We start from the raw sequence: 71,675 nt of genomic DNA, 5'->3' as shown, positions 1-71,675 counted from the left end.
TGAATGAATGAATGAACTAACAGTCACTATAGCTCCTGTTCATATCAGACCTCAAAAAACCTGCAATCTGTTGAGAGAAATGAAATTAATTAATGTTGCAATTTTCATGAGCCCCTTTAACTGGAATAGAAGGAATACTCTTTCAAAAAATGAAAAAGAGCAAACTGAAAACCCTGAAAACAATTCAACTAATATTTCAGCTACTATACTGTAGCTATATGTGCTGTCAAATCAGCTTTGTTTGGCTTTGTTCCTGTTCTGTATATGCAGCTAAAGACGAGCTTTCAAAATAAAAAACAAAGGAAAATTAAGATTAAAGTCATCATTTTTAATGAACCTCATGGCTACACTTTGTAAAGTGGGAAAACCTTATTACATCACACATGTGGACCACTTGCCATTTTTATGCCTGGCCAAGCAAATTACACTTCAATATCTGACAGCATCTGGACATGACCCTGAATTCTGCCTGTTTAGAAGAAAATAACACACTGATCTGAATGAAATTGGCAGCACTTCTTGTTAACACGTAACGTCTGTCACGTGATGATGATCCCACTTGCAAAATGAAGTGACGGGGCTCATTTACGAAAAGACAGTTTCTGAAACATTTCTCATAAATTTGTAACTTTAATCTCATTTTTGACTGCGAACTTTTAAAATGTTATGAAATGTATCATTTTTCTTTTAAATCTTTTCTTGTAATTTTCTGAAATACCTTTATTTTTTTCTTTTATCGCTCTGAACTGGATAAGTGGTTAAGATGATGGATAGATGGATGGCTCATCCAAATGTATCAGATTTAACAAAAAGGGTTTGTTTTCCCTTTGCAATCCTGAGCCGGTTTTCCTCAGAAGAAGGATGCACTCTAAGGACACACCTCCTCCAAGCCAATCACTCAGACAAAGGTGGCGCTTAATAAAAGCTGCGAATCCAGGACGTCAAACGCTTTGTAAGTTAATGCAGCAGTTGAGATGATGAGAGTCTGGGGAGATCTTGAGATGTAACGCACCAAGATATAAGTACAACTTCATTTATCAACCACCTTCCTCCCCGTGACTCCAGTAGATGTTGGGATGTGTGCGTGTTTTTTTTAAACTATAAAGTCAGTGGAGATAAGGCTAGGGGTATAAGTTTATGTAGAGATAACATGCAATCAGTCCTGGAGTCTGCTCACTTTTGTAGGTAATTAGAAAAAGTCAAAATGTTGAGTTTACTCTATACTGTCCTGCTTTCTTCTTTCAATAAAAGGCCCACATAGTTTTTCTGTTTGCCAGGGTGAGTACCAGAGCAGATATGAAAAGATCTGCTGACTTCCCAGCCAGCTTTTTTTACTGTGTTTTACTGAGATTTGGTGCCGCAGCCACAAATATTCAGAAGTGTTTATTAAAACTTAAGTGTGATATCATAGCAGAATTAACACCGTCACTCTCCGTCAATGGTTTAATTGGAATGTTTCAGTTTTTTTTCTTCTCGTTTTTTTTCTCTGCCCCCCCCTTTTTTTTTATGCTGCTCACCCTTGTCCTTGGTTTCTTTCTTCTTATTTTCTTTCAGTGCTTCGATCACCTGCTTCCAGACTCATCCATAAACAACATCCTTTATTTCGACACATACGCACAGCACGATCACGCACAGTCATGTGCTCAACGGCAGCACATTTACATCAATCACACAACCACACAGACGTATAGGATACACACACTTAATTCAAGCCTACTCATATTAGTAAGTATGCACACACATAGTCAGACCCAGGGAACATCTCGCCACACCTTTTTCCCCCCATTTTTTTTTTAAACAAGAGACTTAGTGAAAGATAGGGGAGACTCTGGGTTTTCTGTTCGACAAAGAGGGTTACCTAGATCTCTGAGACAGTCACCTGAGTAGTGAAGCTGCATGCTGGCAAGTTACCTTCAACAATCTGAGTTTCTCGCTGACTCCTCCTGTCCTGCTACAGCTGATCCAGCTGACTGACTTGGTTTCATTTCCTCATTCATACAGCCTTTGATAAAGTATTACTTTGCAGAAATTCCCATCTTTGCAAACATAATAATCTGGTTAGATGTTAGTTTCTTGTTATATTTAACATGACAACTTTTATTATTGGTCACTGGATAGCACTGATTTATTATCAACTCAGCCCCACCCATCCCATATATGTCTTAACTTTAGCAATTACAGTTTAAAATTTACATTTACACCTGAATTCAAGTGTTATGACTGAATGTTAAATTGAAATATTTACTATAATAATATAAAATTGAGATTAAATCTAAATATTTTTTTAAATCTAAATACACTGACACTGATTAGTGATCAGTTATTTAGATATTTCTTTAAGCAACACTGAATTGTGCCCTAACCCTAACCCTAGTTAATGGTTGGTCTGTTTGCATTCAGCACTTCCTGTACCAAAATAGTACGTAAGGAAGGTGACAAATCAAACTTAAAACCTTTGAGTCCTTAAAGTGAAGGAATTATCCACCAGTTATCTATCCTACTATCTTATCCACCAATTTCAGATCAATTGGTGGATAAGGTAGTAGGGTAAGTTCACTTCCCTAGCAAAGAAGAGTCATTACAAAACCAGCATGATGCTCTGGATCTTCCTATATCCAGTGATAAACAGTTTCTATGCAGATGGCACTGTTTCTATTTACAAAGCTTGAATCTATTGGTGAGTTCTGTGATGAAAATAAAAAATAATGTGAATCCTGTGCTATGGCCTTGATATTTAGAAAATGTACCAAAACACCACAATTACCAGAAAATTGCATGAGAAAATGGCTTTTGAATAAATTATGATTATATCCTTCCAGTACGTTGTTTACACGTTACATTGTTTTTCATTCATATATTTTTTGTCACCTTTTCTGACAAGAGACTCCTGATTGAGTCCTTCGGGTATTCTGGATGCTCCCAGTTTTGTTTGTTATCCTTTGAACTTGTGTAATTGACCAAATCTCAATGCTGTTTCCCTCTTCGACAACCTCTTTTAACTCTGTTTGGACTCTCACTCTTCTTAGCAATCAGTAGTTGACCTGCACTGAAGGACAATCTACCTCAAGTCAAGTCTCAGGTTAGTGCAGCAGAAAAAATCATATTGTTGGTTTAAGCTGCTTAATTATGGAACAAAGGGTTAGTATGAACATGACCAACATTGTAAATGATCTACATCCCTGTTATGTAATACAAGACTCCAAATACATGCTGACAAACAGCCCTTCCATTATATGTGTATTCTTGTATGCATTCCTTGCATTATTGTCTGTTATAACAATATGTGGAAATCTCCTTGTAATAATTTCTGTGATTTACTTCAAACAGCTCCATACTCCTACTAATTATCTCATCCTCTCTCTTGCTGTGGCTGACCTGCTCGTTGGGATTATAGCATTTCCTCTCAGCATGGCGTTCTCTCTCAGCTCATGTCTTTATCATGAGGGTTTGTTTTGCAAAGTGCGAGGGACCTTTGATATTTCACTGAGCACATGTTCCATCCTGAACCTCTGCTGTATTTCTATTGACAGATACCATGCTGTTTGCCAGCCTCTGACATATCAAACTAAAATCAGCCCTCGTGTTGTTGTGTTCATGATCCTGATGAGCTGGGGGGTTTCTGGGATAATTGGAATTAGTGTCACCATTGCTGGATTTAATAATGAAAAATGTGAGGAATCATGTTTGATTGATGTTCTAATATATAGCACTGTTGGACCCATGTTATCATTTTACCTGCCAGTGACCATGATGCTTTTTATCTACCTAAAGATTTTCTTTGTTGCTTTGAGGCAAGCAAGACGCATCCAGAACACAACAAAGTGTGGACAAACTGCCAGCATCATGGAGAGAAAGGCGACCAAAACTCTGGCTATTGTTTTGGGAGTTTTTATATTTTGCTGGAGTCCTTTTTTTCTTTCCATCACATTCCCACCATTTACCAGTGATTCTGTACCAGTTCCTGTAATTGAAACTCTTAACTGGCTTACATTGGCAAATTCAATGCTAAATCCATTTATTTATGCTTTCTTTTATAGCTGGTTCAGGTCAGCCATCAGAATGATTATTTGTGGGAAAATATTCCAAGGGGATTTTGCCAACACAAATATGACTTGATAAAATATACACATATTAATTAAAATTTCACAAATCTTACAGTAAAAACAAACATAAAACAGCCACTGAACCCTACCTGAAGCATCACACATATAATGTCTCAATAGCGATTGAAGTAGCAAATACGTTTTGTACACATGTACAAACACATTGTTTTATTGTTCAAATAGTTGTGCAAATATTGTCATCGCTTATCGTTATGGAGGGCCAGGAGTGACAAAATGAATGAATTAATAAATACTTTATTAATTCATTTAAATTTAAATTAATTATATTAAATAAATATTTCAATAATTATTGAAATAGCGCTCAAGCTGTTATACCGCCAGCAAAGTGCAGGTCCCGGTACACAACTGTCATAACCCCCGCTGACTGTCACCTCTCACAGGTTGAACACCGACTTCATTTACTGAGAATATATCTATCAGGTCTTTATTTCCTGATGTTCGTATGTGTCATACTTTGTTTCAGTTGCCAATTCTGAATTTAAACTAACATTGAGAATATGTTTAAGGGGGAGGAAATAAATAATCAATAATCAGTGTGCCCTGTGTATTCATGCATAATCTTTATAAAAACAGATAACATTGTTGTTTCCATCATGTAGTAACTGTTAGGTTTAACTATACAAAGCTTGTTAGAAACACATAGAGACTTCACCATGTTCGACTAATATTTTCATTGTGAATATTAAGCATGAGGGTAACGTACAGTCGAGCTGCTGTCTCAGAGCCCTGCATACTACAGAGTGAGGTCAGCATATCCAGGATATCTTTCCGTTATCTGGACTCACTGACCCTAACACTGGGAACTGGATAAACAGTCACACAAAGCTGGTTCTCAGCTTTCTAAGTTAACCCAGTGTTTCCCAGCATGGTTAAATAAAAGTGTTGGCAGCATCAAACTAATCTAACATCATCTACGAGTCTGATTAATTGGTCATATAAATACTCTTTTACAGAAAATCATCCTTATTAGTGCCAACTATTCCAGAGAAGTGAAAATCTCTGGAATAAAGAAAATAAAGACATACCAGCCAAACACAACATTGTTGTAAAAGAAATGAACGCTTCAGGTTGTCGCAAAGTGGAATGAACATGATTGATCTCTTTTCTCCTTTTTCTTTCCCTCTCCTTATGTTAACTTTCTTCTGAACTTTCCTTCTTGTTTTTCTTTCCCGTCCCCGAGTCCAGTCTGGCCTGATTACAATAACTTAGAATAAAAATAACTAATAAAGATCAAATAAACTATGACAATCAAGTGGACCAGTATAGCAAAATGCCCACTTGGGAAAGTAAATCTGTTGGGCATTTTTCTTGGCCTTCAGACAATAATTCTGATTGCTACAGTGCCAGACAGGACACACAAAAAAAATTAAGGCAACAAAACAACCTGAAGAGCCGGTTCGGAGCCAAAAGAGCTGGCTCTTTTTAGTGAGCCGAACCGAAAGAGCCGGTTCTCTAAAAAGAGCCGGAAATCCCATCACTACTTGACTCGGGAGAGGCGGAGTTTGTGGGAGGTGTTGCTTCCTACAACCTGATGAAGGTAGACAGACAAAACAAAAAACAAACAAACAAATAAAAAAAACATATATAATGTGGTTGGACTGTAACAAATATATCCAATATAACTTCCAATCAGAAGAGATTGTACCAATGAGTGGCCATTACAAGATAAGGGCAAGCAAACAATAAAATGTAGTGAAGTTCAAGCTATTATTTTGAATGAATGAATGAATGAATCAAGGCTTTATTGGCCACATGCAGGTTGCCCCGCAGTGGAATAGATGAATGAATGATTTTGATGAATGAATGAATGAACTAACAGTCACTATAGCTCCTGTTCATATCAGACCTCAAAAAACCTGCAATCTGTTGAGAGAAATGAAATTAATTAATGTTGCAATTTTCATGAGCCCCTTTAACTGGAATAGAAGGAATACTCTTTCAAAAAATGAAAAAGAGCAAACTGAAAACCCTGAAAACAATTCAACTAATATTTCAGCTACTATACTGTAGCTATATGTGCTGTCAAATCAGCTTTGTTTGGCTTTGTTCCTGTTCTGTATATGCAGCTAAAGACGAGCTTTCAAAATAAAAAACAAAGGAAAATTAAGATTAAAGTCATCATTTTTAATGAACCTCATGGCTACACTTTGTAAAGTGGGAAAACCTTATTACATCACACATGTGGACCACTTGCCATTTTTATGCCTGGCCAAGCAAATTACACTTCAATATCTGACAGCATCTGGACATGACCCTGAATTCTGCCTGTTTAGAAGAAAATAACACACTGATCTGAATGAAATTGGCAGCACTTCTTGTTAACACGTAACGTCTGTCACGTGATGATGATCCCACTTGCAAAATGAAGTGACGGGGCTCATTTACGAAAAGACAGTTTCTGAAACATTTCTCATAAATTTGTAACTTTAATCTCATTTTTGACTGCGAACTTTTAAAATGTTATGAAATGTATCATTTTTCTTTTAAATCTTTTCTTGTAATTTTCTGAAATACCTTTATTTTTTTCTTTTATCGCTCTGAACTGGATAAGTGGTTAAGATGATGGATAGATGGATGGCTCATCCAAATGTATCAGATTTAACAAAAAGGGTTTGTTTTCCCTTTGCAATCCTGAGCCGGTTTTCCTCAGAAGAAGGATGCACTCTAAGGACACACCTCCTCCAAGCCAATCACTCAGACAAAGGTGGCGCTTAATAAAAGCTGCGAATCCAGGACGTCAAACGCTTTGTAAGTTAATGCAGCAGTTGAGATGATGAGAGTCTGGGGAGATCTTGAGATGTAACGCACCAAGATATAAGTACAACTTCATTTATCAACCACCTTCCTCCCCGTGACTCCAGTAGATGTTGGGATGTGTGCGTGTTTTTTTTAAACTATAAAGTCAGTGGAGATAAGGCTAGGGGTATAAGTTTATGTAGAGATAACATGCAATCAGTCCTGGAGTCTGCTCACTTTTGTAGGTAATTAGAAAAAGTCAAAATGTTGAGTTTACTCTATACTGTCCTGCTTTCTTCTTTCAATAAAAGGCCCACATAGTTTTTCTGTTTGCCAGGGTGAGTACCAGAGCAGATATGAAAAGATCTGCTGACTTCCCAGCCAGCTTTTTTTACTGTGTTTTACTGAGATTTGGTGCCGCAGCCACAAATATTCAGAAGTGTTTATTAAAACTTAAGTGTGATATCATAGCAGAATTAACACCGTCACTCTCCGTCAATGGTTTAATTGGAATGTTTCAGTTTTTTTTCTTCTCGTTTTTTTTCTCTGCCCCCCCCTTTTTTTTTATGCTGCTCACCCTTGTCCTTGGTTTCTTTCTTCTTATTTTCTTTCAGTGCTTCGATCACCTGCTTCCAGACTCATCCATAAACAACATCCTTTATTTCGACACATACGCACAGCACGATCACGCACAGTCATGTGCTCAACGGCAGCACATTTACATCAATCACACAACCACACAGACGTATAGGATACACACACTTAATTCAAGCCTACTCATATTAGTAAGTATGCACACACATAGTCAGACCCAGGGAACATCTCGCCACACCTTTTTCCCCCCATTTTTTTTTTAAACAAGAGACTTAGTGAAAGATAGGGGAGACTCTGGGTTTTCTGTTCGACAAAGAGGGTTACCTAGATCTCTGAGACAGTCACCTGAGTAGTGAAGCTGCATGCTGGCAAGTTACCTTCAACAATCTGAGTTTCTCGCTGACTCCTCCTGTCCTGCTACAGCTGATCCAGCTGACTGACTTGGTTTCATTTCCTCATTCATACAGCCTTTGATAAAGTATTACTTTGCAGAAATTCCCATCTTTGCAAACATAATAATCTGGTTAGATGTTAGTTTCTTGTTATATTTAACATGACAACTTTTATTATTGGTCACTGGATAGCACTGATTTATTATCAACTCAGCCCCACCCATCCCATATATGTCTTAACTTTAGCAATTACAGTTTAAAATTTACATTTACACCTGAATTCAAGTGTTATGACTGAATGTTAAATTGAAATATTTACTATAATAATATAAAATTGAGATTAAATCTAAATATTTTTTTAAATCTAAATACACTGACACTGATTAGTGATCAGTTATTTAGATATTTCTTTAAGCAACACTGAATTGTGCCCTAACCCTAACCCTAGTTAATGGTTGGTCTGTTTGCATTCAGCACTTCCTGTACCAAAATAGTACGTAAGGAAGGTGACAAATCAAACTTAAAACCTTTGAGTCCTTAAAGTGAAGGAATTATCCACCAGTTATCTATCCTACTATCTTATCCACCAATTTCAGATCAATTGGTGGATAAGGTAGTAGGGTAAGTTCACTTCCCTAGCAAAGAAGAGTCATTACAAAACCAGCATGATGCTCTGGATCTTCCTATATCCAGTGATAAACAGTTTCTATGCAGATGGCACTGTTTCTATTTACAAAGCTTGAATCTATTGGTGAGTTCTGTGATGAAAATAAAAAATAATGTGAATCCTGTGCTATGGCCTTGATATTTAGAAAATGTACCAAAACACCACAATTACCAGAAAATTGCATGAGAAAATGGCTTTTGAATAAATTATGATTATATCCTTCCAGTACGTTGTTTACACGTTACATTGTTTTTCATTCATATATTTTTTGTCACCTTTTCTGACAAGAGACTCCTGATTGAGTCCTTCGGGTATTCTGGATGCTCCCAGTTTTGTTTGTTATCCTTTGAACTTGTGTAATTGACCAAATCTCAATGCTGTTTCCCTCTTCGACAACCTCTTTTAACTCTGTTTGGACTCTCACTCTTCTTAGCAATCAGTAGTTGACCTGCACTGAAGGACAATCTACCTCAAGTCAAGTCTCAGGTTAGTGCAGCAGAAAAAATCATATTGTTGGTTTAAGCTGCTTAATTATGGAACAAAGGGTTAGTATGAACATGACCAACATTGTAAATGATCTACATCCCTGTTATGTAATACAAGACTCCAAATACATGCTGACAAACAGCCCTTCCATTATATGTGTATTCTTGTATGCATTCCTTGCATTATTGTCTGTTATAACAATATGTGGAAATCTCCTTGTAATAATTTCTGTGATTTACTTCAAACAGCTCCATACTCCTACTAATTATCTCATCCTCTCTCTTGCTGTGGCTGACCTGCTCGTTGGGATTATAGCATTTCCTCTCAGCATGGCGTTCTCTCTCAGCTCATGTCTTTATCATGAGGGTTTGTTTTGCAAAGTGCGAGGGACCTTTGATATTTCACTGAGCACATGTTCCATCCTGAACCTCTGCTGTATTTCTATTGACAGATACCATGCTGTTTGCCAGCCTCTGACATATCAAACTAAAATCAGCCCTCGTGTTGTTGTGTTCATGATCCTGATGAGCTGGGGGGTTTCTGGGATAATTGGAATTAGTGTCACCATTGCTGGATTTAATAATGAAAAATGTGAGGAATCATGTTTGATTGATGTTCTAATATATAGCACTGTTGGACCCATGTTATCATTTTACCTGCCAGTGACCATGATGCTTTTTATCTACCTAAAGATTTTCTTTGTTGCTTTGAGGCAAGCAAGACGCATCCAGAACACAACAAAGTGTGGACAAACTGCCAGCATCATGGAGAGAAAGGCGACCAAAACTCTGGCTATTGTTTTGGGAGTTTTTATATTTTGCTGGAGTCCTTTTTTTCTTTCCATCACATTCCCACCATTTACCAGTGATTCTGTACCAGTTCCTGTAATTGAAACTCTTAACTGGCTTACATTGGCAAATTCAATGCTAAATCCATTTATTTATGCTTTCTTTTATAGCTGGTTCAGGTCAGCCATCAGAATGATTATTTGTGGGAAAATATTCCAAGGGGATTTTGCCAACACAAATATGACTTGATAAAATATACACATATTAATTAAAATTTCACAAATCTTACAGTAAAAACAAACATAAAACAGCCACTGAACCCTACCTGAAGCATCACACATATAATGTCTCAATAGCGATTGAAGTAGCAAATACGTTTTGTACACATGTACAAACACATTGTTTTATTGTTCAAATAGTTGTGCAAATATTGTCATCGCTTATCGTTATGGAGGGCCAGGAGTGACAAAATGAATGAATTAATAAATACTTTATTAATTCATTTAAATTTAAATTAATTATATTAAATAAATATTTCAATAATTATTGAAATAGCGCTCAAGCTGTTATACCGCCAGCAAAGTGCAGGTCCCGGTACACAACTGTCATAACCCCCGCTGACTGTCACCTCTCACAGGTTGAACACCGACTTCATTTACTGAGAATATATCTATCAGGTCTTTATTTCCTGATGTTCGTATGTGTCATACTTTGTTTCAGTTGCCAATTCTGAATTTAAACTAACATTGAGAATATGTTTAAGGGGGAGGAAATAAATAATCAATAATCAGTGTGCCCTGTGTATTCATGCATAATCTTTATAAAAACAGATAACATTGTTGTTTCCATCATGTAGTAACTGTTAGGTTTAACTATACAAAGCTTGTTAGAAACACATAGAGACTTCACCATGTTCGACTAATATTTTCATTGTGAATATTAAGCATGAGGGTAACGTACAGTCGAGCTGCTGTCTCAGAGCCCTGCATACTACAGAGTGAGGTCAGCATATCCAGGATATCTTTCCGTTATCTGGACTCACTGACCCTAACACTGGGAACTGGATAAACAGTCACACAAAGCTGGTTCTCAGCTTTCTAAGTTAACCCAGTGTTTCCCAGCATGGTTAAATAAAAGTGTTGGCAGCATCAAACTAATCTAACATCATCTACGAGTCTGATTAATTGGTCATATAAATACTCTTTTACAGAAAATCATCCTTATTAGTGCCAACTATTCCAGAGAAGTGAAAATCTCTGGAATAAAGAAAATAAAGACATACCAGCCAAACACAACATTGTTGTAAAAGAAATGAACGCTTCAGGTTGTCGCAAAGTGGAATGAACATGATTGATCTCTTTTCTCCTTTTTCTTTCCCTCTCCTTATGTTAACTTTCTTCTGAACTTTCCTTCTTGTTTTTCTTTCCCGTCCCCAAGTCCAGTCTGGCCTGAGTACAATAACTTAGAATAAAAATAACTAATAAAGATCAAATAAACTATGGCCCACTTGGGAAAGTAAATCTGTTGGGCATTTTTCTTGGCCTTCAGACAATAATTCTGATTGCTACAGTGCCAGACAGGACACACAAAAAAAATTAAGGCAACAAAACAACCTGAAGAGCCGGTTCGGAGCCAAAAGAGCTGGCTCTTTTTAGTGAGCCGAACCGAAAGAGCCGGTTCTCTAAAAAGAGCCGGAAATCCCATCACTACTTGACTCGGGAGAGGCGGAGTTTGTGGGAGGTGTTGCTTCCTACAACCTGATGAAGGTAGACAGACAAAACAAAAAACAAACAAACAAATAAAAAAAACATATATAATGTGGTTGGACTGTAACAAATATATCCAATATAACTTCCAATCAGAAGAGATTGTACCAATGAGTGGCCATTACAAGATAAGGGCAAGCAAACAATAAAATGTAGTGAAGTTCAAGCTATTATTTTGAATGAATGAATGAATGAATCAAGGCTTTATTGGCCACATGCAGGTTGCCCCGCAGTGGAATAGATGAATGAATGATTTTGATGAATGAATGAATGAACTAACAGTCACTATAGCTCCTGTTCATATCAGACCTCAAAAAACCTGCAATCTGTTGAGAGAAATGAAATTAATTAATGTTGCAATTTTCATGAGCCCCTTTAACTGGAATAGAAGGAATACTCTTTCAAAAAATGAAAAAGAGCAAACTGAAAACCCTGAAAACAATTCAACTAATATTTCAGCTACTATACTGTAGCTATATGTGCTGTCAAATCAGCTTTGTTTGGCTTTGTTCCTGTTCTGTATATGCAGCTAAAGACGAGCTTTCAAAATAAAAAACAAAGGAAAATTAAGATTAAAGTCATCATTTTTAATGAACCTCATGGCTACACTTTGTAAAGTGGGAAAACCTTATTACATCACACATGTGGACCACTTGCCATTTTTATGCCTGGCCAAGCAAATTACACTTCAATATCTGACAGCATCTGGACATGACCCTGAATTCTGCCTGTTTAGAAGAAAATAACACACTGATCTGAATGAAATTGGCAGCACTTCTTGTTAACACGTAACGTCTGTCACGTGATGATGATCCCACTTGCAAAATGAAGTGACGGGGCTCATTTACGAAAAGACAGTTTCTGAAACATTTCTCATAAATTTGTAACTTTAATCTCATTTTTGACTGCGAACTTTTAAAATGTTATGAAATGTATCATTTTTCTTTTAAATCTTTTCTTGTAATTTTCTGAAATACCTTTATTTTTTTCTTTTATCGCTCTGAACTGGATAAGTGGTTAAGATGATGGATAGATGGATGGCTCATCCAAATGTATCAGATTTAACAAAAAGGGTTTGTTTTCCCTTTGCAATCCTGAGCCGGTTTTCCTCAGAAGAAGGATGCACTCTAAGGACACACCTCCTCCAAGCCAATCACTCAGACAAAGGTGGCGCTTAATAAAAGCTGCGAATCCAGGACGTCAAACGCTTTGTAAGTTAATGCAGCAGTTGAGATGATGAGAGTCTGGGGAGATCTTGAGATGTAACGCACCAAGATATAAGTACAACTTCATTTATCAACCACCTTCCTCCCCGTGACTCCAGTAGATGTTGGGATGTGTGCGTGTTTTTTTTAAATTATAAAGTCAGTGGAGATAAGGCTAGGGGTATAAGTTTATGTAGAGATAACATGCAATCAGTCCTGGAGTCTGCTCACTTTTGTAGGTAATTAGAAAAAGTCAAAATGTTGAGTTTACTCTATACTGTCCTGCTTTCTTCTTTCAATAAAAGGCCCACATAGTTTTTCTGTTTGCCAGGGTGAGTACCAGAGCAGATATGAAAAGATCTGCTGACTTCCCAGCCAGCTTTTTTTACTGTGTTTTACTGAGATTTGGTGCCGCAGCCACAAATATTCAGAAGTGTTTATTAAAACTTAAGTGTGATATCATAGCAGAATTAACACCGTCACTCTCCGTCAATGGTTTAATTGGAATGTTTCAGTTTTTTTTCTTCTCGTTTTTTTTCTCTGCCCCCCCCTTTTTTTTTATGCTGCTCACCCTTGTCCTTGGTTTCTTTCTTCTTATTTTCTTTCAGTGCTTCGATCACCTGCTTCCAGACTCATCCATAAACAACATCCTTTATTTCGACACATACGCACAGCACGATCACGCACAGTCATGTGCTCAACGGCAGCACATTTACATCAATCACACAACCACACAGACGTATAGGATACACACACTTAATTCAAGCCTACTCATATTAGTAAGTATGCACACACATAGTCAGACCCAGGGAACATCTCGCCACACCTTTTTTTCCCCATTTTTTTTTTAAACAAGAGACTTAGTGAAAGATAGGGGAGACTCTGGGTTTTCTGTTCGACAAAGACGGTTACCTAGATCTCTGAGACAGTCACCTGAGTAGTGAAGCTGCATGCTGGCAAGTTACCTTCAACAATCTGAGTTTCTCGCTGACTCCTCCTGTCCTGCTACAGCTGATCCAGCTGACTGACTTGGTTTCATTTCCTCATTCATACAGCCTTTGATAAAGTATTACTTTGCAGAAATTCCCATCTTTGCAAACATAATAATCTGGTTAGATGTTAGTTTCTTGTTATATTTAACATGACAACTTTTATTATTGGTCACTGGATAGCACTGATTTATTATCAACTCAGCCCCACCCATCCCATATATGTCTTAACTTTAGCAATTACAGTTTAAAATTTACATTTACACCTGAATTCAAGTGTTATGACTGAATGTTAAATTGAAATATTTACTATAATAATATAAAATTGAGATTAAATCTAAATATTTTTTTAAATCTAAATACACTGACACTGATTAGTGATCAGTTATTTAGATATTTCTTTAAGCAACACTGAATTGTGCCCTAACCCTAACCCTAGTTAATGGTTGGTCTGTTTGCATTCAGCACTTCCTGTACCAAAATAGTACGTAAGGAAGGTGACAAATCAAACTTAAAACCTTTGAGTCCTTAAAGTGAAGGAATTATCCACCAGTTATCTATCCTACTATCTTATCCACCAATTTCAGATCAATTGGTGGATAAGGTAGTAGGGTAAGTTCACTTCCCTAGCAAAGAAGAGTCATTACAAAACCAGCATGATGCTCTGGATCTTCCTATATCCAGTGATAAACAGTTTCTATGCAGATGGCACTGTTTCTATTTACAAAGCTTGAATCTATTGGTGAGTTCTGTGATGAAAATAAAAAATAATGTGAATCCTGTGCTATGGCCTTGATATTTAGAAAATGTACCAAAACACCACAATTACCAGAAAATTGCATGAGAAAATGGCTTTTGAATAAATTATGATTATATCCTTCCAGTACGTTGTTTACACGTTACATTGTTTTTCATTCATATATTTTTTGTCACCTTTTCTGACAAGAGACTCCTGATTGAGTCCTTCGGGTATTCTGGATGCTCCCAGTTTTGTTTGTTATCCTTTGAACTTGTGTAATTGACCAAATCTCAATGCTGTTTCCCTCTTCGACAACCTCTTTTAACTCTGTTTGGACTCTCACTCTTCTTAGCAATCAGTAGTTGACCTGCACTGAAGGACAATCTACCTCAAGTCAAGTCTCAGGTTAGTGCAGCAGAAAAAATCATATTGTTGGTTTAAGCTGCTTAATTATGGAACAAAGGGTTAGTATGAACATGACCAACATTGTAAATGATCTACATCCCTGTTATGTAATACAAGACTCCAAATACATGCTGACAAACAGCCCTTCCATTATATGTGTATTCTTGTATGCATTCCTTGCATTATTGTCTGTTATAACAATATGTGGAAATCTCCTTGTAATAATTTCTGTGATTTACTTCAAACAGCTCCATACTCCTACTAATTATCTCATCCTCTCTCTTGCTGTGGCTGACCTGCTCGTTGGGATTATAGCATTTCCTCTCAGCATGGCATTCTCTCTCAGCTCATGTCTTTATCATGAGGGTTTGTTTTGCAAAGTGCGAGGGACCTTTGATATTTCACTGAGCACATGTTCCATCCTGAACCTCTGCTGTATTTCTATTGACAGATACCATGCTGTTTGCCAGCCTCTGACATATCAAACTAAAATCAGCCCTCGTGTTGTTGTGTTCATGATCCTGATGAGCTGGGGGGTTTCTGGGATAATTGGAATTAGTGTCACCATTGCTGGATTTAATAATGAAAAATGTGAGGAATCATGTTTGATTGATGTTCTAATATATAGCACTGTTGGACCCATGTTATCATTTTACCTGCCAGTGACCATGATGCTTTTTATCTACCTAAAGATTTTCTTTGTTGCTTTGAGGCAAGCAAGACGCATCCAGAACACAACAAAGTGTGGACAAACTGCCAGCATCATGGAGAGAAAGGCGACCAAAACTCTGGCTATTGTTTTGGGAGTTTTTATATTTTGCTGGAGTCCTTTTTTTCTTTCCATCACATTCCCACCATTTACCAGTGATTCTGTACCAGTTCCTGTAATTGAAACTCTTAACTGGCTTACATTGGCAAATTCAATGCTAAATCCATTTATTTATGCTTTCTTTTATAGCTGGTTCAGGTCAGCCATCAGAATGATTATTTGTGGGAAAATATTCCAAGGGGATTTTGCCAACACAAATATGACTTGATAAAATATACACATATTAATTAAAATTTCACAAATCTTACAGTAAAAACAAACATAAAACAGCCACTGAACCCTACCTGAAGCATCACACATATAATGTCTCAATAGCGATTGAAGTAGCAAATACGTTTTGTACACATGTACAAACACATTGTTTTATTGTTCAAATAGTTGTGCAAATATTGTCATCGCTTATCGTTATGGAGGGCCAGGAGTGACAAAATGAATGAATTAATAAATACTTTATTAATTCATTTAAATTTAAATTAATTATATTAAATAAATATTTCAATAATTATTGAAATAGCGCTCAAGCTGTTATACCGCCAGCAAAGTGCAGGTCCCGGTACACAACTGTCATAACCCCCGCTGACTGTCACCTCTCACAGGTTGAACACCGACTTCATTTACTGAGAATATATCTATCAGGTCTTTATTTCCTGATGTTCGTATGTGTCATACTTTGTTTCAGTTGCCAATTCTGAATTTAAACTAACATTGAGAATATGTTTAAGGGGGAGGAAATAAATAATCAATAATCAGTGTGCCCTGTGTATTCATGCATAATCTTTATAAAAACAGATAACATTGTTGTTTCCATCATGTAGTAACTGTTAGGTTTAACTATACAAAGCTTGTTAGAAACACATAGAGACTTCACCATGTTCGACTAATATTTTCATTGTGAATATTAAGCATGAGGGTAACGTACAGTCGAGCTGCTGTCTCAGAGCCCTGCATACTACAGAGTGAGGTCAGCATATCCAGGATATCTTTCCGTTATCTGGACTCACTGACCCTAACACTGGGAACTGGATAAACAGTCACACAAAGCTGGTTCTCAGCTTTCTAAGTTAACCCAGTGTTTCCCAGCATGGTTAAATAAAAGTGTTGGCAGCATCAAACTAATCTAACATCATCTACGAGTCTGATTAATTGGTCATATAAATACTCTTTTACAGAAAATCATCCTTATTAGTGCCAACTATTCCAGAGAAGTGAAAATCTCTGGAATAAAGAAAATAAAGACATACCAGCCAAACACAACATTGTTGTAAAAGAAATGAACGCTTCAGGTTGTCGCAAAGTGGAATGAACATGATTGATCTCTTTTCTCCTTTTTCTTTCCCTCTCCTTATGTTAACTTTCTTCTGAACTTTCCTTCTTGTTTTTCTTTCCCGTCCCCAAGTCCAGTCTGGCCTGATTACAATAACTTAGAATAAAAATAACTAATAAAGATCAAATAAACTATGGCCCACTTGGGAAAGTAAATCTGTTGGGCATTTTTCTTGGCCTTCAGACAATAATTCTGATTGCTACAGTGCCAGACAGGACACACAAAAAAAATTAAGGCAACAAAACAACCTGAAGAGCCGGTTCGGAGCCAAAAGAGCTGGCTCTTTTTAGTGAGCCGAACCGAAAGAGCCGGTTCTCTAAAAAGAGCCGGAAATCCCATCACTACTTGACTCGGGAGAGGCGGAGTTTGTGGGAGGTGTTGCTTCCTACAACCTGATGAAGGTAGACAGACAAAACAAAAAACAAGCAAACAAATAAAAAAAACATATATAATGTGGTTGGACTGTAACAAATATATCCAATATAACTTCCAATCAGAAGAGATTGTACCAATGAGTGGCCATTACAAGATAAGGGCAAGCAAACAATAAAATGTAGTGAAGTTTAAGCTATTATTTTGAATGAATGAATGAATGAATCAAGGCTTTATTGGCCACATGCAGGTTGCCCCGCAGTGGAATAGATGAATGAATGATTTTGATGAATGAATGAATGAACTAACAGTCACTATAGCTCCTGTTCATATCAGACCTCAAAAAACCTGCAATCTGTTGAGAGAAATGAAATTAATTAATGTTGCAATTTTCATGAGCCCCTTTAACTGGAATAGAAGGAATACTCTTTCAAAAAATGAAAAAGAGCAAACTGAAAACCCTGAAAACGATTCAACTAATATTTCAGCTACTATACTGTAGCTATATGTGCTGTCAAATCAGCTTTGTTTGGCTTTGTTCCTGTTCTGTATATGCAGCTAAAGACGAGCTTTCAAAATAAAAAACAAAGGAAAATTAAGATTAAAGTCATCATTTTTAATGAACCTCATGGCTACACTTTGTAAAGTGGGAAAACCTTATTACATCACACATGTGGACCACTTGCCATTTTTATGCCTGGCCAAGCAAATTACACTTCAATATCTGACAGCATCTGGACATGACCCTGAATTCTGCCTGTTTAGAAGAAAATAACACACTGATCTGAATGAAATTGGCAGCACTTCTTGTTAACACGTAACGTCTGTCACGTGATGATGATCCCACTTGCAAAATGAAGTGACGGGGCTCATTTACAAAAAGACAGTTTCTGAAACATTTCTCATAAATTTGTAACTTTAATCTCATTTTTCGACTGCGAACTTTTAAAATGTTATGAAATGTATCATTTTTCTTTTAAATCTTTTCTTGTAATTTTCTGAAATACCTTTATTTTTTTCTTTTATCGCTCTGAACTAGATAAGTGGTTAAGATGATGGATAGATGGATGGCTCATCCAAATGTATCAGATTTAACCAGGGGCGATTCTAGGATCAGAGCTTTGGGGGTGCTGAGCACCCAGAGAGCTGCCCAGCCAGCCAACATACACTTTACTCGTCACAATGAGACTTCTTCCCTGTCTCTGTCAGTCCCTGCATCCTCCCTGTCCTCGTCGTCTGTTGTCTTCGTCTCCGTTATCAGTCATCATAATTTTACCATCTCTGTGCAAGTCTGCAAATTTCTTTATTAAATCATAAGATTCTTAAATTCATCAAGTCTCTCTGTGCCTGGGTCCTCATCACAAAACATGGCATCACTGTTTTGTGCATTTTAACACAATTTAATCCGCACATTTGTGAAAGAAAAGCAAAACACTTTTTTGAAAAGTCTGTAACAAAACCATCAAATCTGATAAAGGTTATTTAAATGCTGCTAAAGAAGAATGGATTGGAATAAAAAAAAATACATATAGTTCCTTAATTACTGGGGGAAAATTATGAATGATGCTCATAGTGAGTGAAAGGTAAACTGAGTGCATTTTTTGGACAGAGATTCACTTTTAATGTGTATGTATAATATAGATCACATACATAAAAAAAACACTCCCAGTTTCATGCTTTCATAGTGGTCCTTAGGAGAGCTTGACATTTTTATCAGGTGGTCCACACTGTAAAAAGTTTGAGAAACACTGAGAAGTGTATGTGTGCTTTTGGAAAACATTTAAAGCTGCTGTACAGAATCTTTGAAACAAGCTTAAAACATTTTTAGAAACAGAGCATCTGCTTCTCTTTACAGCTCCTCACTCCACCAGGGCTGTTTGGCACTGATAGTGTGCAAATGTGATGTACGTACTGCGGCAGTCATACAGACAACTGGACGGTCCAAAAGTTGGCCTACCTATTACTGGCTGAGGTTTCAGTAGAGTTGTGGCTGAACCACATAAAAATATATCATTAATTTTAATCTCCCCAATCAATGATAATGTTATGTTGGAATGTTGTTAAAGAGGGTCAAAATGTTTCAACCAAGTTTGTTTAGCAGATTCTGTATAGCAGCTTTAATATAGGGAGGACACAACTTCCAGATTGTTTGAGTAAAATCAGGTTTTTTCTCTTTGTCAGTTTAACAGTTTCTGTTCTGCCTGTCACTGTTCCCTGTCTGTTTTCTTACCTGGTTCTTCCTGACCTTGTACTTTCTCCTCAAGTTCCCCTCTTCCCTCGCTCCCTCTTTGGACTGACAATCATACACAAATAGATTGTATTCAATTAGATGAAAAATTACATTAATATGACAAAAAATATATTAAGATCACTAACAAAAAGTCCTCTCAGTGTACTTTCAACCAAAAGGAAAATAACCAAACCACATGAACATCTAATAAAAGATAAATATTGAAACACTCATCCAACATTATTCTTGATTGACGGACTTTTGATTTTACACTTTTACCTGAATGTGGTTCCTTTTTTTGAAAATACTTCCTTATATCCATTATGAACCTGGCTGTCTCTCTGTACACAAACACACACACACACACACACACACACACACACACACAACAGGAGTTATAAGGTTAATGGGCATCCAGTCAGTTAGCTAGTTAGTATCCATTTCAAACAGGACAGTGGTAACAACAGTAGGCTACGGACAATTTTAAGTTTTAGATTTTAAATAGGCTGTATACATTTCAATGGGAGCAACAGGACGGTCAAATGTTGCTGATTTTACTACAGAGCAGGACGGATTGTAGGGTAGCAACGTGTTAAACACGTGTTAAACACGTTTTCAACACTGCAGGTTACCTGGGTGTAATGTTTTCATGGTCTGACTCCTACCTAACTATATAAAGAGTAACTGGAGGTTAAATGTAGCAGCAACGCCGCTAGCAACGCCGCTAGCAGCAGAGTACGGAAGAGGCGAGCTGGAACAAACCATTATGGGAGGGAGGGGTTAGCTATACTTTTGTTGTTAAAATGTTACGTCTCAACCAAGTACTGTATGCTTTTTATATTTTTAGTAGTGTTTCACACAAACAGCAAATATTGTCAAAAAAGTAAGAAATCTTTGGGGGTGCTTTGATTCATTTTGGGGATGCTGAAGCACCCCCCAAAATGGGCTTAAAATCGCCCCTGGATTTAACAAAAAGTTGTTTTTTTTCCTTTGCAGTCCTGAGCCGGTTTTCCTCAGAAGAAGGATACACTCTAAGGACACACCTCCTCCAAGCCAATCACTCAGACAAAGGTGGCGCTTAATAAAATCTGTGAATCCAGGACGTCAAATGCTTTGTAAGTTAATGCAGCAGTTGAGATGATGAGAGTCTGGGGAGATCTTGAGATGTAATGCACCAAGATATAAGTACAACTTCATTTATCAACCGCCTTCCTCCCCGTGACTCCAGTAGATGTTGGGATGTGTGCTTTTTTTTTTTTTTTAAATTATAAAGTCAGTGGAGATAAGGCTAGGGGTATAAGTTTATGTAGAGATAACATGCAATCAGTCCTGGAGTCTGCTCACTTTTGTAGGTAATTAGAAAAAAGTCAAAATGTTGAGTTTACTCTACACTGTCCTGCTTTCTTCTTTCAATAAAAGGCCCACATAGTTTTTCTGTTTGCCAGGGTGAGTACCAGAGCAGATATGAAAAGATCTGCTGACTTCCCAGCCAGCTTTTTTACTGTGTTTTACTGAGATCTGGTGCCACAGCCACAAATATTCAGAAGTGTTTATTAAAATTTGTAGATGATGCTCTTGGAGGCCACTCCCCCGTGGGGAGGAAACTTAACCACATACGAGCACCAGCGCTGCCTGACGCTGTGAAGGTTTTTAATGAATGAGTTAATGCAACGTCTGGAGGGTTCACCCTCCATGCGAGTTGCAACGACTGAAAATCACATCGCTGTGTGCAATACAGCATAAGCACAACACCCGTGAATCATGCCGAACAAGAAATTTAAATGTGATCATAAACATTTTGAGTCTTCTAACACCAATGCAAACATAAGGGCTTTCTGGAAAAAATAACTGCAGATATTGTTTACAACTCACATTTATCTTTGTAGAATCCTTTGCCATCTCCTCCTCAGGAGCCACCTAGGAAAAATGGCAAACATTAGCAGAAAGATTTCATCTCAGTTTGATTGGTTTTCTAAACTAAATGTGAAATGCATGTACTAGAATACAGAACTGATTATGTTTCTTGTTGTTCTTACTGTGCCAGTTAAATACTGAAGCCCACATACTACAGACAATATTTTACACACACAAACAAACATAAAATTTGCAAGGATTTTTTCAAGTTCTATAGTTTTTGGAATAAAATGTCAGCTGTCTTTGGACAAATATCATCATAATATGCAGTTTTGTGCAGGTTTTTGGCTTCTTCTAGATCTGTTTTATACACACTTATACACAGTTACTGTATTTAGCTCAGTATGACTGTGTCTCATCAATTCCTACATGCATCAAGAAAAAGTTAGAAAGTAACCTTTTCAGCTCGCTGTAGAATGAAGAATCTTACGGATGAAGTAAACAACACATTTTTCTAAAGAAAAAAAAGTTTCTGACGTAACAGGTATCATCTATTTCAGGTCAAAAAGTATTATTATAGTTATAGATCTCATATTGAAGAAATGCCAATAAATACATGAATAAATTCAAAACAAATAATAAAAATAAAACATGCAAAAGTGACTGTGGGGCAAAATGGGACCAAAGCTTACTGTTTGCATACTGCAAGCAGATCCATAACGCCACTTTCTTTGGACTTGAGGTTGTATTTCTCTGACTATAGATCCAGTCAAGTTAAAAAAGAAAAAGGGCTCATATTACCTTACTCTCCCATATACTCAAAAGACAATTTCTGAAGACACCTGTATTAACTTCACGCCAGATAAGAATCCACTACACTCTTTTCCTATCCACTCACACTAACTTGCATTAACATCTGTTTAACTTTTTTAACATCTTTCTCAAGTTTCTCCTACCTGGGCAAATTTCCCCTATGTAAATTTTGGCTGGGCAAATTTGCTTTATCATTAATGTCATTAATGTCCTGATTTCTTTTTTTTTTTTCCAGAGCTGTCGTTTGAGCATCTGATTCTTTTGGACCATGTCTTGGAAAGAGGCCTTCATGTCTTGATACTGGGCGGACATTTCTTTTAATTCAGCGCTCTTTTTCTTGTTTTCTCTGATCAGTGACTCAATCTGCTCTTGTGCTTGACCATACTTTATTTCCCAGGCTATGTTAATAGTCTTAGTGTTGGACTGGTATTGTTGTTTTTCTTCCAGGTGTTTATTTTGTGCTTCCATTTATCTGCACTTCTCCTCTAGTTGAAGTTTCTCTTCTTCAATTTGTTTAATTTTGTTTTGTAGGTCGTAGTTTTCCTTCCTACTTTCCAGTAATGCCCTTTGGATGGATGCTCGGGAACTTTCTCCTGGGCAAATTTCCCCTGAGGAAATATGCTGGCCTGGGTAAATTTGCTTTGTGTCCTGTCCTTCCTTCTCCTCGAGGATTTCTTTATTTTTTCCCAGAGCTTCTTCAAACTTTTTGCAGAGCGCCCACTCTTCTTGGGCTTGTGCAATTTTCCTGACAAAGTACTGGAAAGTAAAGTTTTCTTCTTTCTGTTGTTCTTTCTGTTGCTCTTTCTCCTGAAAAAACTCATTATTTTTGCACATGGTTTCATCAAACCTTACTTTCAGCATTCGGTATTTTTCCTTTATGCCTTTGAGTTTGTGCTGCGTTTCTCTTTGCTTTATGTCCTGTTCTTGCTTCTTTTGGAGGATTTCTTTATTGTTTCCCAGAGCGTAATCTTTTTGTCTTTGTTGGTGTTTTCTTGGATACATGTTGGATTCTGTAGACAGTAACTCTGAAAAGGTTTCCAAATATTTCCAAATGTTTCACTAGTCGAACCTTTGAAGGCTGTGAACACAACTGCTGCGAAAAAACGGGATAAAAATTGCTGCTTCTCACATCTATTTAAGGATTTAACTTCAAGGGATTTAAGATTGTCATAAGGTTTCCTTATGACATCATCAATCCATAAGCCAATGAGATTGTCACATGGCATTTTTGAATGGGGATTTTTTTTTTAACTGTCTTCAAACTTAACTTAATATTTGAGTTTTTCTTAGTTTTAGACTAGTTGGTTAGTCTACTCTGAAAACGACTGAAAACGCTAGTGTGGACGCGGAGCGTTTTCAGATGAAAACGCTGTTTTCAAATCTATCCGGGCTAGTGTGGACGTAGCCAAAGACCACCTGGCACTTATGTTGGTAACTTACCACAAAATAAGTTTTAATAAAGCAGTCAGGTGTTTGGTGGATGCAGACAAGGAAAAGAAAACAGTTTCAGTAACCAGCTGATTTTTGGATGACATGTGATTGGCATGCGGACAAACTTTAACCCGTCTGGTCGTACCATCCTCTCATTATTGTGGCCCTGTTGCGTCCTTCAGCTGGCCCTGCTGTGTTTGTTCTGCAGTTTCACTTATGTAACCACACTGACCTGGGATCATAGCCAGCATCTGCCACAAACATGCAAACTTTATCATGAGAGTCCTCTGAGGGGAACAACAAAGCTCTCAATAAGGGGTCACCCATCTTTTTTCAACACAGCCCACAATCATCTTCTAGTCCTTCACTAAAACCACCTGCAGTCGTTTCCATTGCTTAAAACTAAAAAGCAAGAGGCTAGCATAAGTGTAAGGTTTACACCACAGGTAGGATAAGATTCATAACAGGTGTTATGTTACTGGTTCAGAATAACTGGTGTTGTTTTAGGCATGTTTGCACTTCAGTCAGCTCTCTGTAAGATAAACATTCAGACATTAAGAGACAAAGAAACTTCCTTCAGTCATAAAGTCAGTAGTTAAATCAGCAGATGTAAAAACGGTGACGTGCTTTCTGAGCCTTTGTGTCTCTAATGGGACCAAAATGTACAACTTCATGTTTGATCCAATAAGACTCAAAATCAGCATCTCAGAGAATAAACTCATCAGGAGAGGGTTTACTGACGTCACAGTGAGCAGCAGGATCATGTTTTCATGGGCCTCTGTACAAAAAGGCTTCTTTAGAAAACCGGATGAGTTGCCCCCTGCTGGACTTTACAATGAATAGCAGTCTAAGGCTTCAGTTTTCACTGACCAAAAAGCTACTTCCATCTTTTATTAAATCTTTTATTAGTTAAATTAAAAATATTAAAATCAATTTTAAAATGTTCCTGAGTGAAGACTGAAAGACAGAGAACCTGCATTTATCTGCTGTCTGACCAACGATGTGTTAGAATAAAAACCTTAGACGGTTTAAAAATGAAAAGAGTAAGAGTGTTTCAGTGTTGGGCTTTTTTCAGGTGGACTGTGAACCTGCAGCTCAGATTAGACCATCCCATTTAAGGAGGAGCGTGTTCAGCTGAACTTTGAGTTGTCCCACCTTTACACAATACTATGCCACTTTTAGAATCACCTGCATTGATAGCTAAGCTATTTATTTTTCAGGATATAGTTATATTGTTACTTGTTAGACTTATTTGATAATATATTTGGCACTATCCTACTGTATATTACTGTATACTAGTATTCTATTGTATATATTGTATATCTTATTCCTCTGCTCCTCTGTCTCTCATGCTGATTTGAGCATGTGTATGACAAAAGAAAGTTCTTCTTATCTTATCTTATCTTTAAGAAGGCGGAGCGGACCTTGGACCTGATTCATGTCATGTGTTTGCACATAAATGTGAATGTAGCAAACACAAACAGGTGAAACGATCGGATTCACTTAAATATTCCAGCACAGAGCAGGAAACAAACCTTCATCCATTTCCAGCAGAGCATCCTGAAAGTGTCTTTACTCAAATACTACATGTAAGTATAAATTCTGAAGAACTGTAGCTTACTTTAGTCATTCAGTTTTATTCCATTTATATTTAAGCAAAGATTTAAAAAGTCACGTGCTGCAAGAAGTCTGCAGACTACTGACATTTATTTTAACAATTTAATTCCTAAAGCTTTTGCTGCGTTTGGATTCATTAAGGGTGAGTCAGAATGGTGGCTTCTCAGCAGTCATGTGTATATTCACTGCTGTATTAAAAAAGATGTGCACACGCTGAATTAGCTGGATGGATTTGAGAATGGATTCAGTAGATTTGGTTAAGAAGGTTTCTGACTTTGAAGTGTGTGTTTGAATTCTCTAAATACTAAAAGAAAGTTGTCTGGAGAAGTCAAAGCTCAGAGTGGGAGTTCTGGTTTCTGCAGCAGGGGGCGCTGCTGCTCTGTTTGTGTGCAGCATTGAAGGCGCTGCTGTCGTTTCTTTAGGAGACATTTGTGCTCTCCAACATTTACATTTTAAAAGCTCACAGACTCAGATGAGCTGTAACACACAGGAGAGCTCTGCTGTCTGTCTGCATCATATGATTCTGTTACTGTGACATTTTTCATCATATTTAGGAGGTTGTAGTGATGATCAGAGTGAGGTTGAAACAGACTGTAAGACTATTTGAATATGAATATATGAGAATGGAGGTTGTTTAAAGATCTCCCTTTAGACTGTAATAATGCTTTGCTGTCACAGATCCATGGATTATATTAATATCTATCTATATTAAGTTTTTCTATTAAGGTCTTGACAAAATGTTTAGGAAACAACAGAGAAGATCATTTTCAGTACTGTTTAACTGAGATCAGGATGTTCAAAACACCAGTTTCTGTTTTAAAAGTTATTACTTTCTAGTTATGATCTGATTTAAATTCAGACCGTATCGATCAGCACATTTTCTTTGTTAGAAAATAAAAACAGATTATTACAATTTATTTTTTTGTTTTACATCTTCTTTGATTAAAAAAAAGGAACGGTAATATCATCACCTTCACCCGCTGCACCATTAAAGCGATGAATATGACTGCAGCTGTAATTAGAAACAATAATAAATTTGACACTTGTTTCTCATAGAGCCCTGATTGATGTCAGCAGACTGCACCACAGTGGAAAACATTCACTTCAAAGGACTTCCAGAAAATGGAATCTAGAGTGAGGAAGAGACGACGGAGCAGAGAACTTCCTCCTACGATTTCGAGCCTTTTAAAGACACTTCCTGAATCTGCATCTTCATTCATCAAAACGTTTAAAAGGAAGAGACCCCGTTTGAGACGGGCCATATGGAGGCTGAAGAGAATGGCTACAGAGGCCAGACTGATGGAGGAGAAGTCAAAGAAGCTCAGGGTGGTGGTACTAGTTTCTGCAGCAGGGGGCGCTGCAGCTCTGTTCACTGGAAGTTTCAGTCTCAATCTGCTGGGAGCACTGGTTCTCTGCGTTACTGGAGTTGTTACCGCTGCTGGTTACATTAAAAAACACTTTACACAGCAGGAAGGAAGTAGGAAGGATGTGAAGATGTTCCTGAGGATTGTGGAAGAACTGCACAGAGAGCTGGAAGAAATAAAGAAGTTGTGTGAAGACCTGCAGAGAGAATCAGTGGGAGCTGACACAGGAAACATTCAAACACTGAGAGACGATATCGATGAACTGCTGAACAGCAGTGCTAAACTCAAACTCTTCACAGGTTTAGACTCCGTCACAGAGCTGTCTGATCACTGTGAGAGAGCTGTCAGAGAGTTTGAGCAGATGAAGAGAAGACTCAGAGACTTCAGAGGAAGCTCAGACACAGAAATGCAGGAGGACAGCTGGAGAACTTTAAGAAGCTGCTCTGAGAAAGACCAGCAGAGGCAACGAGAGCCGTCTGAGCTCTGAGCTCACAGCCAGGCAACAAAAACAACACACACAGATCTGCCGCGTATGGAGATCAAACAACACACACTCATGGTGCTGATATGTGATGAGTGGAGCAAAAGTCTGGTTCAGTGATACATAGACTGTACAATGGTTTACATTGTCCTTAAATATAAGTTACATACATAAATAAGAATATATTTGTGTATGAAGGAACAATGAACTCGGAAACAATACAGAAAGCATGTGTGTAAAGCTGTGACAGGGTCATGTTTCCACTGTTTGTTTCATTATCATCTTCTTCTTGTAGTTTACACGTTGCGTGTGTGTCGTTCAGCCTAAAATGACTTTATTCATGAATGTGGAGTCATATTTGGCTGTTTTGACATGTAGTCAGACAGAATATGACCTCACACTGTATTTGTCTGAGCTTCAGTGATGTACATTAGATTACAAATATTTTCTTATATTAAACATAATTTTCACTGACTCATTTCATTAATTGTTGATGATAAAAAAATAATAAAATAAGAAATGAATAAAATGAAAACCGCCAGTTTGAGTCTGAATAAAACCTCAGAAATCCTTATATGGTCATTTTAAATAACCGGGTGTATGGCATACAGTTGTTTGCCATACACCTGGGGTCATTTTTGACCTGAGGTCAACATAGGGTTAGAGGAGGAGCTAAAACACTGGTTTTAGAGAGGGGTAAATAAAAAGAGGGAATATCTTGAATCTGCCATCATGCAAAGATGTAAAGACTGAAAACAGGGAGTTGAGCATTAGCCTGCACAGTCTGTGGGCTCTGTGTCGGGATCACAGTTTGGTGCTTCGCCCTGAGCTGCTGGAGTTGTTGAGTTTAAACAGAGTGGATCAGTCAGACTGTCCACATATTTACCTGCAAAGAGAAGACTTCAGTGTAGCTGTTTTTTAAAACAGGGTTACTTGTCCATGTGCACATGAAAGCACACAAATAAAAACCCAAAATCATTTGAAGTGCTGTGAAGAGCAGGCCAAAAAAATCCAGCTATATAACCCTAACCACGAAGAAATGCTGGCCAATCAAAAGCCTTCAAACAATGACATAAAAAAAAAGTTTCTGATCATCTTCACACTGGCTGAATTTCTGCTTTCAGAGGTTTAAAATGCATTTATGTCAGTGACGTGACGTGTGAAACTGAGGCTGTGTCCAAGTTCAGGGGCTGCATCCTTTGAGGGAACTGGCCTACCCGAAGATTCTTCATTATGCCAACATTAGTTCCACTGGATATTTTTAGTGACATAAAAACTCAGTACTTACTGTTATTAAGTTATGCAGGCTTGTTTGCACAACAAGGCTAAATAATTATATAAACTTTTCTCAATCTAAATAGTGTACTTTGGTAGAATTAAAAAAATAAGTGTAGTGCAGGTCTATGATGATTTTTAGTGCTACTATCACCTAGTTCTGATTCTGGTTCTGTCTTGGTTAAATCCTAAGTAGTCCTGATTTTGAACTGTTGTAGTCCTGTTTTAATTCCGGATCAGTTCTGGGTCTGGTTGAATTGGGCTTTAGTCCTCGTGTCCGACTTTGGGGTGTCCTGCATATTTTTCCCTATATGAAGTCATTCTTTTTTTAACAAATCTCAAAACAGAGCTAATTAATCTTTCAGTCATTTCTAACCCCCCCCCCCCAAAAAAAAATCCCACATGCATACTACCCTTTAGGGCTAAGCCCCGGGTGTTTCAACACCCGTCTGGGTGTCTGGCTCCGCCTCTGGGTCAGAGTGAATGTGGATAGACAAAACATACTATGACTTGTGATACATTTAAGTTAAACACCAAAGACAAATGATCAGGCATGACATTCTCATAATAAATCAGATAAAATACTGCAAATAAATATTTCTGCTCAACCACACAGACACTTCCTGCCTGATTTGAGGACAGAAGTAGGCCAGGAGACAATTTATTGTAATCAATCTTATGGAGGAAATTTTTTTCCCCTTAAATATCAATAAAGATTTCTGTCAGAGCAAAATCTCTCTCTCTCTCTCTTATGTTTTTGCTCCTAACCACGACCTTACCTAGCAGTCATAAGCCTCAAATTAATCGTGCAATTTTTTTGTCAAAGACATTTCTCACCTGGACATAGCAATAAACTGCTATAGACAACTTTTTGGTCTATAATATGTGAAACATATGTCAAATGTATCCCTCATGAATGATATTGAGTCATCTTGTGCCACAAACAAGATTCTTGTCACAAGGTAGAAGCTGCAATCAGTTTTTAGCAGTGACTTTTATTTATCATTCATTCATTTGACATTAAAATGACTTTTTAAAGAGTAATCGAGCCAAGAGGACAGCAGAAATTGCAACAAATATAATAATAGTTCTGTAAACATATTTGAAGTGGCCCAAAAGGACTGGATTGGTTTTAATGTAGTTACAATAACACAGAGTTATAAAGATACTTGAAAAACGGGTCATTATTAAATTTGATATATAACCCTTTTGTAAATCATGTTCATTAAAGTCTGTTTACCAATATAAGTAAAGACATTACACATAAAAAACACACAGAAACATTGGAAATCAGTTTTTGGCAGACAATCACTTTTTGTCACAACACTGGAGGTAAAACAGGTACGATCCTTCATATCTGGAGTCGTAAGATGCAGACACAAATTCAGATATCCCTGTTTAAGAGTTTAGAATTTCTCTGGTTCATTAGCTTTAGTCAGATAAGTCAGTAATCACTCAAGATTAGTTCCCAAGTACTCCTGAATTAAAAGACACATTCAGGGTATTCGGCGCTGTGCTTTCCCACAGGTGAACTCAGGTGAAATGAAAGAAGTAGTGGAGGCCCCTCTGGCACAATGATAACTCAGAAAAGCTCATTGGAGTAAGGAGATCAGGTTCAGAAGTGGTTCTTTCTAAGAATGTATATATAACTGCTCCTGAAGGTTTTTCATGTTCGAAGTAGAATAAAGGACCATGCTCCAACTGATCTTTAACCAGTATTTTATTCTTCTTTTCACCAGCAAACACAGTGAAAAATGGTGAAATAATCAATGAAAAACATGGATATTATGTCACCAGAATAAAAATTACAACTCAAATAAAACGTACACTTAAAGTAAATGCATAAACATACCGTGTGCGCCTTTCTACTGAACATTCATGAGCAGTTGTAATTAATATCATCCATATTTTCACCTTGTACACAAGCCAGCCTTCTCTATCTGGCTCGAGCCTTCAGCCTGTGGTGACATTGAACATCCCACCAAAGCATGAGCACCACAAAGCGCCATACTCAGATCCACCAGTAGGTGGCAACAACACAACATGAATCCAGATTAAAAATCCAAATTTTGAACATTGCAATCACATAATAATTACATTTCAATGTGACAGCTACAATATTTAAATATTCAGGCTTTTTCAACATTTAGAAAAATTGTGTTTGATATTCAAACTAATCTGCTGCACAGTCTCTTTAACTCTGCTGCCACAAGGAGTGGTACAGGACAGTAGCGGTTTTAGATACGGGCGACACGGGCAGTTGCCCGGGGCGGCATCGTGGTGGGGGGCGGCATCACGGGCATCGGCGAAAAATAAATAAATGCTCGTACTCATGCTGCCCCGACGTCAGCCAGCGCATATTGGGAATGGCACAGGCACCGATCGGTTTTCTATTGCCCATTTGCTGGGAGTAAGGGCGCCCTTCGTTTGCGAGGTGCGCCTGCTGATTGCGGCGCAGAGACCAGAGGGCGGGGCGGCGGGGGATTCTCTGACCGGCTGGAGCAGCGTCTAATAACCAACTCTCAAAATAAAACAAAATAAAAACAAACCAACAAACACGGAAACACCAGACATCCTGATACAGACTTATAATTTGCACCGATGTTTTTTCCAAATTCTATACACGAAAAGTGAGCGCGAGAGCCCTCGGTGCGCCTGCTCGCTGCTGAAGTGAAAGTAACTTTTATTGTCATCTCCGCTACATACAGTCCAGTTTATAGAGAGACGAGACGACGAGGCTCCAGTTACAGCAGTGCAAGGAAACAAACAATAAATATAAGAAGAGTAAGAAAATAAACATACACTTTAGGACTCGAGGTAAAGGGATCAATAACAATTTAAAATTTAAAATTTACAGTTTGATGATTTAAAGTCTCACACACAACCCGTCGAAAGGGGAGGGGGCTGGCTGCTTCCAAATAGAGCACATTTCATTTATAATGTTGTAAATCCAAGCCCATTATGTATTCATGATTTGAATCCAGGGTTGTGTGAAATCTCAGAAATAAACCTTAGACAAAGTGAATCTGTGAACTAAAGTGTAGGTGTGTTAGATCATGTTGTGCTGATCCTCGGGTGGGGGATTTGTGTTCATACTGGAGTGCAACATTAAAACCAATGGAAGATGGACAAGAAAAGTTCAAAGCCATCAGGTCCTCAGTTTAGAAAAAAGAAAAAAGAAGAGGAGGAGAAACGAGCAAAAGATACAGGTAAGCAGATGTGTGATTGGATAATGGCAGGTCATCCTGAGACAATCAGAGTCAGAATACTTTATTAATCCCTAAGGAAATGATGTGGGTTACAGTTGCTCCAAGAAGAAATGGTAAAAGTAGTAACAGTAACAGACTAAACTCCAAACAATACATTATGTTACAGATTTTAATATTAATTAGTCATTGTCAATTGTTGATTTGTCCTGTTCTCATTGTATGACGAATTATGATGGCTGTTTGGTAGCCGTTTGCATACTATGCATACTCTCTCTCTCTTCATATGTGTGTGTGTGTGTGTGTGTGTGTACAACAGTTTTATGTTAATGTACAATCCTTAATATGTTTTGTGTGTGTGTTTGTGTGTGTGTGTGTGTGGGGGGGGGGGGGGGGGGGGGCGCCAGAGGGAGTGTTCGCCCAGGGCGCCAAACAGGCTAGGACCGCCACTGGTACAGGAAGTCGCTCAAACCAAATGAAACAATTTTATAGCATTCGTTTTATTTTACTCCAGGAGCAAAAGATGTTTTCCAAAAAATGTGACAAACTGTTGTTTAACTTTATGGTTGGTGTGGTCCTGAGAGTCGTTGAGCTTGTCTTTGTTTTTAGGGTCACAGGTTTCAAGCTACTCCAGAGAGCCCTGAGTTGTGGATGCACTGCCTCAGCTGACCTGGAATCATAACCTGCAGCCCTGCTCTCCCATCCCCACTGCCTAGGCTACACCCAGCTCAAGGTAACACAATCACTAACGAGACTGAAGAGTTTGCATTAGAGCGTTCATAAGTAGAGATGGACCAATCAGATATTACGTATCGGTATCGGTCCGATACTGACCTAAATGACTGGATCGGATATCGGAGAGAAATAAAACATGTAATCCGATCTGAAGTATCACAAAACCACCTCACAAAACGCGCTACTTGGCGTAACCCAGCTCGACCCATCAGAGCAGTATGTGTCACGTGACTGTTGTCTGCAAGACCTGTCGGTGGTCTGTTGGAGCATTTGGAGCCTCGCTACATGCTTCCTAACCGCGGCATTTCATCTCGGCGAAAAGTATCCCAGAGAAGTAAAGCAAGTGTGTAAGTTCATCCCTGAATGTTTGCATGGCAAGGGCGTAGATTTGGTTTTGGCATTGGTGGGGACGATGATTCAACCACCGAACTCTGCCCTGTTTCTTTTTTTTTTTCCTTTTTGTTTTTGCTTCTTAATAAAAAGAGGAGAAATATACTTGCCTACATATGCTATTCTGCATGCTTTTAAACCATTTAAAATCACAGTTCATAGTTTTATATGTGAATTATATATGTTAAATTACTATTAAACAAATGACTGACTAAGTATTTTAGGCTTTAGTTTACTTCAGCCATATTCCATATAAATCAGGTATCATACAAAAATAAAAAAAATAGCTTCAAATACAGTCATGACGATAAAAGAATATGACTTTAAGGACTTAACATCATTACTTCAGTTATACTACACCAACATCTGTTATATTTTGGCACTAAGGGAACACTGAATGACCTGGTGGTTTTTGTCCATAAAATTACTCATCTAAGATTACCACAAAATAAAAGATCTCTCAGCAAAATTATGCAACAGTTTAGGCACGCAATTACCCCGATCAAATCAGTGAGCTGAGATTTTCTATTCTAAACATGAACTACTGTTACAGCCACTGGTGTCCCACACAACAACTCAATGTCCACTATGTGAAGGAGCCAAACACATGCCTGCTCCTCTCGTTAACTGAGATAAACTGCTGGCATATTTGTTTTACATCTATACTGTCCAGTCTCTCCTGGTGGACATGGCATACAGCAGCATTGTTTAATCTCATTTGAGTCATTGTTAACCTTAGCCATCTTTTTAGTCTTCTGAGAGCACTGAAGCTTCTTTCAGCCTCAGTACATGTGTTTTATCCTCAGATTACAATTATTATTGTGTGCTTGATGTGCCTCACCTTTGGCCCTGGCTCTTCCCCTCTGACTGCACTAGGACATATTGCCACCTGATAAAATAACACATTGATTTGTGCCATATAAAAAGTGAGACATGTCAATTCAGATTCTTTGTCAAATATACACTAATGAAACAATTTACATCAGCAGCCTAACAATTGTCATGATAATAAATACTAGTTAATCTGCTTATTTTGTATCATATTTTACAGTTATTTGCTTTGAGTCAGTGACTCGGTTGTTTTTATCATATCTAAATGTAAGCTTTTTATATCAGAGATGTTTACAGGGGGGGAAAGTGATCATTCAAAATATGAATTTGAAGAATTTTTTTTTTTTTTTTAAAAGAAAAAGACAAAATTGTTGCATGTAAATGAAGTCATCCTGAGCACTGTAAAATGTTTGTTGTTTGATACCAGGAAGTGGAGAATGTGCATGAATCCATGAAAATCTTGATTAAAACAGATTCCAACCACAATGAATTTAGTTTGTTTGTTTTTTCGCCAGATTCTGTGAAATCTGTTGCACTGTTCATTTTCCAGCTGGATTTTTGTAGCTTTCTCAGAATTCAGATCAACGTAAATTTTTTCAAAAGCTGTTATTTCTCTTCTATAAATGACACATTTAGCAAGTTTGAAAAAATTGTCCTCAATATTTCACCTCGAGATCTTTAAAAAGCCCTGACTGGTAAAGACTGTGCTTCAAGTGCAGCATTTACAGCCACCACGTTTGAAAAGTAGTAACTATACTTTAATAGACGTGCTTCATTTAATAAATCTTTAAGTAATATTTTTTTGGATAATGGTGCCCTCTGCTGGATGATCTGCACACTCTTACCGTTTCCACACAGTTGTTTTTAAAAGTTTTTGACATTATTTTCATTGTTTTTCGGCTTGTTATTTTTGTTTTGGGAACCATAAAATGAAATTGTTTGAGCTCCTTGTCCGGTCTTACCAACAACTCTTCAAGTAAAACTAAATATACAGTTAGTAATGATCCAGGAGATATGTTAAAAATCTACACAACACAATGGATTTCAATGTTCCATGAAAGAATGTGTAAATCTACACAGAGTATAGTAATCCTGTTCAGCTGGATATGAGGAGGTCAGGGATGAATGTGTTGTGTAGTCGCAATAATATTAAAGCAATAGTGTGACTGGGAGGCTTAAAAACGAGCTATTATTCTCAGAAATATTGTAATATCAAAAATAATAATAAAATAAATCAATACGAATATTTTTGTCAATATGTGGCGAGTAAGACTGTCAATGCCTTTGAACCAATTCAAGGCTCCGAAATCAACAAATTCTGTGAGAGAGAAGAAGCATTTTTTCAGGGGTATAAAAGTCCAAAGAAGGCCGTAACCTTTTCCGTGCCAGAGTATTGTTTAAACTTAAAAGTCACTCAGAAGTCACCAAACACTCAGGACTCTTCAGAAGATCGTGAAGTAGACTTATAACACTACGAATGGCTGGTGTGAAGCTGACATCCAGGTCCAGATTTAGTATCAGTCCGCGCAACGCAAAAACCTCTTTTGGCTCACAAAGCTGCTGTCGTGGTTACCCGAAGAGGTGCAATGTTAGTTTTATGATGAATTTACCCATGTGAGTGGTAATTTCTTTGGGTGATTTACGCTAATTCATGTGATTAATATACAAAGATGTAAACATTTAATTTTAGCAATTTCCAGCCAAACGCAGCGCAAAGCAGCGGCTTACAGATGAGCACAGAAAAATATAATAGGGTAAGAAGTTTTATAAAAGATTCTTTCTGAAAACAGTGTGACGGTTAAGATAAAGATAATTAAAGATGAGGCTGAAGCAGAATCAACCCGGTTTTCTATAAGGATGAGCTCGTCTCTTAGAAATTGTTGGGACTGACGTCAAACTTAAGTTGCGCGTGTAGCAATGTAACTGCGCGAATGGATCTTGTTTATTATTATTATTATTATTATTATTATTATTATTATTATTATTATTATTATTATTATTATTATTATAGCTTGTTCGATCTTTATTATTTATTTTTATTTTATTTTATTTTATTTTAAATTACTACAATCTAAACAGACAGGACCGGTGGACAAGGAAGAAAAAGACGAGAGAAGTTGGGAAGAGGCTCCAAGGAAATGGAAAGAAAAATAGATGGAACAGAGCGAAAAGACACTAAAATTAACTGGATCACCTGCCAGGGGAAAAACATGCAAGAAGAGAACAACATAGCAGGGAAACTACAGCAACAACCAACATAACTATGCATTACAGTGAATGCAAGACCGACAAGTTCAGCTCAGTTTTGCTGTTCCATAACAGATCAGAATTATTCCCAAAGAGCAGAAACGGAGAGACAGAGAGGGAGCACAACCTTTCGATCATTATTATTTCGATCCCTCTCTCATATTCAAAACATCAATGAAAGAATATCTGATTGGGACCTGATTGAAAAGCTGAGTAAAATGAGAAATGTATAAACAATTTGTTTCATTGTGCATATGGATGAAATATAATGTAGATAAATGGGACAAAGGTTGAACTGAATGTTAACATTCATCAGATCACAGCTCAGGTTGTGTCAAACCAGCAAGTAAAAACATTTTTGAGACACTAGAGGATGTTACCCTTCAGAGGTCCTGAATGTACTAAATGTAATTGATAAATATAAGTTATTAGCCAGTAAATGACTTGGCAATGTTCATGTAATACAAATATATGTATTTTATTTTTCCTGGAGGGCAGTCATTTTTACAAACAAGATGGCAGCTGCAGTGTAAGTCAGGCTGTGAAATAAAAGATCAAAGAAGACTTAAACAGTATTTAAATATTCAGGCTTTTTCAACATTTAGAAAAATTGTGTTTGAAATTCAAACTGATCTGCTGCACAGTTTCTCTAACTCTGCTGCCACAAGGACAGATACAGGAAGTCGCTCAAACCACATGAAACTAATCTTTATAGTATTTGTTTTATTTTACTCCTGGAGCAAAAGATGTTTTCCAAAAAATGGGACAAACTGTTGTTTAATTTTATGGTTGGTGTGGTCCTGAGAGTCGTTGAGCTTGTCTTTGTTTTTAGGGTCACAGGTTTCAAGCTGGTAATCAAGGTGTGAATCAGAAGGGTTAAATCTCGGACACCAAGGAATTTGGTGCTTTTGACGACCTGTTGACGACGGCTGTTAATCAAGGTGTGGATTAAGCGTGCTAAATGAGGTCCTCCCAGTCTGATCAAACTCATTATCTTTGTGCAATTCAGAAACAACACGCTCCTTTTGTTTTCAGACTGAGGCTGCACAGTTTGATGTGAGCTGGAAAGTGCCAGCCATGCTGTGTTACGCTCATTGTCTGGTCTTACCAACAAGTAAAGTACAAGTAAAACCAAACTAGTAATGATCCAGGAGATATGTTAAAAATCTACACAACACAATGGATTTCAATGTTCCACGAAAGAATGTGTAAATCTACACAGAGTATAGTAATCCTGTTCAGCTGGATATGAGGAGGTCATGGATGAATGCAAGGGCGTAGATTTGGTTTTGGCATTGGTGGGGACGGATGATTCAACCACTGAACTCTGCCCTGTTTCTTTTTTTTTTTCCTTTTTGTTTTTGCTTCTTAATAAAAAGAGGAGAAATATACTTGCCTACATATGCTATTCTACGTGCTTTTAAACCATTTAAAATCACAATTCATAGTTTTATATGTGAATTATATATGTTAAATTACTATTAAACAAATGACTGACTAAGTATTTTAGGCTTTAGTTTAGTTCAGCCATATTCCATATAAATCAGAAATCAAAAATAAAAATAGCACAGTCATGACAATAAAAGAATATGACTTTAAGGACTTAACATCATTACTTCAGTTATACTACACCAACATCTGTTATATTTTGGCACTAAGGGAACACTGAATGACCTGGTGGTTTTTGTCCATTAAATTACTCATCTAAGATTACAACAAAGTAAAAGATCTCTCAGCAACATTATGCAACAGTTTAGGCAATATTGCCCCGATCAAATCAGTGAGCTGAGATTTTCTATTCTAAACATGAACTACTGTTACAGCTACTGGTGTCCCACACAACAACTCAATGTCCACTATGTGAAGGAGCCAAACACATGCGTGCTCCTCTTGTTAACTGAGATAAACTGCTGGCATATTTGTTTTACATCTATACTGTCCAGTCTCTCCTGGTGGACATACAACAGCATTGTTTAATCTCATTTGAGTCATTGTTAACCTTAGCCATCTTTTTAGTCTTCTGAGAGCACTGAAGCTTCTTTCAGCCTCAGTACATGCGTTTTATCCTCAGATTAAAATTATTATTGTGTGCTTGATGTGCCTCACCTTTGGCCCTGGCTCTTCCCCTCTGACTGCACTAGGACATATTGCCACCTGATAAAATATGTCAATTCAGATTCTTTGTCAAATATACACTAATAAAACAATTTACATCAGCAGCCTAACAACTGTCATGTTAATAAATACTAGTTAATCTATAGCACCAAATCATCAGTCCGTCACCTGTGACCTCACCTCTTCACCTCTGTCCGAGCTACAACATGGCAGAGCTGCCTCTGTCACCTGATAAATAACAGTGAGACATTCCAAATGCATGCAGTCACACATGTGCTTCAAATACAGTCATGAACCAACAAGTCATCATCCAATTTCACCTGTAATCTTGTGTCACCATTGCTCTCTGAGCTTTGTGTTGGTTCTTCTGTCATCTGACAAATAGGACATGCATGACAATAAGAATAAAATGTGCAGCTGCTTCAGTGTTTCTGTCAATTTGTGCAGATCTGGACTCATCAGTAATGTTTGTAGGGTGAGTGCATTTTTAAAACAATTTGTGCAAACTGCACTACAAGGTGGATATTTGCAAAATCATGACTACCTCATGACATTTTGTCTCAAAAATTAACCCTATGAATATGTCAGTACCATTAGGATGAAATTATTGTGTCACCAACATTTAACGTTAGACATATAATTTTAACAGCCTCTGTAAACTAATATCCTGGCTTGCTCGAGGCTGCCGTTTTCTCTGACAGTTTCAATCAAAATTAAAAATGCTACTCTGGGAGACTGAGATAACTAATAGTGCTGCCTGTTGTGCAGTTAGTTTCCAAAACACGTTATTCATGGTTACATACAATTTTAGACTGATGTGGGCCAAAGCCTAGCATAGCCTGTAACGTTATTATGACGGACACATTTTATGAGTTAATTTGGCTTTAAGTGACTTACAGGTTTCTTTGAAAAATACTTATGTCCAAGTTCTTCCTTTGCGCTGCCATCCTCCTCTCCTCCTTGCAGGTCCTCGCAGCGCAGGCTTGCCGCTGCTAAAACTAAACAGAGCTCCCTGAAAGGCTCAGCCAATCACATTGGCCATAATTGTCACATGAGGTAGGACTCCGGTAGAGAACGTAATTTAACTCTTTCTGCACCGCTGTGTGAATGAGACGTTGACCGATCATTTTTTTCTTTCTATCGGGTTTGATTTTCTTTACTCGAATAGATCAAATTATTGGTGGGGACAATTCAATAATCGCAGAATATTGGTGGGGACATGTCCCTTCCGTCCATGCCAAATCTACGCCCTTGCATGAATGTGTTGTGTAGTCTCTTGATAATATTAAAGCAATAGTGTTTGTTTATTTTGTTTATTTATAAGGAACCCCATTAGCTTCCACAACAGTGGTTGCTAGTCTTCCTGGGGCCCAAACCATCTAATAAAATGTTACACAATGAGTTGGATGCAAAATATCCACATAATTTGGCTCTTACTTCCACAATAAGGTTTTACAATTCTGAAAATATAAGCATGTAAATATTAAAAAATATATAAAAAACACTCAAACAAAATACACAATTTCCATTGCAAGTGACATTACCCTCTTACAATATTTACAAATAAATTAAAAACAGCCTAAATAGGCTTTTAGGTGATTTTTAAAATTATGAATAGAAGCCAATTCTCTAATTGCATAAGGCAACTTATTCCACTGAAAAGATGCTCTAAATATAACAGAGTTTTTCAAAAAGTTACTTTTAACTCAAGGAGTTACTAAATTGTGGTTAGTTGAGAATCGTGTAGCATGATTATGTATTTCATCTGGATACTGCATCTGAGCATAAAAAAGTGTGGTGTGTTTACCAGTATTACTTTCTTTAAAAATACAAGTAAGCCATAGTATAATTTAGCTTGTACAGAAAGCCAAGAAAGTTTATTGTGCATTTTATCAATATTTGTATTATATGAACACCTTAACACTAATCTGGCCGCCCTATTTTGGACTAACTGTTCAGATCTGTTATATTAGCTGCTGACCAAATGATTGAGCAGTACTCTAGATGAGATAATACTAGTGAAATACTATCTTTCATAATTGAAGAAGTAATATAAACTTGTAAACTTGTTATAGCTAGTTTGTTGAATAAACCACTGATGGAAACAGGAACATGATGAAATCAATAAAAGTGCTCATTTTTTGTGTTTTTGAATGTTGGTTGTCATTTATTTTATTCACACAAATGCAGTTTGGACAAGTGCTGATGGTCTTTTGTTAATTAAAACCAAACAATCACCATGTTAAGGTTAATCAATGCCACTGAAGCAGATAACAGACAATAGCTGAAACTATCTTTAATCAACAGTCAGCTATCAGCTTCAATTGATTTGACTCAACTAATGAGGGCATCAAATTTGGATTAGCTGGTTTCAGCTAGGTCTAAACCAAAAGTTGTATTTTGCATCTCGGACACCAAGGAATTTGGTGCTTTTGACGACCTGTTGACGACGGCTGTTAATCAAGGTGTGGATTAAGTGTGCTAAACAAGGTCCTCCCAGTCTGATCAAACTCATTATCTGGGTGCAATTCAGAAACAACATGCTCAGGCAAAAACTGGGTCAACCCCCCCTCTGACACCTTAATGTGGGCTTAATGATGACACGATGCCCACGTCTCCCAAAGAATTCACACCTGTATTCATGTAAGCTCAGCCACACCCACCTTGATTCAGACCCTGAAACCTGTGAGCCTAACGTTGAATACAGGGACAGTCAACGACTCCTAGCACCGCCTTGAATCCCAGTGGAGGTTAAATACCCGGCTCTCTCCATCAGACTTTAGATCTGGACTCCAGTTTTCTTCATTTCAAGAGATCAGGATTAAACCTGCAAGTACTACTATTTACAGAAGTTCCAGTTCCTCTGCAGGCTGATTTAGCTGAAGAAGATTTTTGAAGTTCTCAACACAAGACTAGGTGAATACTGGGCCAACCATCACAGTACTATGAACTCTCCTCACTGCACTCCTCACTGGTCTCCTCAGTGGACTGCTGGGGGACTGGAACCCTCCATGAACTCATATCTAAATCCAAACCTCCACCAAGACGTGGGAATGTACACACAGGAGCTGGCTGTGACCGTTCCTAAGCCTGTGCACGTAAGGAAGGGGATTTTTTCTGAGCTGCACAGTAAAGTTTCAGAAGCTGGCATCCCCGTCACTGCAACACATTTTGACCTTCAGCAGGAAATGCTCTGGATGGGAAACTACACGGTAAGAGCCAAAATGATGCTTCAGCAGAGTTTGTTTCTTCTACATTCACCTCAAACACTCTGTAATAATATTTGTGCTCTTCTCTTAGGGTCATGTAAAATCCTTCCTTGGATCTACGATGGCACGCTACTCTTCTTTCCAAGTGCACGCAACTGATGCCATCAGACACATGCAGAGTTTGGACACAGGCATGCTGTTCCTTTCTGAATGCAACCTCAGAGGTTACACTCGTGGAGGCCTTCACATGTTTGATTATCAGTAAGTGTTACATTGACTGTTGATGACTTGAAGCTTTGAAATTATTCCTTATGTTATTGAATTAATGGCCATTTTTGGTGCTTTGCAGGATGGAAGAAGGAGCTGATATGCACAGTCTCCTCATGACTGATAACATGCTGCTCATGGGGGGATTACAAAACTATGTGGTTGAAGTTGACATGAATACACTTCAAGAAACTCAAAAAGTAAGACACCAGGCTTATGTTTATCAAAATCCACAACTATCTATGCTTACACCACTGGCATATCATACAACTGACTTCACAGCAAGTGTCTGACTGTCTGCTGTCTCGATTGTCCTTCCAGTTCACAGTGGAGGCACCTGGAGTGACAATAATGCGTCAGACCAATCGTTTCTTCTGCTTTGGGCACCCTTCTGGCAAAGTAAGTATCACCTGATTGCATCAGTTTGATGAGGTTTGGTTTATATCTCTCTAACACTGACCCTCTGCTGATAACAGGTGACCCTTCGAGACTTGCGCACATTTAGGACACAAAAGTTTGACGCATTTCCTGGCGGCCTGTCAGACTTTGATGTTCACGGAAACCTTTTGGCTGTGAGTGGGTTCTCCAGCCGAGGGCTGAATGAACGTTTCCTCATGGTTTATGACCTCCGCATGATGCGAGCTGCAACCCCTCTTTGGGTCCATGTGGATCCCTTCTTCGTGCGCTTCATTCCTACCTACACGTCACGGCTCGCAATCATCTCACAGACAGGTATGAAGCTGGCTTCAGGATTCTTTAGTCCAGTTTTCTGTAGCATAGTCTTACTATGTTTGGCCAATAAATGTGGCACACAATTTCTTTGTGGCTTTGCTATAACTGCCTGCATTCTGTGTCTTTTTCCAGGTGAGTGTCAGTTCTGTGAGCCCACTGGCCTCGCCAACATGGCGGATATTTTCCACGTCAACACAAACGACCACTTTCTCACAAGTTTTGAGGTCTCATCCAGCAAAGAAGCCTTAGCCTTTGGAGATTCGGGGGGATGTGTGCGTCTCTGGTCCGATACTCGGGACGCTATGTTTAACGTCTACTCCAGAGAGTCCTGCGTTGTGGATGCACAGCCTCAGCTGACCTGGAATCATAACCTGCAGCCCTGCTCTCCCATCCCCACTGCCCAGGCTACACCCAGCTCAAGGTAACACAATCACTAACGAGACTGAAGAGTTTGCATTAGAGCATTCATAAATATTGTTGTCAGATTCAATAAAAGTTTGTAAGATAATGTCGAGTCTTCCCCAGTTGATAAAAATGGTTTGCTCAATATTTTAAAAGCAGTTCTCAAAATTAGAGTCTCATGTACTTCCCATTAAAGGTTTCCATCTAAAACATGTTTCTTTTCAACAGATGGGCTCCTGGGATGGACCCAGAAATCCCACAAACTATTGAAACTGTGGGCTTGAACAGTTATGTGGAAAATCCTTACGCCTGCCCCTGTAACCAGGTATGTTAAAAATTTGTTTCTGTTTTAAACTGTCATTTTTACAATATTGTAATAAATTTACAAAAAAAGTTAAACCCATCTCCACGTGGTGTATTTTAAGTTTTTTTCCCTGTTTGTTGTTTGCAGGTCCCTGCAAATAAAGAAGGAACACCTGGTTATTACAACCACGTCCCTGAATCTCCAACAGAGAGTGATGAAGAGCTGCTCCTTCACACTGTTCCAGAAAAGTACAGAAAGGTTGGACTTGCTATGTTTCACCCTGGTGTTCATAGAGATACAGTTAAATATGATATGTAACAATTTATAGAGTGTTGCTACAAGCTTTAATTTCCAAAACATGTGACGAATATGTGTTTGTTGTGCTTCAGGTGACAATTAAATACTCTAAACGTGGACGGGAAGATTTTGACTTCAAACATTACAACAGGACGTTGTTTGCTGGCCTGGAGCCGCAGATTCCCAACGCCTACTGTAACTGCATGATCCAGGTAAGAAACTGAAGATTCACAATGTGTACATTTAATTTTTAATATGAGACAATTTGTCAAATGTTTCATGGATCTTTTATGTTTGCATCTTAGGTGTTATACTTCCTGGAGCCAGTTCGCTGCCTTGTTCAGAATCATTTGTGCCACAAGGAGTTTTGTTTGGCTTGTGAACTCGGCTTCCTCTTCCACATGTTGGATTTGTCACAAGGAGATCCATGTCACGTACGTTTCTTTCTTTCTTTTTCAATCTGTTGGGGATTGCAAGGCTCTTACTTTGAAATCTTATTTTGTTGTAACTGCCCAAAGTAACCTCTAATGTCTTCTTCCTTAAGGCCAGCAACTTCCTCAGAGCACTTCGAAACATCCCTGAAGCCAAAGAGATGGGCCTGGTCCTCTCAAACTGTGAGGAGACGACAGGAACAGTCGAGCTAGGTCGCTTAATCCAGAGATGGGATCACTTCATCCTCTACCAGCTCTTCCAGGAGACACAGGAGCAGGAGGATCCACAGGCCTACAGGACGACCAGGAGCAGGTAAAACACATCATTGTTGACCTGCATTCTTACTGGACACTGTCCCAGTCTTATCATTATGTTTGTTTATAAATGCAGAGTTTTCCTTCTTGTTTCTGAAACTGTGATTTGTGTTTGTGTTGCAGTTCTCTGGGCTCCTCTGGCGACTCTGTCATTAGAGAGCTGTTTTGTTCTGAAGTTGAGAACTGCAGCCTGTGTCTCTGTGGCATAGAAACAGTCCACTCCTCCCTCGTGTCGCTGTTCAACATGCATTACCCCGACACTCAAGGTGAGTCTGAGAGCACTGAGAGCATGGATATCTGTGACTGTGAATTACTTTGTCTTTGAAGCTTGAACTATTAATGATTACATAATGGTTTGAATTAATTTAGTTTTTGAATGAGCAGAGGGAAATATCTGCTTGACTTGATGTATACACTGATATTCATTGTACTTTGACACTTCAGGAAAAAGAATAAAGGAGCACGACTTTGCTGAGATCCTGAAGAAAAGCATCTGCTTGCAGCAGAGATCTCACACATGGTGTGGAAACTGTGACAAGTATCAGCCCACAGTGAGTTACAGCTTTCATTCACTCATAATGACAAATCATTTATGGTTGATTGTTACCTGTTGTGCAGGGTAATCATTTCTTTGTGTTACACTGTAGGTGCAGACACGCAACATTCGACGTCTCCCAGATGTTTTGGTGATAAACTGTGAGGTGAACAGCAGCAAAGAGGCCGAATTCTGGAAGGTTCAGGCCGAGGTAAGCCACTGATTCACTGTGTTTAAATACAGTTAAAAGAAACAAAGAAACTAATGATTTATCTGTTCATTATTTACATGATTGTCCATGTTTCTGTTTTTATAGTACGCCTTCAAACAATCCATGCAGAAGACAGATCAGGATCAGCGTCACGTATGGATCCCTGCCACTCTCAAGATGTCCCTCAGCAAAAGTCAGAGACTGGAGATCAGCAGCTGGCCTGAGGGCGAGGAGGTGAGGACTTTAGATTTTCAGCTGATCTTTGCACTTGAAGAAATAATTTGAGTAACTTTTCATCACCAAGTTAAAATTTGACTTCAAAATTAAATCCATATTTCCAGGAGCAATATTTTTAAAACATTATTACACTAATCTGAATCATTTTAGATATTGAACTATAGGTTGGTTTTAGTGTTTTTGTTCCTGTAACACATGAATTTCTCAACTTTTGTGAAATGAAAAAGTTTATCTTACAATTATTTGCACTTTATCTGTTACTAGTTAAGTGCTGCTGAAGAGGCGGAGGGAGCTTCTCTGTATGACTTGGTGGTCACGGTGCCGCACATCCTGGACGCTGGCACGGGTGGTAATCTGGTCGCACACATCAAAGTGGGTGAGACCTACCATCAAAGAAAAGAGGTGAGTGACGCTTAGATAAGAAAAGTTTGACATCTGCTGACTACAAAAAGTTTAATTTTTAACATTCAAAATGATTTTATTATTTCAGGGAGTCTCTCGCCAGCAGTGGTACCTCTTCAATGACTTCCTCATTGAGCCGATTGAGAAGGTAAGGATCCTAGATAAGATTCCTGCTTGTTTATTCATGCTAACTTTAATCCATGCAGTCATTTAAAAATGTTTCTCCTTTTGTTTTCAGACTGAGGCTGCACAGTTTGATGTGAGCTGGAAAGTGCCAGCCATCTTGTGTTACGCCAAGAGAAACTACCACACCAAATACGACCTCCGCAGTGAGTGTCAGCACAATCAGTCTGAAGTCAAATCCGACTTATATCGGACTGAGAGGCAGAGCAAGACAGATGCCACTTTCATCCCACTCACAGTCAGTGAGATGCCGCAGGCTGGTGACCTGGTGGGGCTGGACGCTGAGTTTGTAAAGCTCAGTGAGGTAAGTCTGGCTATGATACCATCATTTATTATAATATAGGATTAAAAACAATTTTAAATATTCCTAGTACATATTTTCAGTAGTTCAGGTAATCTGACTCATGCATTTAAAACAAATTTGAACCCTGAATGTGTGCGTTTGCAGGAGGAAGCAGTGCTGCATAGTGACGGCACCAAATCGACCATCATGCCCAGTCAGATGTCTGTGGCCAGGATCACCTGTGTGAGGGGTCAGGGGCCCAACGAGGGGGTCCCCTTCATCGATGACTACATCTCCACTCAGGAGCAGGTGAGAAGCTGCAGAGAGAAAAGTCCACGATAACCTAAAAGAATGAATATATAATGTTTCAAGGATCCACCCGCTAACTTGTCAATTTGTTCTTCCAGGTGGTCGACTATTTGACAAAATACTCTGGAATCGAACCTGGAGACCTGGATGCCACAGTATCCTCTAAGCACGTGACCACGCTGAAGTCGACCTACCTGAAGCTACGCTTCCTCATCGATGCAGGAGTTCGCTTCGTCGGCCACGGCCTGCAGAATGACTTTCGTGTCATTAATTTAGTGGTACATTATTTCATCAGTTTTAAATTTCAAATTACTTCATGTAGTTTAAAGATGTGATTTTTTTTATAGATGTGCTTTGATTTTAATGTTTTTTATTTTCTGTTTCTTAAGGTTCCCAAAGATCAAGTTATCGACACCGTCCACCTCTTCCGATTGCCCTACAAGAGGATGATTTCTCTGAAATTCCTTGCTTGGTATTTTCTTGGTAAGTTAGTAGAAACAAAAAAACAAAAAACAAAAAACATTATTACTGTGAGAGGGATTAGGATCCAAATATGTAAACTGGATAATCCGCTCATGTTACCGTCAGTATAGTTCGTGATGTTTTAGTTATCATCAAACTCATCTTGGAATTAAATCTGAACACTGAAGTATTTAGAGGCTTTTTTGAGTTCATGCACTAAAGCGTACGTGTTAATTCCTCATATCCACCCTGTAATCTGAAGCTGAACACTTTCATTTTAATCATTCCTGACCTTTTTTTTTCATGTCCACAGGCCTCAACATCCAAGGAGAAACCCACGACAGCACGGAGGACTCATGCACGGCCCTGAAGCTTTACAGGAAGTACCTGGAGCTGTATCAGGAAGGAGGGAATCATTACGTGACGAAGGTGCTCTACGAAGTCTACGACAAAGGCTTCCAGCTGAACTGGAAAGTCCCGGATTCGGATGCGAGATAGTCCGTCTGAGTGGACTGAATGCACTCTCCATCCATCCACAGGTGCTGCTGTGCTTCCCTCTGTGATGGGACTGTGAGCAACATCATGACCTGAAGATGCTCGGGCTGCTTATTTTGTATCATATTTTATAGTTATTTGCTTTGAGTCAGTGACTCGGTTGTTTTTATCATATCTAAATCTAAGCTTTTTATATCAGAGAGGTTTAAAGGGGGGGAAAGTGATCATTCAAAATATGAATTTGAAGCATTATTTTTTTAAAAAAAGAAAAAGAAAAAATTGTTGCATGTAAATGAAGTCCTCCTGAGCACTGTAAAATGTTTGTTGTTTGATACCAGGAAGTGGAGAATGTGCATGAATCTGTGAAAACCTTGATTAAAATAGATTGAAACCATAATCCATGGATGTTCAGAGAATCATTTAAATTTAACAATTAATTTAGTTTGTTATTTTCACCATCCACCTTTGAATCTGTTGCAATGCATATACCATTTCTGGCATTATGCTATCGTTGCTACTGCATGTCTCATTCACTACTACAATATTTTTATTTCAGTTACATTTGCATGGAAACCTTTGACTTGTTTAAAAAAAATCTTTAGTATATTACACAGGAAATCTGAATAATTTGGAACCAGCCATGTGGTCTCGCAACACAATCTTCATACCTTTAACCCCAATTTTTGTAGATAAGGAAATACCTTTACTGCAGAAAAAGTGTTGACGAAATTGAAGGAGAAAAACCTGCACTGCTAAGGCAAGAGGAGAAAGTGAATAACATTGTCTGAAGGAAGCCAGAAGACGTGCAGCTTTTTAAAACTCTCTCTTTAAGTTACCCTCTCACTAATTCTGCAGAAGTGCCCTTCAGATATCAGCTCAGGATACTCAGAGTTCACGGCTCTCAGTTATCACACAATGACTCTCAAACCTTCCCAAATCATGTTTATTGATTCTGAATGTAACGGTTCCCTCTACCTGATGTTTCTGATACTGCATGGGGATGATGTCATTTATCTGTTTGCCATCCGTTCTGTCCATATTTACCAACAAAGGAGTAGAGAACATTATTCTTCAACTTTTGTCACTCTTGTAGATTTAATGGTACATATTTAAGGGATTAACAGCTTGTAGCATGTGAAGGGTGTTAGATGTTCACCATGATATCCTTGGGTATGTTTTTTTCTTTTTGTTATGAAGTCATGAAATCTAAGCCACAAGGTCCTGGTCTGGTTAGACAGAGTAATGGAAAACTCTATAATGCAAAAACCAAAAACCAAGCATACACAGTCAGTATTGCAAACTGTTTATTTGTAGTAAATGGAAAGTGTGCCATTCAGTGAGAGAGGGAGAAAGAGGGCTGGGCAGTCGGGGACGGTTGATGTCTTTGGTCCATACTCTGGTGGAGGGGACTTTGATAAATCAGTGGGAAAAGAGAAAAAGGCACTTGAGTTTACAGTTGTCTCAGAAAGGTTTTTGAGAAGATGGACAAAGGGTTTACTGGAAGAAATTAATGAACTTTATGTTTTAACCTCCATTAGGCCTAATATGAATATCACATACAAAATGCCCTATGTGAGCACAAATTATATACCTACATATATGTATATACAGTAAGGAAACAGGATTGAAAAGAAAAAAAAGAAAGAAGAGAATGTGAATTGTTGGATTTATCCCATTGGGAATTCTTTACAGGCAGAGGAAAAGAAAAGAAAAGAAAAGAAAAAAAAAAAACCCAGGCAGAAAAGTTGCACAGGACGAGATAGTTTCTTTGGTGATAACTTAATATCCCTACAGTTAGGAATGTAAAACAAATGGTGGTTGAAGGAAGGCAGACAACTTTGCAGATGAGATAATTAATGAATTGTTTAGCATTTGTCCTGCAGCTTTAAATCACTTCATACCGCAGCCCGTCGTTGATGAGCTGGCTCAGATTTTGGTACAACTTCAGTCTATACAGATCTTTGTGATGATATAACCCCCCTACCAGCTGTGCATGCACTTAAAAGGAAACATTTTGGGAAATGCGCTCGCCGTCTTATGGAGTATCCAGCAAGCTTGGATGAGCAATTGCCTATCTGAACAGGGTTAGCTTTGCTTAGCATAGGCCAGTCTGGCTTTATCCAGCTGTAACACAATGCACCTAATCAGCACATCTGACGCCCATAAATCACATTAAATGTTTTGAAGATTTATTTATTTTTTTAAATTTACATATGACTATTTTGCAGGGTCAGGCTGCATGCCAGAGAACCATATTCAAAAGGGGTGAATTTGTTCCCGAATTAAAGATTTACAACATTTGTAAAAAAACAATAACTTTAGATTCATAACTTTACTTCATTTAACGATTCTAGTTTGTTACTTTACACAGCTGCAATAGGATAGCTCATAAGCAGTGTGACAGATGCATCCAGTGACTCTGTTATTGCAGCTCTATGCAGCTGTGATTTCTGTTATTGAGGTGCTTAGCAGACAATTTAGTTACACTGGAAATGAAAAGTTTTTTTACGGTAGTCTAGGATGGATACAAGTTAAAAAAAAAACAAAAACAAAAACAAAAAAACAAAAACCCACCTGAGAGCTGCTTTTAAACAGATGGGTGGTTCATTACTGCCCTCCTGAGACCAGAAAACTGGAAACACTCACTGCAACTACTGCTGCTGCACAGGGCCACAGTTGCAGTGGTTGTTTATTTTTCCACCCAGTGGTCCCAAGGAGCAAGAATGGAAATATAATTGAAAAGACACAGAAGCAACCTTAATGCTGTAATAAAAGTAAAAAAAAAAAAAAAAAAAAAAAGCACCTGGCATAAAAAGCAAAAACTGCTAGTTTTTTCTCTTCCCGAAGCAGCTGTCTTAAAAAAAATGTTAGGAGGGAAAAAAACAAAACAAAACAAAACAACAACAAAAAACAACCCACAATCTGGGCCCGTTTAATGTGAAAGGAATCTACCCAATTCCTGGCTTGATGCCAGACCAAGCTAACTCATTCTTCCAGATAGTTTGGTCTTACTGTAACAAGCTAAAAGCTCATTTCCCATAACGCTAAATCATCCTTTCAAGACAAGCCAGAAAACATCTGCCAAAGTTCAGAAACCAGTTTGCATTCTTTTCTCCACAAATACTCACTAATTTAACTACTTACGTAAAGAGTGTTAATCTCAATGGGGCAGGAAAAAAGCTCCCTATGCCCAGAAACCCTTTTAAGAAACAAAAACCCACAAAACAACCCCCCTTTAAAAAAAAAAAAAAAAAAAATCTGCTCAAAGGAAGACAACATGTTATGAAGAAGATGCAGCAATAATGTAACAACCGATTTTCCACTACAGCCTTTCATATGTACATTAACTACAGGATTATAAGAAGAGGAATCACGAGGGGGTCCATGTCCCAAACTAAGAGCCCACTGTGAGAGAATGACTTCGAAACAGGCAGTGCCGAAGGATGAGCGATGAGGTATTCGCCAGCTTTTTGTTCACAACCTGGGCACTACGATGAGATTGAGCCCCAACAGCAGCAGCTACTTGGCAGAAAAAAAGAGATCTAAGAAATCAATACAACCCTCCAATGCATTCATCAGTTTACTCAATTTTACTTCCATAGATGCACAGAGTGGACATAAAAAGAAGAGCCAACTGATGCTAGATATCGATATATCAGCCAATACCCCCTACACACACACACACACTCATAACCATACACAGAATATGGGATCTACTGAAATTGAAAATACTGGGGTCATTATTAAGTTTCCAGTAATGTATTTCACAAACTAGGTCGTAACTTAATGTGAAGACACTTCTCGACTCCACACCTCCATCTTCTCAGCGGTGCAGCAGTCACTGCTGAGAGTTTTGTAAACAATGGAGTCACACTGCTGGACAAACTTTTAATTCTCGTACCCCAAGCATCTTTTTTCTGCATTATGTTGTTTTTAAAAAAAAAAACAAAAAAAAAAAAACAAAAAACAAGAAGAAGAAGAAAAGAAAAAAAAGAAAGAGTTTCCGTATCACACAGCATACATGCCAATATCCATAAATCAGTGAATGGCTGATATCTATATCAGTCAGGCAGGAAAAGGGGAAGAATAGATCCTACACTTTGTTTTTGCACATATTCATAAATCACATATCTGCTCTATGAGTACCGTCTGTTTACAAAGCCATCATGATGCAGACATCCATGTTTCTAGAAAGGCAAATGTGAAGTCTGTGACTAAAGGCAAGCACGACATTAATATGCCATTCGTGTGCATATAACAAGAAAAAACACAAAGAACAAACGGCCTGTGAATAAATGTTCAGAACTATGAAAAAGCATGTGCACCACAAAGGAGTTTTCCTTTGTTGAGAGTTTTTACATATTTAACATTATTCTACAAAAGGTAATGAGCCCTCTTTGTTATAAAACGATGGACAGCTAGCTAAGAAAAAACAAAAAACAGCACACATGATAACTCCGGCAGCCAGTGGGAGGGCGATACATCACTGCCTTAGGCAATATTAAAAAGGAGTAGTTTGACATTTGACACTGGGATAGGCACTTATCACCTCCATGCAGAGTCAGATGAGAAGGTAGATAACACACTTGTGCTTAAATTAAATAAGGAACTACAAGCAGCAGCCAATCAGTTCAGCATTAAAGCCAGAAATGAGTAACAGCTAGCCTCAAACTTGACCCCCCAGAAAAATCCCAGTTTTGTGCAAAAACCCAGAAAAGATTGTGTGAATTAGTGAATTTAGAGGTGCAGTTTGCCACATTAAGACAGCCAAAGCCGTTACTCTCCTTCTGCAGCCTTCACACCAAGCTAATCTAATCAGCTGCCAGATTCATATTTAGTGTACACGTGTGTTAATCTACTTATGCAACTCAGAGCAAAGAGTGAGGGAAAGCGCACTGACAAATGTTAAACTACTCCTTTCAAAAGGGTAACATCTGTGTCCACAGTGTTACTCTCAATACAGCCAAGTCCTAGCGTTAACAAGTTCCCTATGGTTTGTAGCAGCCGTACAAAAAGCTCTGGATTACAGTTTGATATGTCTCTTTTTTCTTTACCTTGCAATGATTAATGACAGTTTGTAGTGTTGATTGCATGTCTACTCTTCAGAAATCCCAGCTAATGCTAGAACTGCTTTTACACTTTCACAACGCTTTCCGTGGTGAAGGTATTGAAATGGTTCTGGGAGACAAGCAGAATAATAAGATCTGAGGTTCGAATCAGAGAGCTGACAAAGCCACAGTAAAAATAGAAAAAGTACTAAGAGTTCAACTTCAATAGTGCACAAATTGTTGCAGGTAATCATGTCAGTCTCTGGCAGTCTGCTTTAACTGCAAAAACTAATATCAGAGACTGACGATAGCATGACAGTAAGATCTCTCAAAAGGGGCCTAAAGATAGAAACTGTTAACCGTCATCAGGAGCGAGAAAAGAAAGAGGAAGAGCGATTACAGAACAGTGAGCGCTTTTCAAGTTTGAAGGATGAATTGATTGATGTGGCGAGGCGGCACTACAGCTCAACTGACGGAAATATGTAAACTTGTATTCTATTCTTCATTAAAAGGAGTTAGTAGGTGGGGAGGAGGTGAAGGGTTGGGGAAGGGTATGTGGAGAGAAGGAGGAGGTCAAGGGTTAGTTGATGGGTTTGATTGAGCTTGTGATTTTTTGTTTTTTTAAATGTCAAGGACCATGTGTTCGTGGAACCCTTTGGGGAAGCCCATTGTGAGAGGGTCGGTCTTGGTTGTGAGAGGATGTGGAGGAATGCGAGGGACCTCTTGAGTTGTTAGAGTGCTGTGATGTAGGCCCAGAGGAGGCACCATCATTCTGATGGCGGTGGTTTGCACGACCAGCGTTCCTGTCATTGTAGGAACCACCGTTATACCGCTGACCACCTGTGTGATAACCTTGTCCGTGGAAGGTACGCCTGCTTCCTTGGAAAATCTGAGGGGGAGAGTTTAAAGTTTGTCAGTGAAGTAAACCAGCATTTGGTCTAATGTCTGACAAACTACGGCTTTCCAGCTGACCTGTTTGGCTGGTGGAGGACGGGTTTCACTTGGGTGGTTGCTCTGGATCTGGGTAGGAGCAGGCGTCTCCGGCAGGGTGGGGCTGGCGACAGAAGATGATGTGGAGCTACAGCGGGATCGGTTTGAGTAGCCTGTACGTGGGTGGTAAACTGTGAGAAAATCAACATAGTGAGTCAACGCTCTGCGGAAACCTCTGGGGCTCAAAGATGAAGCAAATGCAGAAGTGCCAAAATCTACATTTCCTCTAATGGCTACTTAAAACTAAGTCAATGGCAGCATCAAAAAACACATTTACACCCTGTTATAGAAACTTTTTGGGATCTATTAATAGTTTTCCTTTTCAAAAGATATTTAAAGTGACTCATTCTTTTCTAAGTGTTGAGACTTACATTTACAGGTGTGTCTTAAAACAGGAAATTGCAGCTAACAGGCCTCACCTATGCCAGTGACAGTCACTGAACTGGACCACTCCATTGTGTTTGTTTTTTGGAGTACTTTAATGGCTTATCTAATTATTAATATGGCTTGCTGTGAGGTTTTTAAAAAAAACAAAAACAAAAAAACCCTCCCACAAGTTTATGCCTTAATTTTAGTGAGTGAAATTCTAGTAATTATATTTCTGTAACACTAATGAACATCAAATAGAACAATGAATGATCTGTCCCAGTGCATTGCACTTGTACAGTTTATGACTACAACTTGTTAACAAAGCTTTTACAAGCCTTAGTCATCAGTCACAGAGGCATGAATGGTCAGTGACCCCAAGTGACCACTGCTTACTAGGGGGGGAAAAAAATTGTATTCTTAACAAATTAGAGAGTGGTTGCAGGCTACCAATTGGTGAAAACAGTTGCAAAGAGGAGGCTTCACCAGAAATCTGGTTACTATGATTTCGGTTGCTAGTAGATTGCCATAATGGATTTCCAGCTTGTCTGCAAACACTCTGTAAACTTTCCACTGAGCTGTAGTAAAACTTGGAAAAGAGCAATGTGATTCAGAAACAGCAGCATTCACCTTCAAAGTAAAAGTTTTACTTTATCTCCAAACTAGACGTTCCATAAGGAGAAACCTTTGCTTTTCTCTGGGGAGAACATTCAGCTGTTGCACTTCTTAAAGTTTCACTACCACTTGGTGAGTAGTTGTAGAGCATTTTACAGACGTTATACAAATTACCAAAAATTGCAATTTGCACAGTGAAACTGCAACAAGCTGCTAGCAACCACAGTGGTCATGAGGTGGTTTCAGTGCAGCAACTCTTTCTGACTAATTTCACCCACCAACAGCAACCACTTGCCAGCAAGTTAGGCAATACGTTTCCTAGTTACCAGGGGTTGTCAGGTGGTCACCATCTGGTCTTGCACAGGCCTGTGTGACTGGGCTCTAAGGTGACAACTTAACACTGTTCCCACTGGTCCAAATATGGCAAATTCCGACAACACAAAACACGGCAGTGGCAAAAACACCAATGTTGAGTCTTCAAAAGGTGAAATCCAAAACCTGTACGTGAAGTCATGGTGTCTACGTCCCTCTGTTAAATATAGGCTATGGTCAAAAATGGTAAACCAAGCAACCTTTCTCACTAAGCAGGAAAAAAAGTGTGCTAATTGCATAAAATAAAGTGTTAAAAGCTTGTTTTAGACAGATCTACATTAGAGGCATTCTCAGAACCTTAAATAGCATGAAATCACAATTTTTGGGTTAAGATTTTAGAGTCAGATAAGACTGCTTATGAGTGGTCTGATTAGCACAGTCATGGTCAAAATATAAATAAACCAAATGTCTGACATGATGGGACAGCAGCTTCTGCAGACCGGTCAGAGTATGCAGAGACCAAGAAGAAAAAAAAAAGAAAAAAAAGAACAAACAAACCTCTTTCTCCCTCATAACAGCCAACTTGACATCCTCCTCTTCAGAGGTTAATTAATAAACAGAGCTGCTAACAATATTATCAAAGCGTCCTTATTGCTCCACTATAGTTTCCAACCATAAAACTAGCGCTCTGCTCATTTAGTACTGCATGCTTGCCATATCATAATCATTACTGCATTAGTCATTTCTAGCCTGTTGGTCTTGTATTTTGTGATTTAAGGAAAGGTGTGTCCCAGTCAAGTGTCAGGCATAGCTGAACACAAGTCGGTAAGAGAAATAAATGAGATGACTTTGATACTGTACCTGATCCAAACCCTGCAATGCTCGTCTTCAGCGGTTCAAGATCAAACGTAAATCTTAGAGCTTTTCCAAGGTCCTCATCGTATTTACGCTCGCTCACAAAGTGCTGCAAATAAAAACATAAATAAATAAAAGTGGGGGAAAAAACCCACCCACGTTGTGTCTTAAACTTTGTTGTTTTCATCTCTACTTTTGTATGCATGAGTAGGAGAATCTGCCTTGAGTTGTAGATTAATTAAAAATAAACACCAATTTCCCATTCAGTCGGTTATGAAATAAAACACCAAGTCAAACTAAGATACTGAAAGACAGCATCAAAGTGGAGCAGCTGTGCTGTGCAGGTACCTTGATGTCTGCACGCAGTTCAGTCAGCTGCTCCTCTGACATGGATGCCGACTTATCTGTCAGCCGCCGGAGCTCCTCTGCTCTCTTCTGCCGGGCGTCCAAGATCATCACTGAAACGTAGCAGCAAAAATATGAACAGATGTGAATGAATTTAAGGAGGGTTTTTATTATGCAGTCAAATGTCTGCTTGTATTATGTCTTCCACACATTTAAGCAAAAGTTTAAAAACAGAGCTGCACCTAAAGTGATTCTGAGCTGTTAAACTCTAAACTTTAAATTAGGAGGAAAATTTCAGTTAGTCAGTCCAAAGTTGGCTGCATTAGCGCTCACTGTGAGACACATCCAGCAGCCAATTTGGAAATTTGGCGGACAAAATAAGTCTGAGGCCACCCACTACTTTAAAAACGGTGCCTTCTCTTAAAGACAAACTGTCCTGTGTGTTAGGAAGCAAAGACAAGACAGAATTTCCTTTCTTCAAAAAGTAAAAATGATTGAAAATACATTCAAAAATGGACCCTCTTCTTTTGCTTAAGTTTAAAATAAAGAGGTCTTGTAATCTTTCAGTTTCATCTAAATACTCATCACTCCGTCAGTTTGTGAAATGCAGCCAATCAAAAGAACATCATCTTAAAGAGGAAGGGATAGGAACTAAAACAGGTTGTTTCAGGTAAGTATAACCTGAGAGACAGCACCAGGGCCCAGTATAAGACAAAGGGATGATAATGAACAATGACTCATCCAAAGCTGCTCTACTAGAATCAAAGAACAAAATATGAAGCTCAAACTGGAATAATGGGTCGCCCTGCAGAAATATGCAATTGGTCCCCAGTTCAAAGAAAATGACAAAGATTTCAGTTGAGGGCCCATTATGATGGCTGTCAACTGTGACCTCACCACAACCTGGACTCCATTCATACTGGTGCTGAGGTATGGCAGTATTCACCTGCAATACTGTCTTTAACAATAGGCGTTACCACTCACATCTCATCTCCACTCACTCTACATAAACGATGGTCTAAATCTCTGAGCTTCTGCACTAATACAGCTTCTTATTTGATCAACTGTTCCCTTTATCGGTCACCACACTGGACCATCTGCGCCCATCCCACCCCCAGCATTCTCTTCTGTGAGAAAAACAACATACCTCTGAAGACATGTCATCTCTTCATATCTTCACCAAACAAAATTTCTCAGTACAGTCTCTTTTTCTGTTGTTTGGTAGCCCCATATTGAACATCCTTTTCCCCAATATATCTATTATCCCTCCTCTGAACATGCTTAAACCATCTTAGCCTTGCTTTTCTAATTTTCTCTCTAAACTGCTCAATCTGCCTAACCTGGTGGTCACCATCAGTGAAAATCTTAAGCGCTGCCACTGGTTAGTGCTGTCAATTATAGCAGGTGTTCACTACCATCTTGTTAACATTCTCCTTCACTTTCTGCTATACTTCTGTCACAAATCACCTTTGACATTCTTCTCCACCTACTCCATCCAGTCCACCCTGTTCATTGCTTTGAATAACTCATTACAGGTACTTAACCTTGTCCACCTCTGGTCATTGTATCTTAACTACATCTAATAACTTTCATTTCTCTTTTCTCCAAAGCATAGGCTGAAAACGCATACCCACACCTCTCCAGGCTCTCTTCCACCTCCACCTCAAACACATCTGTCACTTCTACTGCACACTTAACCTCCGTCTCACTGTTCTCATACATGTCCTGCACCAGCCTCACACACACTTCTGCCACTCCTAACTTTCTGAAGCAGTACCATTGTTCCTCTCTTGGCACCAGCTTTCTTTAGATCCAAAAAAACAGTGCAAACATTGCATCTGCACTGGCCTTTCTCAGGATGAAGCCATACTGCTCCTTGTTAATTGTCACTAGCCTACTTAATCTAGCTTCAAAAATTCCTTCCCACATCTCTGTGGTATGGCTCACCAGTTTTATCCCTCTGTAGTTATTACTGTTCTGCACATCACCCTTCTTCTTGAAAATCAGTACCGGTACAGTTCCATTCCTCAGGCATGCTCTCACTCTCCAAGATTCTGTTAACCTACTTAATACTACTACTACTACTATTAATATCATCATCATCATCATCATCTACTAAGTCCATAGCCCCTTTCTCCTAGATATTTCCATACCTCCACAGGTATATCGCCTGATCCAGTTTTCTTTCCACTCGTCATCCTCTTCTTGGCTGCCCTCACTTCATTCTCATCTGAACTCCCTTACCCAACTTTCCTCCATCCAGTCTCCTCTGTCATTTTCTTCATTAAGAAGGTCTTCAAAGTCCTTCCATCTTCTCAACATAGTCTGCTCACTTGTTAGCATATTTCAATCTCTATCCTTAATCACTTTAACCTTTCCCAATCCTTTCTAGCTTGCTCTCGCTACTTAGTCAATTGATACAAGTCTTTTTCTCTCTCCTTCCTTAGTGTCCAATCATGGCTGTAAAAGCAACAATCATACACCTGTGTTTTCAACAAGCACATGACATGTCCCACTCAGACTAATCTTACAGAGGACATCTGAAGTACCCACTGGTCCTTAGCACTACTGATACAGTCCCACAGCCAGGAAAGAGGTTTAACAAATACTTATTTTTTTCTCTTTTTGAAATATATAATCTAAAATAAATATACATATATGTTATCAGTTGTATCACTTTCTCCCGAAGGAAAAGATTCTTAGAGTAAAGTAACTTTTGAGAAAACCTGGCTTTTGTAACATCGGATGAGGACTAGAGTTTCTTTGCTTTTCTCTCAATTCACCACACGCCTTGCACAAAGACAGCATTGAGTCTCCCTTGACACCTGACACTATTCACTTTTTCCAGGCCTGGAACACACAACACTCTACACTGAGAGGACAGAATAAGAGAGAATGGCCTAGTTGTACAAATATCAGGCCTACATTGTACACACACACACACACACACACACACACACACACACACACATACGCACGCACGCACGCACGCATGCACGCACGCTCTAGGTGTATCAGGACCTTAAGGCAACACTGCAGTTTAGAAGAAACTGGGACTTGCTGTTCCATAAGATTTCTTTTACAACCTCCAGAAGTGATTTAGGTCAGAGTCTTGGGGCCTTTGAGTCAGGTGATCATATCATGAGAAGAGCACAAGCAGCTGCAGGGTGGTATGTGACAAGCATACTGGAAAATACAATACTTACTGGCATCAGCTTTCACTTTGTCCATTTCTGCCAGCAGAGTCACCTCTCTGTCCATTAAACTAGAAAAATAAAGAAAAGAGGGTAAACTTTCTTGAATCGTCTCTGAAACAAGATTGTGTATGCCGACTTTGCACTAAAAGTGCAGCAAAATACCAATATGGTTAAACAATAAGACCAATGGGGACAGCAGACTTCTGCCAAGGCTGAAGATTCCTCCACACCATGCACAAATTAAGCCAGAAGGATATTGGAATATTGATTCGTTTAATATTTTAAGAACATCAATATGATGTTTATTTTTATCACTTTAATTCAGCATACATTTATAGAGACACCAAAGGAAATGCACAATTTTGACTCCTCTCATGGTGAAGAATCGTTCCCAAAATTCCTGGATCCAGACTCCAAAAGTTAATTACTTCTAAACTGGACAAAGCTCCACCTCTGGGAAAATATCCATGTAAATCTGTTCATGACTGAGTAATCTTGCTAGACAACAAATAACCAAACCTGAGAACACAGCTGCTAAGAACCTTGGGATAAACGCTTCAGTCTTGATGGGATAACACATTTACTGGAGTTTGAGCTCTGTTCTCTGTAGCATTACAGAGTCAGCTGTTACGTAGATGGCCATCTTGTATGCCTCAAAGGTTGCTGTGAGATACTAACGAGAATTAGACTACACCCATGGCAAACTTTGAGTGTCTGAGTAATGATGATAGATGGTATTAAACAAAACGCACAAAGCAAATATGGAAATTAAAATTCTTGTCCACACTTGTAAATCTAATTATACCGCTTCAGTTTCGTTTCTCAGCTGATGGTTGTTCACAGATTACAAATAAAAGAAAGCCACAATGTAGCTTTTCTGTCTAAAAAGCTGAAACACGACACAGCGGTGTTTAGGATCCATTTTCGACAATAACCAGCTACCTGCTTTTGTACCGGCTGCCTCAATACAATCTTCTAGTTTACTGACAATAAAACAAAAAAGTTTTCATGAGTGTTTCACAGAAGTGGAAGTCTTAGCCACGGAATTGAAGTAAGAGCCTCTTAAGAGTTGTAGGTGTTGAACAATAACAAACCGATCTGTCTTTTATCTTTGATAAAGTGAATAACTGTTAAAAGTTTTATAAGTCAGTGGCAGCAGTGGTCTGAAGCCAAGAGTGGAGCTGAATGGATATCCTCACAGTCAACCACAGCATCAGGTTTCAGCTTTTGAAAGATGAACAATGGCTGCGCTCTATGAGAATTTATAAGGAATACACTTTATCAACGTGCAAATGTTTCAGTTAATCTTTTTGCTTTGCCGAGTTAGACCTAATAACCTGAGGTTTTGTAGACGATACTCTGTAATTGCCAGCTTGGACTAAACCCAGATAATCTTCAACCAATTAGTTATTAGTGAGTTCCTAATCTACTGCCAGCTACTTCAGCATTTACTAAAGTCTCATGAAAATGATCACTACAGTCATCTTATCCAGCTGAATTATCAGGGGCTTAACGGGCATGGATTTTTCTTCTTGCTCAGACCAGCAGTACCTATGAAGTTTGTAAGCCATTTAAAGAACACCCTAAAGTAGACAAACTACTAAAACTGGACAATTAAACTGGTTAGTAAATCCTGTTAACATGAACTGTATGCCTAATGTGAAAAAAAAAATTCAACTGCAAGTGTAAATCCAGGGATTAAAGACAAATTACTACAATGAAATAATATGTAAAATATTTAGTTTGTTATTATCTTTAATAAAGTGTTCTAAATCAGTCATTTTTTTCTGCACACACCAGAGGCTCTATGAAAGCAATCCAAGGTTCAACACATGGACCTCTTTTACCATTATGCAAAGTTGCACCACCAAGAAGGACAAAGGTAACTGAGCAGCACCTATAAAAATGCAATAATGCCTGAACTGCTTTAGTGAACATGCAACACAAATCTGAGAAATGAAATTGGAACTAAGATCTATTTTTACATTCTTCTTTGCTTTTCTGAAACAATTTTCTTCTTAATGCATCTCTCGTCACGGTCTATTTAGACTCAAAGATTCTAAATTATTTCAGGGTTGTCTTACAAATATAGAGGCTTGTTGACACGGTCACAGGAGTGAAAATTATTTCCTGATTTGTTTCTACTTACTTAAAAAAAAACAAAAAAACACTGTGGGTCCTGTTTAGCAAGATAAAGTTTAAAGAAGTTCACACAAAATTAAAAGCAGTGTTTTTACAACTTCAGACATTAATTTTAGATCAAACTACCTGAGACATCTATCTATCTGAGATATCAATATCAATATACTTTTTGATTGTTAAATAAAAACACAATTTTACTTCAACATCAACTGCATGACAACAGGCAGATTTAAAATGAATTCCCATACCAGCTCTGTAGTTCAGAAAATGTCTGCTTCATCCTTTTTACTGAGGAGTCCATCTCCTCTTTGACCACCATCCTGTAGCGAGTCAGTGATGCAGTACATCTCTGCAGGTCCTTCACAGAGCGGTCGATGTTGGAAGCTGAGAAGGAGAGAATAAGGAAAAGTTAAGCAAGAGTTTTGGGGCTATGGCGCATTTGTTTTCATGTTACCTTTGCCTTTGGTTGTGAGGCACAAAGAAACAATATGGATAGAATAAAATGGGCTTCTGGAAATAAGAGCCATGTCTAACCCATCTTCTTTACTCCTGATGATCCTTGCTCATCTGTGTTGGATGCTAATGAGGCAGGGGGATGATGTGAATTTGAGTTTGGCCTTTGTCGTGACTTATTGCCTCTGGGAGCCTGGTGATTTTTTCCTCCTGGCTGAGAGTTGGGACTTGGAGCACTACCTTGACTTTCTGCTTCTGCACCTGTGAGAAAACAAAGTACTTGTCAGGACACAAAGTAAATAATTATAAAACTACCCTCATGTGAAAAAGCAGAATCTATATCGGACAAGGTTCTTGGTATTTTCTATTTGTAGTACGCTTGTAGCACTTGCTGCACTGGTTTCTGACATCATTTGAGCATGCTTTGGTTGCATGTAACTCTTATGAAGGGAAATGAGGGATGGCATTCACCAAAGCACAGTGAAAGACCTCTGGATATAATTTGATTAAGAATTCTCTTTTTAAGATTTATTTGCATTTGTACCAACGACCAGCACACGGAAACAGTCAAATGGGCCTGAAGAGCTTGTGGCTAAACCATAAATAAAATAAAATAGCAAGTTGCCCACTCAGGCTAAGTCAGCAGACCATGTGGTTCACTTTAAAAGTTAACCCCCCCCCAAAAAAAAACCCAAAACAAAACTGCCTAGTCACACATTTCAGGAGGACATTTTTAAACCACTAAGATTACAAGTACACACTTCCCCACTGAACTTTGATTTTGATTAGATAACACCAAATTAATTTCTTCAAGTTAAGTAATAAATAACTCTCTTTACCAGCATGTAGATTAGAGCAGAGCCTGTTGCTAAGTTTCATTGATAAAAATCTAATGAGACTTTCACACTGTGTCCTTGGCTCACTTAAGGTGACCTTCCTGCAGTTAAGTCATATAACAAAAATATTTGTCCAGGAACAGATTTACTTTAAAAGGTCAAATAAGGTTCATGTTGTAAGAGCAGCAATTTGCATGGCCATAAATTACTCTATCCATCACATTTTAGCTGAACAGTTGCATTTACCGGTGGTTTCGGATGTAGCAGGTTCAGAGTCCAGCTCGGCTGCATCCAGGGAGGCAGAGTCCAGGTGTTCACTCAGCGAATCAAGAGACTCTCCGTCCATTACTGAGCCGTTGGCATGAAAGCCATTCAGCTCGTCCTTGCCCTCTTCGGGCGATGTGGCCTCAGGTGGAGCAGGTTCTGCTGGGGCTTCTGGCTGAGGTTTGGGCTTCTTTTTCTTCTTGGGCTGAACAGTAGGATATCAGTGTCAGCCTTCTTTTTTTTTTTTATCATCTTTTTAGTATCAGTGCAGTGATATCAACTAATTCAGTGCATGCAGAAAATGGAAAGCTTTGATTTAAATGAAAATTAAGCTTTTGGCAGAAGAATTTACTAAACCAATCCATGCGTTTTAGAACCAATGAGAACAGATTAAAATGTCATCAATGATTTGAAACTAAATCTTTTACTAAGAAAGAGTGACATAAATATGCCAACTCAACAAAGAGACGTTTAAGACGTAGGCTTTGTGGTTCTCACCTTCTTTTTTCCAGTGACATTCCACTCCTTCAGGATCTCAGCTGCACTGCCTGCGGTGTAAACCAAACAATGATGACGAAGGTACACGCTGACACATGGCAGATTGAAAACTTTGTAATACCATCTGAACATATGAATGCCTCGAGGCGTTGTTTAGACACGGCTAACTAAGGAAACAAAAGAGTAGTCTGACGTAGAGACACAACGCTCCTTTGCTATAATTAAACCTGCCAAACCAAAGGCATGCAAATGATACGCAACTACAGAATGCAAAGCATGGCAGGCATGATGGTGAAAAAAATTTAAGGTTAAGGACAAAAAAAAAAAAAAAAAGTTCAGTGTACATGTTAACATGCACACTGTAATTACAGGACAGTTCAAAGAAATCATTAAAGGCACAGAATTACAGTGACATTCATGCCCACGACCTGTGTCTGTAAACACAACTCTACTTGTGGAGTGAGTGAAGTAAGCTGCATTAAATATCAAATTACAAATATCCTGTCACACAACATCACAGTAACTTTCAGAGATTTGGTGTCCTCATACCTTCTAAAAAAGCCTGCACGGCCTTATCGACGCAGTTCTCAAAATGCTGTAACACCAGCACAATCTCATTGTTGCTTTTGTTGGGGACGACCGCCCTGACAGCACTGATCTGTGAAGCATAGTGAACATTAGCACTGACAAGCATAAGGGCCCTCAAACATTTACTGAAAATACACTTCAAGTAAGAAGTGGCTGTAGGACATGATAATGCACTATTAATGTAGAAATACACAAAGCTTTCATTTTGGTCAGTGAAAGAATGATACTCCATGGCAACTTTAGTCAATACAACTGTTCGACTGGTTCGAAAATTCGACTGTTAATGCAACTATATAATCAGACAATCATATGGTGCATGTAGACAAGGTCAAGACAACCTGTTGAAGTTTAAACTGAGCATCAGAATGAGAAAGAAAGGTGACTTAGGAGAAGTGTGGTGAATGGTTCCTGAAATCATCTGAAACTGGTTTCTTCAACGTGACAATTAGTTCACTGCACTCAAAAAACCTCCACAGTCAGCATAACGCAATCATGGATCTAAATCTAAACAAACACCAGAATCTGTCTGATGCCATCATGCTGATATGGACCAAAGCCTGTAAGGAATGTTCCCAGCACCTTGCTGAACCAATACCACAAAGAATTAAAGTAGGGACTAGCAAGTGGCCAGTGAGTGTGTATATCAGACACTTTAATGAAATATTTTTGCTTTTCACCATTTAATTTACCAAAAATGTAAAATAATTTTTGGGATCCTATATAAAACTCCCCAGAACTGTTAAATTATAGTTTAACAGCTTTAAAGATGCTTCCTGTCATGGGATTAAGTGATACATACCTATATATAGCTCTCATTTTTCAAGATATCTGTTAAGATGGTGAATCTGATTTTTGCTCTACTTCAACATTAATCATGCTCTGACAATTTGCCCTCTTATGTTTACTGTCGCCAAAAAGCTACTTTCCAGGAACTTGCTGTACACATCTCACAGTAAATGAAACTGAATATCAAGCTTTAGGAGCATCCAACTTTGGCAGCAGATAAGAATCCAATGATTAGAGATGGGAATCGAGAACTAGTTTGAGATAGTACAATCCATCAAAATCATGCCTCCAATGTTATCAGTTCTATTTATAAATGCTGACATGCCGTTTTTGATGCACTGCAAGACAGTGGCGTCAAGCTCATAGCACTGACTCACATGCAGGTCTACAGATATCTGTTTACTCAGGTATTTGCATTTTGTTTCAGTTGAGCTTTTATGCAGTGTATATTATCTTTAAATTAATATAAAGCTCCTAACTGTTCAATTATTGTGCTGATTTTTTCTGAAAAAAAAAAGAAAAAAAAGACGCAATTTCAGCAATGTAAAACCTCGTGTAATCTCTTGAATGTATTTTGTGATTCTTCTTCTATAATTTCATTCTAATCTTAATTCCATCTACAGCCATATCCACAAATGAGAACAAATATTTTGCAATTTGATGTTTCAGATTAAGGCCTCCAAAAAAAAAAAAAAAAAAAAAAAAAAAAAAAGTGCAGCACTACTCCTGAGGAGTGTGTAAATTTCTTACCTTCTCCTTCATCCTCTCAGCCGTTCCACCCTGGGACATGACCATTTTTGAACGGGTATCAAACACCACTCCGGATGTATCTGGAAAAATATAGTAGAAACTCAACTGCATTGTCCATTTAACTCTTCAATTGTACTTGCAAACCTCTGTAGGGCATCATTTGCAAAACAAAACCACCAGCAGACATCTTTAGAGATATCCTGGAAAAAAAAAAAAAAAAAAAAGTTGCTGGCCACCTTTATAAATATACTAATCAGGTTACAGCTGCAGAATTATTATTGTGAAACAGACATGTGACGTGACATGTTAATCTACATGATAAAAAAACAAAATATTTACATATGAAATTGAGAAAATAGATTTTGCTTCCTGTATGCAAATAAACAAATGTGAAAAATGAAGATGTCAGCCTCACAGGACTGTGGAGGTGGAACGATGTGTTATTTAAGCATGTAAGCACAACCACTTCAGATACAAGCACAAAGGAAGCGCTTAAAAAAAGAAAAAAGAAGACTTCATCACATCTGTGCCTGAACTGTCTGGAACACGGATCTCATTTTAATGACTAATAACCAATGATAGCATCCAAAAAGACATTCTTTCAAGAAGGAAAAACTTCAGAGTTTCTTCTAGCAGGAGGAGAATAAATCTGGCTCACTGAGTCAAGCAGCTGAGTCAAGGTAAAATGAGATCTCTTCCTGTAAGGTCAGATGACACTAATCTTTAAAATGATAAACAAAGGCCTTCAGCTGAATGCGAAGAGTCAGAGTGAAGTCCACAGTTAATCTCTAGCCATTGAAAGACACAAGAGGGAGGAAACTGCTGAGCCCTTGTAAAAGTTGTTTTTCTCATGCATGGAAGTAGGTTAATGTCACTGTAAATATCCACAGCTCCAATTCGCTGTAAAAGTACAGCCATCTGCACGTACTTTCAGGACAACTCCATTAGATTCTAGCTGAAAACAATCATGCACACATTTATTTGTTGAATAATTTATTGCTGTGACCCATCTGTAACTCAATTCTTGTGCACCATATAGAGATACAGTATTGTGCAAAAGTATTGCACCATCCTTCGTGTCCCTTTTGCTAGGGAAATGGACATAGCAATTCGTTGAAACGGGTACATGGAAATGCAGTATAAAGGCTATATCGTATTGAGAGAAAGTCAGCACTAGCATGACCATCTTTATTGTGTAACACAGTCTGAACTCTTTTAGAGAAGGTTTCTTGTTTTTTTTTTTTTTTTAAGTCATCTTCAGGAATAGTTCTCCAGGCTTCATGAAAGACAAAGCTCGTCTGGATGTTGTGATCAATTCTCTATCAAATAGGTTCCACACTGTTTCAATAATGTTGAGGTCTGTGGTTGGGGAGGCCAATCAATGACTGTTTTTGTTTTTTTGTATGCTTTTACAGCATTGGCAGCATCTTTGATCATTGTGTTGCTGAAGAATGAAGCTACTACCAATCAGATGCTTTCCAGACGGCATCGTATGACGTTTCAAAAACTGATTGTACTTTTCTGCATTCGTAAGTCCAATTTTGAAAAGGTCCCCAACCTCACTGGCTGAAATGTAGCCCCAAAACGTTACAGAACCTCAATTGTGTTTTACAGATGGCTAATGATGATTATTTGAACCAGAAATTTCAAATTTGACTTCAGTCCATAAGACGTGTAATTTGCTATACATCAGCTGTTTCTCTGCCATTTCCTTCGTTAAGAATGGCTTCTTAACAGCCACCCTTTTACTGAGACCATTTCTGTCGTTGATACTGTTCATCTGCTGTAGATGGATTTTTTTAATGCCTCCCAGTTCTTTTGACATCTGCTTCTCAAGTTTCCTCATTTTTAAAAAAATTATTTTAAAAGAAGAACACTCTTGAGATATGCCAAGGTTTAAGCTAATAGCACAAAATCACCTTGGTGGTGAAAAAACAATCTTAAATCTGTTATCCTTGGCATTTTTTCAAGGACTGAACTAAACAATGGGAACAAATGATGTGCTTTTGCAACAGGCTGCTAGTAAAAAACGTTCCTAAAGATGCAATATAAAATTGGTTCTTTGCAAACATTTCTGTTATATGTGGACACAACACTGGTTCCTCCTTTCAGATAAGCACATTTTAATGCTTGATTCATATGACAGTGTTAAGTGGCTTGAAAAACAAACACATCATTCCTCTGAAAATTGTCAGGTAGAAAGACTTAACTGAAAATGGGTGAAAAAGCAGTCATTGTCCAAAGAAAAAGTTTGAAAGACCTACAGAAAGCCTGGAGAGCTATTCCTGAAAACCACTTTAAAATAAATGACAAAGTCTGGTTCCTTGGAAGAAAACTATAGATATGTGATTACATCAAGAACTTTCCAAGTACTTTACAATAAATTACATTGTATTACATTATTTTGTCTTAACCCTTACCTTTTTGGCTGTTTTTCTTTGCCATGTTGTCACACAGAAGTATCCAAGAAAATCTCTGCTGTTTATTTTCTGCAGTGTATACTCCTTCAAATATATTCAAGCTGATGCAGAGCTAACGGGTCCAAATGTGACAAAACTTTCAGTTGGAGTTGCTTTCGGTAGAGAAGAGCTCAATGAGGCTCAGAGCTGGCAGAAGGGTTGGAAGAAAAAGGTTCAGATCCAAACCGTCACCATTCAGTCAAAGATTTGGGTTTTCCCCTTTGCTCTACCCTCACTAAATCTGTGGAATGAAAGAAAAAGAAGAAAAAAGAACAACTCAGAACTAGTGATAAAGAAGTGGTTTCGTGTCAGTATTTAAATGTAGGAATAATAAAATACATTAAAAAAAAAAAGAAAAAAAAAGAAACCCCAACTGTGGTCATGCTGTACCAAGTAAAAATGCAGATACCACCCTTCCCTTTTCTATGATCTGTGAAAAAAAAAAAGAATGCAAACTAAATCCATTTCCTCTGGCTATGAAATATGAATGAAAAACAGATTTCAATAAATTATTGTCTGTCTGGCGGAGAGTCCTCAAGAAAAGAAAAAAAAAAAAATCTGCAGTTCATATTGTCCTTGGCAGAAAAGCTGCATATAGTTGGGAAGAAAAGTTTAGCAGGGTTTCAGATTAACACATTTTTAGGGGCATTTCCTTTTTCTCGGTTGTCTACAGGAGTGGTGGGTGATAATGCTGTGCTGGCAATGGTGTTGCAGTGTGCGGCCTTTGATTGGGCTGGTGACGACTGTGTGCAAATATCTGAAAGTGTATTTAAAAAAAATTTTGTGTGTGCGATTTAAAACTACTTTGAATATTCTAAGTTTTCTGGCAGTCTCTATGACAGCTACACTGGGTCTGAAGTCTAAAATGACTTTTTCTTTTTTTTAATACCTTTGGACACTTTTACAACTTATTTTCTTTACTGGAAATTAAACAGGAAGAATAAGAGTCAGTGATGTCAGAAATTACATAAGGTTTGGTTTTCGTATAATGACATGAGTTCTTAATTTAGACAAAACTACTGAAAGTACAATTTTGCAATTTCTTCATTGTGGGGAAAAAAAGCATCTGTAAATCCCTATTACACTCTTGGAAATTTTACAGTCATCATGCTTAGTAATCAATATAGCAGACACATTCTCTTGCCCGTCTCACTGCTGCTTTATGTGAACTTTATTTAATTATGCCCACTCTAGCCTTAAAATTGCTTCAGCCAGACCTCCAGTAGTCTGGATCCAGTTTTATGGACCAGCTGTTTGTAGCTTATAGTTTTCCCTTTCTGATCCTGGTTCACCAGAAACGGAAACTTAAAAGGCTGTAGAAGCCAACACCCTCTTGATTAGGACTTGGCATGCCATAGTCCCAGTTCCACCACACCTTTACAGACGTCAAACTCACACACACGCATGATCAACAAGTGACACTGCACAAGCCACTCATGCAAAGGCACCGAGATGCTCTGTGTTTATCAAGAGGGATGGTTCTTCAGCGTTCAAGAGTGCCAGGTGCACTCCTGTTGAGTGATGCCATTAAGAAGAAAATGCCAACACAGCACTCATGACGCAAAAAAGTTTGGGCTTCAAGGAAGGTACATGCGTGTGTGGCAGATTTAAGAGGAAAAGCACTGATAAACAACATACAAACAATCCAATCACCAGGTAGTTTTGTTTTTTTATTTTTAGGGTTTTTTTTTTTCTTTGCTGTAATTTAATCTCTGTTAAGTTCCTGCCAGAGAAGCCAGTGATCGCAAGGTTCACAGTTAATTAAACCTGTCGGGCATGACTAGAAAACCTAGACTACCTCCTAAGACGTTAAGTGTAGCTGGCTAATCAGAGAGAGAGATATAAATACCCCCTCATCCGTTGCTGCATCTTAACTAGCATCTTGCATTATATTCCAGCTCAAAGCCTGAGTAATAAGGATCGCTACAGAAGCGGAAAGGCTTCCCCACAACCCCCCAAAACATCCCAATCTATTGTGAAAGGACCTTCACGACAAAGATCGGCCATAAAAAAACCCCCCGAACTTCGCGTTTATTGTAGCGGAACGATCCGCTCAATTCAGCCTGTTATGTAATGTTACTGTTTTATTTGTTCGCTTTTAAAAGAATATCTACACATTTTTGCAAACTCTTGACTGAAAGCAACTTGCACAATGGGGGTCTCGGTCCAGTCTTTCATCAGAGAGCAGCTCACTGCACGTATTTGGCTGAAGTCCGGAGGTTACGTTACCGTTAGCGTGCTAACATTACCTAACGTTTATAGCATCTCTACAAGGCTCTGCCTCACTGACCGCAAAAAAAATCTCCGTCGCATTAAATTAGCCCCCCAAAAAACACGGAGAATGTATGCATAGCTAAATGCAGCACATCAGACAAACAACCCCTCTCTGGAGGGTCCTCTGGATGCCGCTTTGGCTAACATTAGCGCGCAGCTAGCAGACCGCTTGGCTTTTATTAGTCGGGTTTGTGCTGTAATTCTTGCCGTCACTCGGCTGCTAAACTTTAGCGTTAAATACTCCGCTGCTGTTAAAGCATGTTTTTTTTTTTTTAAGTCTAATAGCACAAAAATATAATCTAAAAATCACGAATACGTACTTGTTGGCGGCAGCAAGTGAACAGTAGCTTCTGGAAACGAGTGTCCGCAGCTCCTACCACCAGCCGTCTTTAATGCCAAGTAGTCTTGCTGTGGGTACTATTTTCCTCGACCAGACTACTTCGGGTTGCCAGATTGGATTGAAAGAACGCCCCTTTTAACATTCAAACAGGATGTGAAATGTGCTACAGCATAGTTACTGTAGTTAGTATTTTTTGTATTATTTCGCTTTACCGTTTTTTTTTGTTTGCAAGATCGACTAGCTTTCTTAAATTTGGCTTTTTTTCTATAAGAATATTTGGTTTTACTTTTTTATGTAGGATTTCCTTTGTAAATAAAAATGCTGAGTTATTATCTAAAAATTTAGCGAGGTGGTTAGCACTGTTGCCTCACAACAAGAAGGTCCTGAGTTCCACCATCCACCATGTGCCAAGCGCCTTTCTGCGTAGACTGCATGCTTTCTTCGGGTACTCTAGCTTCCTCCCACTATCCACAGACATGTAGTTAGTAGGGTTAGGTTAACGAGTGGCTCTAAATTGTGAGTGTCTTGCACGACATGCAGAGCAGTCGTGTGGACCCTAAAGACCCTGATATTACAGTCAGACACAAAAGTATTAACTAGTAGTTAACTCACATGTAGAGTCAACAAAAGCACATTTCCTGAGTTTGAATTTTACTCATTTTATGAGCATATATAGTTTCATTGAGTTTACTTTTTCTTTATTTACATTTCCTAATTTTTTTCACTAGTACATTTAGTTAGGGGCCCCAATTAAGTCCCCTTCCCTTTTTTTTTAATTTTTTTATTTATTTTTTTATTTTTTTACCTCATTTCTTTTTACAGTTGCATGGAACTGCATTAGTGAATAAACTCATGCATTTTTTGGTTATTATTCAAAATAATTAAGAACAATGCATTTAAGAAAAAGTGCAAAATTCAAAGTGAAACTTTAAAATATTTCAGACTAATTTCCCCCCAGTACATTGTAATTACTACGTGAAGCCCAGGCTTATGTCAAAACAACATAATAAAATAGTAAACAAAATAAATAGAAGAATAATTAAAGGTTTTACAGGCACATCCAGGGTCCTTTTCGATCAATGGATGAAGCAATTCATTGTTACCTGAGCTAATAAATTCCAATTCTGTCTGGCTTTCTAACTCTGATGTTACAGAATAATACACAGTGAAATGGTATTTGTGCTGAAAATGAATATTTTTATACTTTGCATGAAAATAACTCAGAACTGTTGCAAATTACTTTTCTTTTAATCAACGTGAACAATTGACTAATTTATGGCAGCTCTGCCATACAAATGGTTAAAAATCTATCAATGTAATGTCAATCTTTTAACAGCTTTTCAAAAGGAGTTATTCTTTTGGTTTAAAAAAAGATTAAGTGTACAAGATCGAGCAACAAAAAACAGCACGAGTACATACTGGAAAGTATCATTTGGATCTTTGTTAGTTCAATAGAGAGAAAATAGAGAAGGCTTTTT

At 38.3% G+C, this 71,675-nt stretch overlaps 6 protein-coding genes across 7 annotated transcripts; 5 read left to right on the top strand and 1 right to left on the bottom strand.

Moving 5' to 3' along the window:
* Window positions 1-3,126: 3,126 nt before the first annotated feature.
* LOC148097008 (trace amine-associated receptor 1-like) lies at window positions 3,127-4,116 on the top strand. The gene has a single exon (XM_087833760.1). The coding sequence runs from the start codon at window positions 3,127-3,129 to the stop codon at window positions 4,114-4,116; it is 990 nt and encodes a 329-aa protein (XP_087689886.1).
* A 4,930-nt stretch (window positions 4,117-9,046) lies between these two features.
* LOC148097007 (trace amine-associated receptor 1-like) lies at window positions 9,047-10,036 on the top strand. The gene has a single exon (XM_087833759.1). The coding sequence runs from the start codon at window positions 9,047-9,049 to the stop codon at window positions 10,034-10,036; it is 990 nt and encodes a 329-aa protein (XP_087689885.1).
* A 4,902-nt stretch (window positions 10,037-14,938) lies between these two features.
* LOC102785605 (trace amine-associated receptor 1-like) lies at window positions 14,939-15,928 on the top strand. Its single transcript, XM_006794303.3, has one exon. The coding sequence runs from the start codon at window positions 14,939-14,941 to the stop codon at window positions 15,926-15,928; it is 990 nt and encodes a 329-aa protein (XP_006794366.3).
* A 9,300-nt stretch (window positions 15,929-25,228) lies between these two features.
* Window positions 25,229-27,245, top strand: LOC148097006 (uncharacterized). The gene is made up of 2 exons (XM_087834400.1): window positions 25,229-25,333; window positions 26,418-27,245. The coding sequence occupies exon 2, from the start codon at window positions 26,484-26,486 to the stop codon at window positions 27,210-27,212; it is 729 nt and encodes a 242-aa protein (XP_087690526.1). The 5' UTR covers window positions 25,229-25,333; window positions 26,418-26,483; the 3' UTR covers window positions 27,213-27,245.
* A 13,657-nt stretch (window positions 27,246-40,902) lies between these two features.
* On the top strand, window positions 40,903-47,082 carry LOC102785893 (PAN2-PAN3 deadenylation complex catalytic subunit PAN2-like). Its single transcript, XM_087833655.1, has 22 exons — window positions 40,903-41,217; window positions 41,306-41,475; window positions 41,564-41,681; window positions 41,803-41,880; window positions 41,958-42,213; window positions 42,346-42,634; window positions 42,844-42,940; window positions 43,067-43,177; window positions 43,309-43,428; window positions 43,522-43,650; window positions 43,761-43,960; window positions 44,086-44,228; window positions 44,407-44,513; window positions 44,610-44,708; window positions 44,814-44,942; window positions 45,210-45,347; window positions 45,436-45,495; window positions 45,586-45,834; window positions 45,979-46,122; window positions 46,221-46,400; window positions 46,512-46,605; window positions 46,898-47,082. Exons 1-22 carry the CDS (start codon window positions 40,951-40,953, stop codon window positions 47,080-47,082), a joined length of 3,363 nt encoding a protein of 1,120 aa, XP_087689781.1. The 5' UTR covers window positions 40,903-40,950.
* A 1,298-nt stretch (window positions 47,083-48,380) lies between these two features.
* spats2 (spermatogenesis associated serine rich 2) lies at window positions 48,381-70,265 on the bottom strand. Of its 2 annotated transcripts, XM_006794084.3 has the most exons (13): window positions 70,178-70,265; window positions 67,545-67,824; window positions 65,125-65,204; window positions 63,550-63,658; window positions 63,001-63,050; window positions 62,485-62,707; window positions 61,484-61,663; window positions 61,198-61,333; window positions 58,817-58,875; window positions 55,614-55,723; window positions 55,272-55,374; window positions 53,100-53,248; window positions 48,381-53,016 (listed from the first exon to the last, which is right to left on the bottom strand). In XM_006794084.3, the coding sequence occupies exons 2-13, from the start codon at window positions 67,567-67,569 to the stop codon at window positions 52,756-52,758; spliced, it is 1,485 nt and encodes a 494-aa protein (XP_006794147.2). In that variant the 5' UTR covers window positions 67,570-67,824; window positions 70,178-70,265; the 3' UTR covers window positions 48,381-52,755. The 2 variants fall into 2 exon arrangements, with proteins under 2 accessions (XP_006794147.2, XP_087689951.1); XM_087833825.1 differs by lacking the exons at window positions 67,545-67,824; window positions 70,178-70,265 and having other exon boundaries at window positions 65,125-65,235.
* Between the last annotated feature and the right edge of the window lie 1,410 nt (window positions 70,266-71,675).

This window comes from Neolamprologus brichardi, chromosome 20 (assembly GCF_056152115.1).
Source record: "Neolamprologus brichardi isolate AB-2024 chromosome 20, ASM5615211v1, whole genome shotgun sequence".
Taxonomy (NCBI): domain Eukaryota; kingdom Metazoa; phylum Chordata; class Actinopteri; order Cichliformes; family Cichlidae; genus Neolamprologus; species Neolamprologus brichardi.
This window is presented reverse-complemented; position numbering and strand designations above follow the sequence as displayed.

Bases quoted from the DNA above. Each gene is read 5' to 3' on its own strand.
- LOC148097008 (XM_087833760.1), top strand. From the start codon at position 3,127: ATGGAACAAAGGGTTAGTATGAACATGACCAACATTGTAAATGATCTA.
- LOC148097007 (XM_087833759.1), top strand. From the start codon at position 9,047: ATGGAACAAAGGGTTAGTATGAACATGACCAACATTGTAAATGATCTA.
- LOC102785605 (XM_006794303.3), top strand. From the start codon at position 14,939: ATGGAACAAAGGGTTAGTATGAACATGACCAACATTGTAAATGATCTA.
- LOC148097006 (XM_087834400.1), top strand. From the start codon at position 26,484: ATGGAATCTAGAGTGAGGAAGAGACGACGGAGCAGAGAACTTCCTCCT.
- LOC102785893 (XM_087833655.1), top strand. From the start codon at position 40,951: ATGAACTCTCCTCACTGCACTCCTCACTGGTCTCCTCAGTGGACTGCT. The intron at 42,635-42,843 runs GTAACACAATCA...TCTTTTCAACAG, and splicing joins CAGGCTACACCCAGCTCAAG to ATGGGCTCCTGGGATGGACC. The intron at 43,429-43,521 runs GTAAGAAACTGA...TTTGCATCTTAG, and splicing joins ACTGTAACTGCATGATCCAG to GTGTTATACTTCCTGGAGCC.
- spats2 (XM_087833825.1), bottom strand. From the start codon at position 65,235: ATGCAGTTGAGTTTCTACTATATTTTTCCAGATACATCCGGAGTGGTG. The intron at 62,708-63,000 runs GTGAGAACCACA...CCTACTGTTCAG, and splicing joins ATGTCACTGGAAAAAAGAAG to CCCAAGAAGAAAAAGAAGCC. The intron at 58,876-61,197 runs GTATGGGAATTC...TTATTTTTCTAG, and splicing joins TTTTCTGAACTACAGAGCTG to TTTAATGGACAGAGAGGTGA.